The sequence below is a fragment of the Lathyrus oleraceus genome, chromosome 4 (genome assembly GCF_024323335.1).
Source record: "Lathyrus oleraceus cultivar Zhongwan6 chromosome 4, CAAS_Psat_ZW6_1.0, whole genome shotgun sequence".
Lineage (NCBI taxonomy): Eukaryota > Viridiplantae > Streptophyta > Magnoliopsida > Fabales > Fabaceae > Lathyrus > Lathyrus oleraceus.
In genome coordinates this window covers 435,122,343-435,194,431 of record NC_066582.1, presented here as the reverse complement: position 1 = coordinate 435,194,431, position 72,089 = coordinate 435,122,343, and the positions used below count along the sequence as shown (strand labels likewise).

The following is a 72,089-nucleotide window of genomic DNA, read 5'->3' as shown; positions in this document are numbered from 1 at the left end:
TCGGACATCAATTCTGAGCTCTTCATCACATACCTTTAGGTTCAAGGTACCTCCCTCAATGTCTATCATGCATCTACCTGTTTCTAAGAAAGGTCTGCCCAGAATCAGAGGTATCTCTTCATCTTCTGGCATTTCCAAAATTACAAAATCAACAGGAAAAATAAATTTATCAACTTTGACCAGAACATCCTCAACTACCCCAAAAGGTCTCTTCACTGAGTGGTCAGCAAATTGAAGTGTCATTCTGGTATCTTGAACATTTCCAATTCCTAGCTTCCTGTAAATAGACAAAGGCATAAGGCTAACACTAGCCCCCAAATCAATCAGTGCCCTTTTAAAAGACCTGTCTCCAATGGTACACGGGATGGTCACAGAACCTCTATCTGGCTTCTTTACTGGAATCTTCATACCCTGCAAAATAGCACTACAAGTTTCAGTTAGTATAACAGGGTCAGTGTCAGTGGTGCGCTTCTTGGAGATGATGTCTTTCATGAATTTCGCATAGATAGGCATCTGCTCGAGTGCCTCAGAGAATGGAATATTGATTTCTAATTTCCTGAACAACTCCATGAATTTCTGAAAAATTTTCTCATCTTACTTCTTCTTTTTGTTTCTTTGTGGGAATGGAAGCTTAATGATGGGTTTTGGTTCAGGTAGCTTTTCTTGCACCACCGGCAGTGTCACACTTTCTTCCTCAGGTGGTGTCTTGTTTTCTAAGATTTCCAGGTCCACTTCACACAATTTATCTTCTTCTTCATCCTTCTTCTTAAGATCTTCAACAGATTTTCCGCTTCTTGTTGTTACCGCACTCACATTATTGTGCTCCCTCGGATTTGTCACTGTTGCACTAGGTAATGCGCCTGGTATTTGGGAATTTGTTATCTGTTGTGCTATCTGACCCAATTGAATCTCCAGATTTTTAATTGATGCATTGGTGCTCTTCTGATTATTCCTGGTTTCTTCCTGAAATTGCATACTCTGAGTTGCTATCTTCTCTATAGCAATCTCCCAATCCGCTTTCTTAGGTACTTGTTGCTGATACGGTTGTTGTTGCGGCTGATATTGTGGTTGGTAAGGTGGTTGTTGTTGTGGAGGTCCTTGATTCTGAATATTACCTTGCTGATCTTTCCAAGAGAAATTAGGATGATTTTTCCACCCCGGATTGTACGTATTTGAGTAGGGATTATTCTGCCTCAGGTAATTTATAGCTTGCACCTGTTCTGCGGTTGCAACACAATGCATGGTAAAGTGTGGTCCACTACAAATCTCACAAATCATAGGCTGAACCGGTTGAACTTGAGCAACAGTCTGGGTATCTAAATTCATCGCTTTCATTCTTCTTTCAACCTCAGTTGCAATCTGGTCTTCCATTTTCACTACCTGATTTGCTAGTTTCAAGTCAATTTTACCCTCTGGCTGACTCACAGTACGGTCATATAATTCCAAATGCTCATTCGCTGCAATAGCTTCGATGATCTTTTTGATACCGGTTGCTGTTGAAAAATTAGATGAGCCACCAGCAGCTGTGTCAATGAGTTGCTTCGTTTTTATCTTCAGCCCGTTTACAAAATTCTGCATTTGTTCAGTTGCATCCAGATTATGTGTAGGACATGCAACTAAACATCTCTTGAATCTTTTGTATGCATCTCCAAGTGTCTCTCCGTCTTTCTGTTTAAAATTCACAATGTCATACCTCTTACGGATGTACACAAAAGCAGGAAAATACTCGTTCAAAAATGCTGTTTCCATTTGTTGCCAAGTAGTAATGCTTCCTGCGGGTAGGGAATAAAACCATTCCTCAGCGTCCTCAGATAATGTGAATGGGAACATGACCAATCTCTTTGCCTCTTCAGAATGCCCATCAATTTTTAATGATGTAGTCATAGTCAGAAACCTCTGCAGATGCTTGTTTGCATCCTCATTGATTTTTCCTGAAAAAGGCTTGCTTTCTAACTGACGGATAGTTGAGGGATGTAGCTGGAAGTGAGCAACATTAACAGGTTGGTTAACAATGGTCAACCGCACTGTTGGGTTGTTCTCTCTGCCATAGTCACCTAAAAGTCTTTCCGCTGGAGGTGGGTCTGCAGCCATGTAACAGTGTCTGGATGTGAATCTGTGTCTGACTCAGATTTTTCGGAGTGACAAGAGACTGGTGTGCTAGGTGTGGCCTGTTCTTCGGTTCAGAATGTGCCAATTTCTTTCTTCTAGCTTCTCTGAGCTTTGCGCGCAATGTTCTCTCTGGTTCTGCGTCAAAATGAAAATCAGCTGAGGCCTTACCTCGCATACACAGATTAGACAGAAGTTAGTTATAATAATAATGAAAATAAAATTAACAGTAAATATAATTTTGGATGCAGAGCAACAAAATTCTAATTGAAAATAAATTAATAAACTCTATTATCTTTGGCAATCCCCGGCAACGGCGCCAAAAACTTGATGGGAAAATAGCAAGTGTACTATTTTTCTCACTGTAGTAATAAAAGGGAAATTCCCCGTTTGTCGATCTCAAGGACTGCTTGACGACACAGAGTTTATAGATTGTTTCAATTAGACAAAAGCCTTTGGTTTTTTGTGTTGTGATTAGTTATACTACCAATTGCAGATAAATAAAACAAGTAAAAAGGTTGAGCGAGATACAAATGAGAGAAGATTGCTAGGGTTCGATGAATGAAACTTCTTGTAGCAGATATAATTTATGAAGGTTTAGACAATATTCCTGTCCAATTAATTCCGGTCCTCAAGGTTATCTATTCCTAATTCCTTAGTGAAAAGACCTTTGATTATGTAACCTAATTACTATGTCCATAAATAATTAAGTTCATACTCAAGCATTCAAATATCAAGAATTACCGGTCAGATAGAAAATCCCTAGTCCTAGGTTATTTTTACTATCCAAAGTTCTTATCCAGATCAATGAATAATCGCTGTCCAGCTTAAACTATTCATATTAATCATCATTCGTTGGTCCGACGAATAAAGCATAAAGAACAGTAATAAGAACAAATCAATGGAAAAGAAGAAATAATCAATGCATTCATAAACATCAAATCTGTCACATTCAGAATCAGAGTCACTCCCCTAGCAATGGGGGTTTAGCTACTCATAATCGAAATAAAAACAAAGATTAACATTGTTGTCATTACAGAATTTCGTGAGGAATCAATCTTCAATCGTCGGAAAACTCTTGAACATATGAATCCTTTGATAATCGTAGAGTCTCCAGCTCTCAAAACGCGTCTTTTTTCTCTCCAAATCGTCCAACCCCCAGAAAATCGTGTTCTGCCCTCTTAATAGCTATTCAGTTGGACTTTTCCTGATTTTGTGCTCCATACGCGTACTGAGCTGTCCCATACGTGTACTGCACGTAAGACAGCCTCTGATACGCGTATTGCCCAGGCTGGTACGCGTATTGCCCAGTCCCATACGCGTATCACCAGAGGCTTGCTATTTTGCTTGATTTTCCATCCCTCTGGTCATATGCGTATGCTACGCGTACTGGGCAGGTCCACACGCGTATCATGTAAGGCCATACGCGTATGGACAGCAGGTTCTCCAAAAAATGATTTTTTCTTCCGTTTTCTTGCTCAGGCTCAATTTCGCATCTGACGTTTGATTCCCTGAGCTTCCAAACTAGTTTTTTACCTGCTAACATACCAAAAAGTGTAAAATATCCTCAAGAAACTCATAAGTAACAACACACTTAATATTATAGAATTGAGCTTATATCTAACTAAAAATGCTTTAGTTTACACAGTTTACCTGACTTATTTACGGTTAAATAGTGGAATGTCTAGCATAAATGGTGACTGATCAACCCAGTAACTAGTAAAAGGTAATTTACTCTTTTGTTCTTCTCCAGCGGATTCGTTTTTCATTTCCCCAGCAAGTCTATCCTTGATATGTTCATCTTAACTGATGACGGATATTCTTCCTCTTTAGTTTTCTACCCAGTAAAAAGGTAGTTGTGATTCCTATTTTCCCCAGAAGAGTTCATCCTTGATATGTTCACTTGAATTTGTGACAAATTGTCTCTTTCTTCGGTCTTCCACCCAGTAACCGGTAGTTGTAATTGTTATTTGCGATATTCTGCCCAGTAAATGGTAGATATAAATCCTATTCTCCCCTCAGAGTTTATCCTTGATATGTTCACTTTAAACAGTGAAGGATTTTCTCTTTGTTTGGTCTTCTATCCCCACAGATAGTTATAAACCCTATTTTCCCCCGGCAGTCCATCCTTGATATGTTCATCTTAACCGGTGATGGATGTTCTTCCTTTTGAGTTTATCCTTGATATGTTCATATTAATCAGGTGACATATACTCTTTCTTTGGTCTTCTGCCCAGTAACAGGTAGTTGTAAATCCTATTTGACATCTTTTTCCAGTAGGTCATTCTTACCCAGTAACCGGTAATGAATATACCTCGTTTTCCTTAGCGAGTCATCCTTGATATGTTTACCCTAACCGGTAACGGATGTCCCTCTTCCCGAGTGTATTAATCTTCTTACCCAGTAACCGGTAGTAGATGATACATCACTTTTACTCCGGTGTTGAAGTTTATTCTTCCCCCAATTGAGTTTGAGTGCGTATTTCCCCAGTGAAGTCGCCAATCCCCTGTTGTGTTTGGGTTCAACTTTTCTCTGATTTACGCATTTCCCCAGTAGGTGTTTCTTGCTGTATTAGTGTTATCCCAATGCATTCAGATTTCCCTTCTCCCCAACCAAGTCTTTCCATTGATTTATTTTCATGGAAAATTCCCTCGTGTCTCCAGCAGTTTTCAAGTCGTAGTCTGGCCTACGCATAGTTTTTATCCCCAGAGTCTCTGTCCTCCTAGTGAATTTTCCTTATGGAATGGATTATGCTCCTGCGAACCTTCGGTTTCTCCGGATTCTCTTACTTTGTGACAATACACTCCCCACAAAGATTATTTTAACATTCATATCATATACATCATGAGGTCTCTTGGGAAAATTTGTTTCTAGGTGTTGTTATTTAAGTTCATTCTACTGAGTTGATACGAAGATTTTAGCCTTCACATCTTCAGTTAGAATGTCATTAAATAGGGGCAGCTGTAAGACCCCATTTTTGACCCTAAGATCCCCCATGCTATCTCATCAGTTGCATTGGCTTTAGGATCACACCTTGGCATCCTCCTTACCCCTCATTCATTGGGTTTGCATTGGGAGAGATAACCAAGAACATTTTATTGTATCATACCTTATTTTCTTTTGTTTACTAACCAAAATACCAAAAAAATGTCTTGTGTATCTGTCTTTCTTTTGTAGGTAGTGTGTGCATCCATCTGTGCCTCACCAAGTTCACAACTAGGGTTGAGACCCTCAATGCAAAGATACCAATCAAGGAATGGTTCACAATGTTTCTAAGCATCATATATGTATCCCCATGATCTTTATTTATAATTTTGATCAAGAATTTATCAAGAGTTTGAAGCTTGTTTGCCTTGGAAGCCCTAATTTATCTAGGTATCTTGTGTGACTTCCTCAGCAAGTTTCTTCAACAATTGGTCAAATATATCAAGGGATACTTCATTATACATCATCTTATGAATATATGATCCTCCATGAGTCCCAAAGATCAAGAGAACTTTAAGTTTGCAAGTTGGTTCAAAGAGGTTGACCAGAGAAAGTCAACTGGTCAAAACAGGGGTTCCCTAGACCCTATCTCCTATAATGTTTGTCATATGAAAATGATTCAAAGATAAACGTTACTTTTTATGACATTACAAACAACTTTAATGTTGACATCAAGAGCTAGTTTTTCTTGGAAATTCATTTTTTATGATGAAAGATTATAGGTCATTTTGTGTGTGCCTAGTTAGGAGTTCAACTTCCAAGGACCATAACTTGATCAATATTTATGAGATGAAGTCCATCCAAGTTTCATGATCAAATTAAATATGTTATCTCCAACTTTTATTCTTGGATAAATGTCAAATTCTACTTGCAAGGGCATATTCCAAGAGGAAACATTATAGGTCATTTTGGGCCATTACCATTGAACAAGCAATTTTCCTCAACTTCTAAAATGCATAACTCCCTCATGCCAAATCCAAATGGAGTCAAATTTGTGACCAAATTTAAGAGGATTTAAATAGATATAACTTTGATGAAGGAACCATTTTTATTTGAATCTCATAGAAAAAGTTATTCAAGGTGCAAGAAGTGGTCATTTGACTTGGGACTTAGAGAATTTTCAACTATGTTTGATTTCTCAAACTTCCACCTCAAAATTCATCATGATACAAGCTCCAAATGGAAAAGTGTTCAACATAAAAGTTTCTCCCCTTGATGTCACCTTTCCAAAATGTCCAAGATCACTTCATTTGGACAAGATTTGAGGGACTTGTGGATGATTCCTTTCATAGGTTTGTTTTGGCAAGTTTTGAATTCAAACAATCATTTCCTATTACATGCTTACATGTTATTGCTTCAGTACTCATTGTGCACGAATTGGAGTTGAATTTCATCTTGAATTGGGCCCAAATCATTTCCCATGCATCCATACACCAATGTTACTAATTTTGGCAAAATTTCAAAGGGTGCAAAAATGAATCCCAATGCCTATATAAACAAGTGCATTGCCTCAAGATCAATACACACACATTGCCCAAGCTTTGCCAAGAGATCCTATAACCCTACACCATATAATACCTTGAGGATTTCTTTGAAATCGAGTTTGAATTTCACCTTATGTTTTGAGGTTCAAATCCAAGGATTCATTGCCCTTTTCATCTCAATTGGTCACTGCAAACAAGAGGGGGAAGAACCAAGTGGATTCAGATCAAGATCATGCGAATTTGAAGCAACCCGAAGGTGAATTTTCTCAAACTTCTCTTCTTCGATTCTCCCTCATTTCTCAACTATTTTGCTTGATTATGGTTGTCTGAAGTCCTACCAATGTAGGCAACAAGATTGAGTTGCTTTGAGGTCAAATAGAAGTAACTCAGTTCATGATCCTCAAAATTCAAATCCATGTATCTTTCAATATACTTGGAATTGGAAGAAATTGAGGCCAGATTCGAGCTCCTGAGCATTTTTCCTTTAAAATGATGTCCTTACTTTTTATTTTGGTGATGGTTTATGGTGGACCAGTCCGGTGAGGTCCACCGGAGAAGATGACCGGAGCTAGAGCTCCGGTGATGTGTTGGCGTGCATCCTGGCCATCTGATCCATTTGAAATATTTTAATCCGACCCTCCTTCCTGATTACCACGCGTGTACACGCGTTGACTGCAGAACATGATGGAAGCGCGCGCTTGGCCATCAGATCTGCCACCTCAATTAATGATGGAGATCTGATGGCCCTCTTTTTTTCTATTTTCTTTTTATTTTCTGAATTTTCATTTCATCTACTTATTTTGTTTAATTCATAATAATTTCAATTTTAATCCAAAAAATATGGGACTTTCACCAAAAATCTTTACATATTTTCCTCTTCCATATTTTGAATTAAAATTATTTTTTAGATAATTTTGATATTTTCATGAATTAAATGATTTTGGGCATATTTTTAATTGTTTAAAAATACTTCTGACTTTCTAAAAATCATGAAATTTTTTGTCTAAGGTCCTTTGACCTTGTTTGACCTAGGATAAATCCCTTGGACATTTATTTGGTGTTTTGAAGGGATTTGAGGTTTTAACCAAATTAAAATGCATTTAAATTGATTTTTAAATTGATTTTTTAATTGAATAATTGCTTAAAAATTATGTTGAGCCATTTTTATGGTCTTGTGATGTTTTACTTTCTTTTTGGGTCTTGGTCATGGTTGATTTGAATTTTGTTAAATCAAAACCATTGGATTTAGGGGATTGATGAAATGTACATTTCATCTCCCAAAATGAATGGATGATATTGATCAGATGAAATTCCTCTCATGATCAATGTGTGTTTCTTATTCCCCTTCCCCATTCATGTTCATTCTTATTCTTCCCCAATCTATCATTGACCAATGAAATCTCTTCATGTCTAATGCTAGTTGATTCATCAATGACCATGTGTCAGATGAATCAACATGAGCCAGACTGAGATAGGTTCTTCCCCCATTTCTTTTAGTGTGTGGTATGTTTTAGGAGTTTGGTTCTTTGTATCAAATCTCTAACATGCATTAACACATATATTTTATTTCCCAACCTCGGATAGTTGTGACTTCTACATAAGTCCAATTACGATTACTTAACATAGAGCTAAATTTGACCCTCAAAGCATATCATTCTAGTAAGTGAGATTGCAAGTCTCCCATTCTTCATGGCATTACGTGGAAACTTGACCTTTTTTCCTTTCATGAGAGCTAGTGGCATACTTGTTGAATTATCCAAGTTGGATCCCTTCTCATGGAAGATGTCTTGGTTTAAGGATTCATACTTGTGAATGAATGGTTGAGTGTTCTCCAAAAAATGACTTAATCAATTAAAACTCAACACTAACATTTAACTAACCATGGACTAACTCTTACTCATTATGCTTTCAAGTCATTTACTTTATACAATTTAAATTTCAGTCATTTATCATTCCTTTCCATTTACATTTCATGCAACTTGTTTATGTTCTAAGTCATTTTCACTTTGCTCACTTGAGCCATATCTTGTGATTGTACATTTTTGTTTGTGTGTTTTGATTTTGTTAGTGGTCTTAGGAACCTAAAACACCTAATAACTACAAAAACCCTAAAAACATTTGGTGGACTATTGGGACTTGACCTGAACTTTTGGACTTAGAACTAGGCAGCATTCCCCATACTAAATGACTTGACCAATGCTAACATCTGAGGCTGAGCTATCTTTGACTGTGCCTTCATCTGATGCAAGACCTTGGATCTCTTTGATTCATCTGCTACTCTGTGCTTAATTGTTATTTTGTTATTATTGTCTATGTATGATGTTTTGTTCTGAGTTGATCAAGGAATATTTCATCTGATACATTGGAAGACACTGAAGACTGCTAGCTATTGAAGTGCTTGCTTGAATATGGCTATCTTTATTTGATGCCTTGATCTCTATGATGTCTGGATATTGCTCATTTCTTATTATTTATTGCTTGTCAAAGCCCAAAGGAAAATGGGTTTCTATATGACATTCTTGTCTGTTGGATTGCATCCCATTGGTAAGATCTCTTCAACTCTTAACCTTTAAATTTTTGCTTAGGGTAGTCTCTTCATCTCCTCCCACTTCTTTAATTTCAAAAATCTCTCCCTCTATTCAAAAATATTATTTGCTTGTGATTTCAAACTTAGACATATTTTAATGATTAGAAACGTTGGCCTTATGCCATTGCATTTTCAAACTTTTTCTTAAATCAAACTTATAAATATACTTAACCATATTGACTTAAATTTCAAAAGACAAAAAGAACTAACAACCCCATTTAAATCTTTGGCTTTTATGCCCTTTTGCTTATTTATTTTTTGTAAAAATCAATTCACCAAATTTCTTTGAAATTTTTACCACGAACTACGGTGTTTTGATCCCTCATTTTATGTTGGTATGTAGGCATAAGACCGAAGGTCTTGTCAAACACAAAAAGTATAATCAATTAATTCTTTTCTCATCCCCACACTCTATACTTTATCAAACATCATTTATACCCAAAAACATATGCACACAAAAAAGGGCTCCCTAGGAGTACATAAGACGCTTTGGGTGCTAACACCTTCCCTCTGTGTAACCAACCCCCTTACCTGTAATATCTGACATTTTATTAATTTTGATTTAAAAACTTCTTATCCTTGGGTTTTGCTCGTATTTTTCCCTTTTCTTTTGGAAATAATAAAAGCATGGTGGCGACTCTAGTTTTATTGACGTCAAGTTTATCCATGGCTTGATGGTCATGAATTTACCGCTACATTATGTGCCAGTGGTCTTTGTGATAATGGACATCAATAAAGACTGTCAAATCCCTATAATTTTAGGAAGGTCTTTCTTAGCTACGACAGGGGCCATCGTAAATGTTAAGAGAAGGAAGTTGACCTTTGAAGTAAGTGATGAGAAAATTGAATTCATTTTAGCAAAACTGTTGAAGAACCCTTATTTAAGGTACTCTTGTTATTTGGTTGATATTTTAGGCGGTTGTGTTTAAGAGAACATGCCGTAATCTCCTCCGACCACTAAGTTGGAAGAGAATTTACTTGATGATGCTAAGGTTGAGAATGTTGATGCCCAAGATAAGGGTTGTGAAGAAGCCTTGGGGGAAAATTCCATCCCCAGTAACCAAGGCCTCAATATGGCTAATAAGAAATGTGGTAAGTCCGAAAACAATGATGCCCGTCTAGGGAAAAATAAGAATGCGTAAGGATAAGAAGAAAGTGAAAGAGAAAGTTCGTGAGAAACCGGACCAAAGGTATGAGCCTCATGACTGGAGGAAGAAAAAAGAAGATGGTTGTATGCCTTGGATGTCTAGTGTAGATTAGGTCCCCTCAATAGTTAAGGGACGTGCTAAGGATTCCAATTTGAAGGAGGTACCCTCTTGAGTTAAGGGTGTAAATGGTCAAGCTAAACGACCTTAAACAAAGTGCTTCGTGGGAGGCAACCCACACTTTTTTGTACTAATTTGTTTCTTTTTGTTTATTTCTTTTTAAGTTAATAAAGAGCTCGCAGGAACAATTCTAGATAAATTCCAAATTGTTGGAGAAACCTGAGAAAAACTAATTATGGAATCATGCCCAAAAGAAAACACAAAAACACAAGAAATCAATAATCCCCATAGAAAAATCAGTGACCTACTTTGCGCACCCATAACCCTTGTTAAGGGCCGTAACATGCTCACCCCAAAACCCTAATTCCAACCAACCAAAATCACGGGGAACCAGTTTCCTGCTACGGCCGACGGTAGCAGGGAATACGGAGGGAGATTTCAAAAATTCAAATCTTTTTCAAATTCAAATATCCTTGAGACCCCACACACCTCCAATTACACAAATAATCACACATTAATTCCCTTTATATACACCAAATTTGATTTTTAACCATCATTACCATCAACTATTCTCTTTCCAAATCTCTCATCTTCTTCACATTCTCTTAACCTTTTTCTCCAAACCTCCACAAAATCCCCATTGTCCTCCACCATAAAGCTTCCAATTTTAACCTCTTCCTACCCCTAAACACAAAACCATCTTCACAAAAACATCACCGTCCACCATCCCAAGTTTACTTCTGGGCATAAGTTCTCAAAATTCTTCACTTCAAATTTCCGAAAAAAGCTTCATTCATCAATGGCACTAAAGAGACCCGACAAGGGAAAGCAAATGAAGGAGTCCTCAAGACCTTGCAAAAGGGGAAACTCATATTCATAAAATCCTCATAACATCTTCTTTGAAGATGACACACAAGAAAAATGTTATTCAATGCTCGTCAAGCGGAGGATCATCCCATTGAGGTATGTTTGTGAAAACAACCTTGCTACACTTGGCTTAAAAATGAAAATAGATAGGGTGTTTCATTTGACTAGTTTGCTAGACTTCATGCAAAAGGAAACACCTACCTTTGAGCGTATTACTCTTGATTTTCTTATCACCTTATATGCTAAGTTGCAAAAGAAGTATATCAATGAAATGAGGTACTATTATAATACTCTCAAATTCTGATTGTTTAATCAAGACCATGAGCTAAGTGTAGAGGAATTGAGGCATATCTTCCAATTTCCCATCTATGTGCCGAGTGACATTCCTAAGGAGTTTGATGCTACAAGTTTTTGGTTTTCTATTTCCGATGATCCCTACTATACCGCTGCGGGGGCCAAGGTCTCCCTTATTCAAAACTGATGCTTTCGGTATGCGCAAAAGGCGCTTGCCTACACCTTGTTAAGACGAGGTGATAATACCATAGTGGATATCCAAAGAGAGCTATTTTTCTTGCATCGCATGGCCAATAATGGAATTGTTAATGCCACCACCTTTGCGACTAATTATTTGGGCAATGTTTCTCAAGCAGCTACCAGAGACATTTCTATAGGGGGTATGATTATCCAAATCATCGAATTCCTCGTGCCATACCCTAAAATGTACCCTCCCCCTTGTCCATCTTAGTTTGTGACCCATGTGCATACATGAGATCATATCATTCATCATACAATGTCATTAGCATGACCATTTCATTTGGTCATGGATTCACAAGCATGACCATATTTTTTGTTTAATCTTAACATTAGGGTTTTTACTTTGATTCACTTATCAGCTAACCAAAGCATCATAAGAGGTGGTACTTGTTTGTTCCTTTGTTCATGTAGGTAATCATGCCTCAATTCAAGGAAATATAAGGGTTCATTTTGGTCAAGAAAAATGCAAGTTTGGTTAATTGATTCAAGAGTGTTTCATGTGTTTATTTCCATGTCATTTCATTCAATCTTCAAGATCATTCAAGCCTTAATCAAGTTATCTTTAAGGGATGCTCATTTCATCATCATTTTGACTTGGGATGCAAGAAAACTTCAAGTATGCACGAGTTGGCACAAGTTTGGTTGACCTAATTTGCAAGTATGGCTTACTTTTGGTACAAACCTCATAACTCCTTCCATTTTCAACTAATTGACAACTCCTTTGAGTCAAATGTTCTTAATGAATTCCTCTACAACTTTTCTTCAAGGCTCAAGCATCAGTTCAAACCTTAAGGATCTCAATTTTGGAAAGGTCTAAGTGGTCAAATTGGGCTAAAACCTTGTCATGACCCCCACTTGGCAACCATGCCATTTTCAGCTCAAGCACCCTTGTGGTCTCATTCCTTTTGCACTTTGTCAAGCTCATAACAAATTTCATTTGGCCCAAGTTTGACTAAAAATGCATGAGAGAATCAAAAGTTATGATGACATGAACTTGAAGTCTCAAGATGCCCGAAATGTGCCAAGACTGCTTGACCAAATGTCTGACCTAGAAGGCATGTCATGACTAGATCCAAGCTTTTCAACTACTATATGCAAAACTCTGGAGATGGATTTAGGTCTAGTATTTGCATGAACCATTGAAATGTAATGTTATTGTATTGGTTAATAGGCTGAGAAGTCGTCTATTAGGTAATATGATGATTACACGTTGACTCATACATGAGTTACGGTTCAGAGCGATAGGTAATAATATTAATAGATGATTAGAATGACATATTACCGATCACATTCATAAATCATGAGGACATGTTGATGAAATCTAATCCGAATAAATTTTCTCAATTGTTAACACCAAAGTTCAATTTACTTTTTATTCTTTTCAATTTTACAGACAAACAAACTCTGACCAACCACCGTTAAAATCATAAACTATTGAACAGTCTTTGAAACCCAACTAGTCTATGGAGACAATAAACTAAATATATACTCATCTTATGCTTCCAACAATATCATCAAAGTCAGATTCCCCCTCCTTGATACCATTTAGTTCTTATAATAATATTTAAGACGTGATAGAAGAATATTTCAAAAACTTAAGGTTTGTTTGATTTGAATTCGTAAAATTGTTTTTTAACTTTAAAAATTTTAAAATAATAAAATTTATTCGGTAGCTTGATTTTATAAAACTATTTTTGAAAATTATTTTCAATTTAAGAGTTTAAAGTTTAAGATTTAGGATAAAAACTAAAAAAACTAAGGTATTTCCTCAATCACCTCCAAGGTGAAGTAAATGATCATGGCCTCTCTCAATCACCTTCCCTAGCCTTCCCTAGCCTAAGGTATTTCCGTAAGGACTTTATAGCAAGTGTTAATGGTTTGACATAGGAAGCTTGTCCTCCTTGCAACCTTCTAGTATTGAAGAGTAATGGGACTCTCTTGGAAACTTGTGTGGATAATTGGCTCCGGACCAACAAAGCAGCTGGAATAGTTTTTTACTAGCCACACTTAGCACTTTAGCTATTAGGAACTCTTAATGTTTACTCTTCTGTTTGAGCACTTTGTTTACTCTTAATGCATATTTTTTCTCTTAAATCTTTTTGTTCATGAAAAAAAGGGAGAAACTTTTTGTTCTTATTTATTTGCACAAAGATAAATGATGAGAAAATCAATTATTATTTTCTGCTAATTTCATTACTAGAAAATGTTTTTTCAGGTTTGTATATTTGCTGATATGTCACGAAAGTACTCAACAAAGATTGTCATGTGCTACGAGATAATTTAATTTGTTTGTTTTTAATTTGACTTAGATTCAAGGAAACCTTACAAACCTTATCCTTTGATTCTTTTTGGAAAAATTATTCAAAATATTATTTATTTTTGTCATCATCAAAAATAGAAAGATATTTGAAAAAAAAAATGATTTGAACAACAATAATCTCTCATTTTGGAGTTTTAATGAGAACAATTTAATTAAACACATTTTATAACTAATATGTTTGTTTTTATGTGTAGGACAATTTTTTGCCATCTACATAAAAAAAATTATGATCATTTTCACCCAAATAGAGGATGATAATGTGTTCTGAAGTCAAATAGATTGAGACCTCTAGACCTCAAGTCAATTATGATCATTTATACTAAGACAAACATGTGTCGAGATGAAGAATGATTTGTTTTGTTGATTCATCATTCATTCATTTCATAGAGAATGTTCTCAAGGGTCACATTATGATCATAATAGTCATGTTTGCACAAGAAAAATATAGTATAATCCCAACAACTCTTTTTCCAAAGATCAAATTAATTATTAGAAAAATCAAATATTAGAGAAACCTAAAAAAAGGAAGCAATTCAAATTTTGATAAGACTTTGCAAAATATTTTTGCGCTCTTATTCTTACAAAATTATGAATCATTCATCTACTTGGAATTCAATTGTCATATTAGCAAAAACCACAAATATACAAGTGTTATTACCACTAGTCTTTCTAAAAAGTCATTCACTTGTGTCCGAGTTTAATTGAGTTTATCTCTTTAGTTAAATTGTTAAATTGTTGTAAGCAAACATATTTTTATTCTTCAAAGTTCTCTAGTATGAGAAAATAAAGCTCTTAAAGATTTAAGACAAAGAAATCTATGACTATAGAGTCTCAGATGTTGTCGTTATACAAATTAATTATTATAAAAACCCTTCATGTGTGAAGGGACTAGATTAGATGCTGTGGAATCTTATTTTGCATGTTATTTCTAGGTGACATGCTTTAATAAGGAAAACAACTTTTGATGATGACAATTAGTCCAAAATCATGTTCTCTCTCTCTAAAATTTTCTCTTGTTTATTTTTTCTCACTAAAGAAGTTAGCCAAAGTGGTTTTCGATAAAGCATTTTCACAAGTGAGAAAGTTGTAATTCTTGAAGGGTAGATTTGTAAGTTCACCAAGGAACTTTTGTTTATACATTGGTTGAATACTTTATCCATTTATGATTGTTTATTTGGGTTAGAAGTTAAACTCTTAAAAAGCTTAGGTATGAGGATTGTGTGATAAAGCTCCTGTTTAGGTTTGAAAGTTCAGCCCGTGATAAAAGTTTTCGTAGGTTCTTGGTCAACCTGTGGTAAAACCAAGTTTAGGTTAAAACTTAGCCCGTGATAAAATCTTGTTTTGGTTTGAGATCAATCCAGTGGTAAAATCTTACAGGTTATTGGTTAGCCCGGTATAAAACAAGGTTTAGGTTCGAAATCTCATCTCGATAAGCTCTCAAAGTTTGTTTAGAAACTTGAAGACTAACCGCTCCAAGATTCTTGTAGAAAGAAGACTAACCACTTCAATCTGCGGTTGGAAGGAAAACTCATCGCTTCACTCTGTAGTTTTATGTTTAGTTGGAAGTTAGCTATAAACTTTATTTTTCCTTATATAAGGGGGTTTGTGAGTATAACCTACTAAAATATATCAAGTTTATTGGATACTTTCAGGATCAGTTCTTGGAGAGAGAAGTAGGTTTTTTTCTTTGTTTGACGAACCTCTATATCTTCTAGTATTTTCTCTCTTCCCTTAAACTTTTTAATTTTCGCACTTTACATTCTGCATTTTATTTTTCGCTGTTTAATCGTAAAACAATTTTCAAAATATTTTCTAAATCTGATTTTAAATCCAAAAGTTTTCAAAACCAAGTTTTTCTGGAAGGCCTTTCTTAGCTACATCAGGGGCCATCATAAATGTAAAGAGAAGGAAGTTGACCTTTGAAGTAGGTGATGAGTAAATTGAATTCATTTTAGTAAAACTGTTGAAGAACCCTTCTTTAAGGGACTCTTGTTTTTTGGTTGATTTTTTAGGCGGTTGTGTTTAAGAGAACACACCGAAATCTCCTCCGACCACTAAATTGGAAGAGAATTTACTTGATGATAATAAGGTTGAGAATGTTGATGCCCAAGATAAGGGTTGTGAAGAAGCGTCGGGGGAAAATTCCATTCCGGGTAACCAAGGCCTCAATGTGTCTAACAAAAAAGGTGGTAAGTCCAAGAACAATGATGCCCGTCTAGGAAAAAATATGAATGAGTTTAAGGATAAGAAGAAAGTGAAAGAGAAAGTTCGTGAAAAACCAGACCAAAAGTATGAGCCTCATCACTGGAGGAAGAGAAAACAAGAAGGTTGTATGACTTTGATGTCTATAGTGAATTGGGTCCCCTCAATAGATAAGGGACGTGCTAAGGATTCCAATTTGAAGGAGGCACCCTCTTGAGTTAAGGGTGTAAATGGTCAAGCTAAACGACCTTAAACAAAATTCTTCGTAGGAGGCAACCCACGCTTTTTTGTACTAATTTGTTTCTTTTTGTTTATTTCTTTTTAAGTTAATAAAGAGCTCGCAAGAACAATGTCGGATAAGTGCCAAAATGTTGAAAAATCTGAGAAAAACTAATTGTGGAATCATGCCCAAAAAAAAGATAAAAACCACAAGAAATCAATAATCCACATAGAAAAATCAGTGACCTACTACGCGCATCCATAACCCTTACTAAGGGACGTAACAGGCCCACTCAAAAACCATAATTCCAACCAACCAAAAGCATGGGGAACCAGCGCCCTGCTACGGTCGACCGTAGCAGGGCATACAGAGGGAGATTTCAAAAATTAAAATCTTTTTCAAATTCAAATCTCCATGGGACCCCACACACCTCCAATTACACCAATAATCATCCATTAATTCCCTTTATATACACCAAATTTGATTTTTAACCATCATTACCATCAACTATTCTCTTTCCAAATCTCTCATCTTCTTCACATTCTCTTAACCTTTTTCTCCAAACCTCCACAAAATCCCCATTGTCCTCCGCCACAAAACTTCCAATTTTAACCTCTTCCACAAAACCATCTTCACAAAAACTTCACCATCCACCATCCCAAGTCTACTTCTGGGCATAAATTCTCAAAATTCTTCACTTCAAATTTCCTAAAAAAAGCTCCATTGATCAATGGCACTAAAAAGACCTGACAAGGGAAAGCAAATGACGGAGGATCACCCTGTCGAGGTATGTTTGTGAAAAGAACCTTACTACACTTGGCTTAAAAATGAAAATAGATAGGATGTTCCATTCGACTAGTTTTCTAGACTTCATGCAAAAGGAAACGCCTACCTTTGAGCGCATTACTCTTGAGTTTCTTATCACCTTGTATGTTAAGTTGCAAAAGAAGTATATTAATGGAACGAGGTATTATTACAGTACTCTCAAATTCTGATTGTTTAATCAAGAGCACGAGCTAAGTGTAGAGGAATTGAGGCATATCCTCCAATTGCCCATCTATGGGCCGAGTGGCATTCCCAAGGAGTTTGATGCCACAAGTTTTTGGTGTTCTATTTCCGATGATCCCTACTATACCGCCGCGGGGGCCAAGGTCTCCCTTATTCAAAACCCATGCTTTCGGTATGCGCAAAAGGCGCTTACCTACACCTTGTTAGGACGAGGTGATAGTACCAGAGTGGCTATCCAAAGGGAGCTATTTTTCTTGCATTTCATGGCCAATAATGGAATTGTTAATATCGTCGCCTTTACGACTAATTATTTGGGCAAAGTTTCTCGAGAGGCTACCGGAGACATTTCCGTAGGGGGTATGATTATACAAATCATCAAATTCCTTATATCATACCCCAAAATTTACCCCCTTATCCATCTTGGTTTGTGACCCATGTGCATACCAGAGATCATATCATTCATCATACAATGTCATTAGCATGACCATTTCATTTGATCATGGATTCACAAGCATGGCCACATTCTTTGTTTAATCTTAACATTAGGGTTTTTACATTATTCACTTATCAGCTAACCAAAGCATCATAAGATGTGGTACTTGTTTGTTCCTTTGTTCATGTAGGTAATTATACCTCAATTCAAGGCAAGACAAGGGTTCATTTTTGTCAAGAAATATGCAAGTGTGGTTCATCGATTCAAGAGTGGTTCATGTATTTATCTCCATGTCATTTTATTCAATCTTCAAGCCCTCCTCAAGATCATTCAAGTCTTAATCAAGTTATCTTCAAGGGATGCTCATTCCATCACCATTTTGGCTTTGGATGCAAGAAAACCTCGAGTTGGCACAAGTTTGGTTGACCTAATTTGCAAGTATGGCTTACTTTTGGTCCAAACCCCATAACTCTTTCCATTTTCAACTAATTGACAGCTTCTTTGAGCCAAATGTTCCTAATGAGTTCCTCTACAAATTTTCTTCAAGGCTCAAGCACCAATTCAACCCTTAAGGACCTCAATTTTGGAAAGGGATAAGTGGTCAAATTGGGCCAAAACCTTGTCATGACCCCTACTTGGCAGCCATGTCATTTTCAGCTCAAGCACCCTTGTGGTCTCATTCCTTTTGCACTTTGTCAAGCTCATAACAAATTTCATTTAACCCAAGTTTGACTCAAAATGCACGAGAGAATCAAAAGTTACGATGACATGAACTTGAAGTCTCAAGATGCCCGAAATGTGTCAAGACTGCTTGGCCAAATGTCTGACCTAGAAGGCATGTGATGACAAGATCCAAGCTTTTCAACTACTATATGCTAAACTCTGGAGATGGATTTAGGTCTAGTACTTGCATGAACTATTGAAATGTAATGTTATTGTATTGATTAATAGGCTGAGAAGTCGTCTATTAGGTAATATGATGATTACACGTTGACTCATACATGAGTTACGGTGCAAAGCGATAGGTGATAACATTAATAAATGATTAGAATAGCATATTACCGATCACATTCATAAATCATGAGGATATGTTGATGAAATCTAATCCCAATAAATTTTCTCAATTGTTAACACCAAAGTTCAATTTACTTTTTATTCTTTTCAATTTTACAGACAAACAAACTTTGATCAACCACCGTTAAAATCATAAACTATTGAACGGTCTTTGAAACCCAACTAGTCTCTGGAGACAATAAACTAAATATATACTCATCTTATGCTTCCAACAATATCATCAAAGTCAGATCCCCCCTCCTTCATACCATTAAGGTTTGTTTGATTTGAATTTGCAAAACTGTTTTTTAATTTTTAAAATTTAAAAATAATAAAATTTATTTGGTAGCCTGATCTTATAAAACTATTTTTGAAAATTATTTTCAATTTAAGAGTTTAAAGTTTAAGATTTAGGATAAAAATTAAAAAAAAAAACTAAGGTATTTCCTCAATCACCTCCAAAGTGAAGTAAATGATCATGGCCTCTCTCAATCACCTTCCATAGCCTTCCTTAGCCTAAGGTATTTCCGTAGGGACTTTATAGCAAGTGTTAATGGTTTGACGTAGGAAGCTTGTCCTCCTTGCAACCTTCTAGTATTGAAGAGTAATGGGACTCAGCTGGGATAGTTTTTTATGTAGAAAATGTTAGAGAAACGTTTCAATCACTCTTCATATAACTTATCTCCTTTGCATAGGAAGTACAAGATGCTCAGGACATAAGATCGACTGCTAGAACAAATGGAACTCTTCCGAATGCAACAAAATTATTTATCTTACAAACTTTACCCTTTGATTCTTTTTGAAAAAATTATTCAAAATATTATTTATCTTTGACATCATCAAAAATAGAAAGATATTTGAAAAAAAATGATTTGAACAATAATAATCTCTCATTTTGGAGTTTTAATGAGAATAATTTAATTAAACACATTTTATAACTAATATGTTTGTTTTTATGTGTAGGACAATTTTTTGTCATCTATATAAAAAAAACCTATGATCATCTACACCCAAATAGAGGATGATAATGTGTTCGGAAGTCAAATAGATTGAACACCTCTAGACCTCAAATCAATTATGATCATTTATACTAAGACAAACATATGTCGAGGTGAAGAATGATTTGTTTTGTTGATTCATCATTCATTCATTTCATAGAGAATGTTCTCAAGGGTCACATCATGATCATAATAGTCATGTCTGCACAAGAAAAATTTAGTATAATCCCAACAACTCTTTTTCCAAAGATCAAATTAATTATTAGAAAAATCAAATATTAGAGAAACCTAAAAAAAAGGAAGCAACTCAAATTTTGATAAGACTTTGCAAAATATTTTTGGGCTCTTATTCTTACAAAATTATGAATCATTCATCTACTTGGAATTCAATTGTCATATTAGCAAAAACCACAAATATACAAGTGTTATTACCACTAGTCTTTCTAAAAAGTCATTCACTTGTATTCGAGTTTAATTGAGTTTATCTCTTTAATTAAATTGTTAAATTGTTGTATGCAAACATATTTTTATTTTTCAAAGTTCTCTAGAATGAGAAAATGAAGCTCTTAAAGGTTTAAGACAAAGAAGTCTATGACTATAGAGTCTCAGATGTTGTTGTTATACAAATTAATTATTATAAAAACCCTTCATGTGTGAAGGGACTAGATTAGATGTTGTGGATTCTTATTTTGCATCTTACTTCTAGGTGACATTCTTTAATAAGGAAGGCAACTTTTGATGATGACAACTAGTCCAAAATCATGTTCTTTCTCTCTCTCTCTCTCTAAAATTTTCTCTTGTTTACTTTTTCTCACTAAAGAAGTTAGCCAAAGTGGTTTTCGATAAAGCATTTTCACAAGTGAGAAAGTTGTAATTCTTGAAGGGTAGATTTGTAAGTTCACCAAGGAACTTTTGTTTATACATTGGTTGAATACTTTAGCCATTTATGGTTGTTTATTTGGGTTAGAAGTTAAACTCGTAAAAAGCTTAGGTGTGAGGATTGTGTGATAAAACTCTTGTTTAGGTTTGAAAGTTCAGCCCATGATAAAAGTTTTCGTAGGTTCTTGGTCAACTTGTGGTAAAACCAAGTTTAGGTTAAAGCTTAGCCCGTGATAAAATCTTGTTTTGGTTTGAGATCAATCCAGTGGTAAAATCTTACAGGTTATTGGTTAGCCCGGTATAAAATAAGGTTTAGGTTCAAAATCTCATCTCGATAAGCTCTCAAAGTTTGTTTAGAAGCTTGAAGACTAACCGCTCCAAGATTCTTGTAGAAAGAAGACTAACCACTTCAATCTGCGGTTGGAAGGAAAACTCATCGTTTGACTCTGTAGTTTTATGTTTAGTTGGAAGTTAGCTATAAACTTTATTTTTCCTTGTATAAGGGGGTTTGTGAGTATAACCTACTAAAATATATCAAGTTTATTGGATAGTTTCAAGACCAGTTCTTGGAGAGAGAAGTAGGTTTTTTTCTTTGTTTGACTGAACCTCTATATCTTCTGGTATTTTCTCTCTTCCCTTAAACTTTTTAATTTTCGCACTTTACATTCTGCATTTTATTTTTCGCTGTTTAATCGTAAAACAATTTTCAAAATGTTTTCTAAATCTGATTTTAAACCCAAAAGTTTTCAAAACCAAGTTTTTCTGGAACACATTATTCAACCCTCTTATGTGTGAAGTCACATGTCCAACATATTCAAATTTTGAAATAAACCAGGATCATTTACATATGTGAATCTTCTTCCCTACTCTCTTTATTTTCAACATTTAACTTCTTTGTTAGTGTTATATTAAATATTTTTAAAATTAAACACAACTCAACCCCCCTCCATTTGTTGTACTTTTTTTCCCACCAAACATATATGCCCCAAGGGTTAGGACAATTGCAAGCTATTGACCTATTTTTTAAAGAATCTAAAAGACAAAGTAGGAAGAGATGTCTAGTTCAAAAGAGGTGAAAATCTAACTATGAAATCGTGTTACTTAGAGAAGCAAGACAAGTGTAGTTGTTTGGTTAAACGGTGAATACAAATTTAGAAACATAACACTAGAAATTTGTGAGTTATTATGGATGAAATAGTGTTAGAAGATTTGAAGATACATTGTAAAGACCCTTTAGGTTGTTTTATGACAACACATAATTAATATTTCATCAAAAAAGAAATTTAATAGCGCAACGAAAACTAACTTACTTCCTAACTTAGAATAGTTGATCTTTTAAGTCTTGTAAATAATAATTTTTGTTACTTTTATTTTATCTTTATTTAATTTTATCTTATTGTATCAACCCAATAAGTACATCCAATTAAATCAATATCTTTTTCTATCTAAATAAAGTAACTATTATAATGTAACATTATTTTGAAATAATATACACTATAATACTACTTATATTATACAAACCCAAAGTTAATACATACAAAAGACCAAAAGAAGTCTTATTAACTGAAAGGAAATTGTCAATATTTTCTCCCAATAGTATTTTCTTTTAAATTTAATTCATAACCCATCCATTCCAATCAGAATAGTTAATTTGTATACTTAATCAAAATTGGAGAGAAAATAACAATTTAGAAACTAAATTGATGGTTTATTGAAAAGAAATGACTTCACCCCTTAGGAAAAATAGACCAGATGGACCATCATCTTGCAACAAAGCTAGCTTCACAGGATATTCTGCACCTTCATCAATGCTTAAAAATCCAGTATTGTCATTAATATCAGTCTTATCAAAGTCAGGGCATAAACAATTTATGCGGAAATTAGGAAACTTCATTGCTAGCAACCTTGTGTATGAATTCAAAGCTGTTTTTGCCATTGTGTAACCAGAAAGAAATGTTGGCCACTTTTTGTCTTCCAATGCTCCTTCTTTGTAATCTTTCAGAAACATTCTGAGCACTTCATCAAGTTTTTCATTTGTGAGGCTTTGTATGTCATCAAACACTCCTCTTGCCCAGTCATTTGGCACACACTTGAAGGACAAAAGAAAAATATAATAAAACCTTATGTTCATATCTTTCTTGTGGCAAATATAAACTTTATTTAAATATTTTTAAAGTAAGACAAAAGATAAAAATGGTAAACTCTCTTATTGTTTAATTAGTTCAACATCACATATAAATAAATAAAAATGTAAAAAGGACTAAGTAAAGTAAATAAAAAAAATTGAAAATTGGTTGAACCAACCATGTTTTCTTAATGACAATATATATATATATATATATATATATATATATATATATATATATATATATATATATATATATATATATATATATATATATATATAAGAAAAAAGATCAAAGTCAACAATAAATAAAAGATCAAAGTCAAATGGCATAAGAAATGTCAAAGAAACTAAAGAAAAACAGACAGTACAAAACACAAAAGAAAATCTACTAAGAAAAAAAACAACCCGGGAACAACCGAAAGGAAAATAGACTCCAGAAAAAGCACATGCTCAACAAAGTTCCACCCAATAGTAAATTTGACTGGATCTTAGACCTCCAAACCCAACATTAATTCGACTAGATCTTAGACCTCCGAACCCAGCATTAACAGAGCAAAGAAACTACAAGACAAACCAAAACCTCTGAACACCTCTAAAGCAAATAAGAACTCTTTAACGACTATTGGTATAGACACGAGATAAGATTTTGAAGTTAATCAAAGAATAATGATGAGTTTAATTTTGGCTAGTTGAGAAACCAGGTCCAAGCAAAAAAAAACACTCTTATCATCCACACATTTCATGTTTGTTTCGCACAAACTAAATTATCCATACCACATCATGTCAAATAACAATGAAATCTCCCCTTATCTTAGCCTTAACACCTAAAGATAGAAAAACTCAAACAAAATTCTTAACTCCCTAAAAATAATCATTTGCAACCTCAATAACTTAAAGATCATATACCATACACCAGACATTAAGTTACAGGTAATAAATAAATAGGAGGTAGATTCTAACAAATCCCCAAACAAGATACAAGAGATACCCTCCAAGTCGACAAAGATCTTTCGCTTGAATAGATTATCTTTAGAAGATGACTTATCCTACAAAAGTTGTCAAGAAAAGACCACCACCTTACAGGGAGTCTATCTATCCCAAATAAGAGGGAGAATTGGATTCCCCCTCGCTAAATGAGCATCAAAATGATAAGTGAGATCTTCTTGGACTTGATAAGTAGAAGCCACTGGAAAATATCATTTCTAGTATGCCTCCAAACTCATTTATCACTTTCCTCATTAAATTGAACCTCTTGGAGTACAAAAAAGAACTCTGAGACTAAAGGTTCTTCATGGACGAAGAGCGATCCAAAGAAATTCCCTTTTTTCCACCTATCTATCTCACCCACGGTTCCATCTTAAAATTAAGAGATGGTGAATAGTCTCTGAAACCTAATCCTAAGAGGTATATTTCCTATCCAATGGTCCTCTCAAAAGAAAGTTTCAGGACCTAACTCAACCTTCTTAATAAGCTCATAATCAAACCAACTTTAAGGATCATATTTTCTGGACTAGAGAAGGGACACTCCTTTATACCAAGAGGAAAAAGAGCATAAACCAATAGACTTTCCATTGAACAAGGAAGAGATGATAGTTAGATCATATCGGGCAGAAAGAATATCGCACTAAAGATCGTATACACCCGAAATTAGTCTCAATCTCTATTCGACTAAAAGGAATAAATTAACCAACTAGAGATCTCTAACACTTAAGTCTCCATTTTTCTTAGATTTTCACACATTATACCATTTCACCCAGGAGAACTTGGAAATACCTTTCACACCTTCCTAAAAACCTCATCTGAATTCTAACTAACTTTTTCCACACTTTCACAAGCATTTTTAGAAAGGATAGGAAGTAAATAGGAATAACATTAATAACATCATTAAGAGTAACAACTTTCCCCACTCCTTTCCCGCCGGCTAACATACCTATGACTCTAAGAATTAAGTCTCTTAAACACTAGGTTAACTAGAGTTTTCCAAGTAGCTTCTAACTGAGGGTTAGCTCCACCGACAACCCAAATATCTATACGGGAGAGATTCAATTTTGCAATGAAGAAAATCCTCAACTAACTCTAAAAAATTTAGGGTCAACATTAATCTCAATCAAGCCACTCTTATGAAAATTAACCCAAAGACTTAAAGCTAGCTTAAACTCTCCTCAGAATAACTTTTATGACCCACAAATTCTCAATCGAAATTTCAACCAAGATTAAGGTATCATCAGCATACTAAAGGTAGAAAACCTTCAAATTAGAGGAATCTACTCTAAACTCATAAAACATACTCAACTCAATAGCTCTCCTAATCAACCCATTAAGACCTTCTACTGCTAAGAGGAAGAGGAAAGGAGTTAGATGGTATCCTTACTTCAACCCTCTTTGGATTTTAATTTCTTGAGTTGATGAGCCATTAACCAACATGGTCAGATTACTAGAAAACACACGGACTATAATCTATGACCCCCACTTATCATTAAAGCCAAATATGATAAACATATAATCTAGAAAACTCAAGCTAACTGAATCATACTCTTTCTCAAAATAAACTTTAAAAATGTGACAGATCTTTCTAGAGTGTTTAGCCAAATCAATGACGTCATTAACATTCACCACTCTATCAACTAGCATCCTTTCTTTTAATAAAGTCTGACTAGTTTTGGGAGATGATCTTGTTCGCCATAAAACTCAATCTCTTAGTTAGAACTTTGGCTACCAACTTATAAAGATAATCAATTACGGAAATAGACCGAAAATCTCCCAACATAAAGGGGTTCTTAACAAAGTATGAGACAACGATGCAAAACGATGGAATTCAATAAACATGACCCCTACATCTTCCCTCGACAAGTTCTAGAACCTTTTGAAAAATGAGAAATTAAATCCATTAGGATCCAAATTTTTAGTCGCATTACCCTGAGACACAACCTCATCAAACTCCTTAAGCAAATGAACTGTCAAGGCCAAAATGTCCTCCATAGAAAGGAAATGGAAGGACACCCTAACAAGCATGGCCTAGTGAGCATCTTCCTTGAATAACCACCATTTAATTAGTCCAATCTAATTCAATCTATTGCAAGTCGTTTATATTGTTATCAGGATTTAACCGGTCGGCAAATTGACTAATTTTTTGTTCAATCAGTTGAACCTTTCTATTTGGTTAGTTTTATAAATGGTCACTTTATTCATTCACAAGAAAAATATATAAAGAAAAGCATAAAATTGTCTACTAGTTAAAATTATGGAAATAGTTTAACCTTCAATTGTCCAGATCTAGATGAGACATTGACAATCCTTGGAGAAGTAGATAGTTGGAGCAAGGGAAGAAGAGCTTCAGTTACTCTTTCAGCACCAAAGAAGTTTGTTTCAACACATTCTTTGGTTAGTTCATAATTTTGACAAACTACTATATTCCAATCAGATATTTCACCTCTCATCTACAAAAACAAATCAACTCCATTTAATCACTTAACAAAAAAATCTACTCACAAATGTATAAATAAAAATAAAAATAAGAATCTTACCTTTCTAACAACATTCTCACCATTCACTATTCCCCCAACAACACCAGCATTATTCACCTACACCAATGTTTTCAAATATGCAAATTCACACCCCGATTTTGACCTTGAATTCTGATTTAATATATTCATCATAGTTGTTGCACCTCTACATAGCATACCATGCATTCCGTACCGCATAGTGCCTAGAATATCAATCGAAATAATTTTTTTGGATCTACATGCAAACCGGCTGAATTAATCGACGGATGCGCGTCAAATCAGTGGACGAAATTTTTTAAAATCAAGCTTCCAAACACCAGCTTTATTAATCTAGGTTTCACGTAATTTAATCTGGTATGCTCGATTTATTTTTCAGCTAATTTTTCGGCCACTTTTTGATCAGCTAAAGCGTGTTTAACCGGTCAAAATTTATTTCAAAATTAAAAGAAACGCTGTATTTTTCCAATAAGTTTATTTCGCACTGATCATTTTGGTGCATTCATTTTAATTTTTCGAGTATTTTTGTGCCCGACTTTTATGCATTTTGAGTCCGTTTATTTTTCTTTTTTTGCCAAAATATTCTAAATAAATAAATAGAATTTTCTATATTTTTGTTTCGAATTTATTTTGATTATTTAAATTAATATTTTATTTTTAATTTGATTTGTTTCTAATTCATTTTTACTCTAATAATACTCATTAATGTCTTTTTGGTCATTGTAAAACTCACACAACCCTAACTAATCCCTACTATATATTATGCGTGGCTGATGAGAAAAAAAGGACGACCAGAAAAAAGCACCAAACGGCGCCCCACTTGTGGATGTTCTACATTCTCAAATTCAAAAAACTCATAGAAAGAAAAAGAAATAAAATGTATTTCTTTCTCTTCGTTTGAGGTTACTGAAAGTATTACTCTCTCATAGTATCATCACTACATACTTCATAAACACAATATACTCCCTCTCACACATATTCAACAAAAAGAATTCACACCAAACACATACTCTTAACTTTTTCTCTACCTCACAAATCAAAACCACTACTTTTTATTTTCTTCACTCCTCTCATATACCATATTTCCATCATAAAAAATAAAATAAAATATAGAAGTACCTCTTGATATCTCATCACATTTCTACTCAAAAACTCATACTTCTTTCTCCCTTCACACAAGCCTACACACTAACCATATTCTCTTTTTCTACACAAACATATACTCCATACATTATCATTTCTTTCATATAAATCAAGCATCAACCATCATATTACAAAACTCATCACTCTCCATAAAATAAAAATTAAAGAGATTTATTTTTCTATAGAGAGAACATAGCCCCACATTCCTAGCTGGACCACCCTTTTTCGGTCACTCCCACTAATTCCGACGAGCCAAACTTTTCGGCGAGCTACCACAAAACCATTCTCTAAACTTTCACCTTAAATCCGTCAGAAACCACACTAAGTAAATATATTTTTTTCTTCCTGATTTACTTTTCTTTCAATTTTCCTTTTGTTTGTTTAAATGTTATTATTATTATTATTATATAATATTTCTTTGTTTATTTAGTTAAATATTACTTTATGTAGGTAGTATAACATGTATTTGTTTTATTATTTTTTTATTTTTTTTAAAAAAAAAATCATGCCACATATCAGCATTTTATTGATTGTTTTTTTATGTAAAAAAAATATGACTTGATAGAAAGAAAAAAAAAATATATGACTTGATAGAAAGAGGAGAGATACTGTAACGTCACTCTCTCTCTCTTTTTAATTTATTTAATATTGTTTTTAAATTTATTTTTTATCATTATTATTTTATTTGTTTTTTTTTTAATTAGTTAAATTTTTCTTTCTTTAATTAAAATATATTTATTTTGATTGAGATATTTGGGTTGGACCAAATCTATTTTTAGTGTTTACACCCCCTATCCATATTTGCACCCATCTCATGTTTGATTCTTCATTTTTATTCTTTTTGATTTTATTATTTTTATTTGTTTAGCATTTAATCAGTTATTTTTCTTATTTGTTTAGTTTAGATGTTAATTGTTTGTTTCAATTGATAAGTTGATTATTTGATTGATTTTATTGCGTTGCGATCTCGGAGTTAAAATTCAATTTAACTTTCGAAAATCATTTGGACGCATAGATTTTGTTGCTCGGCTTCTTATAGAGTAATTCTTACATGAATTCACTCTAGGTTAGCTACGAGCTAAATTCAGTCGCTTTCAATTTCAGTTGTTTTTTTTCAGTCCCGTGGCTTACTCTTGGACCTTCTTACAATGAGTTCTTAAACAATATCAACTTAATTTTCAATAATTTCAAACATTTGTACATTAATCATTTTTAATTTAATTTCAAACCATTTTCTCAAATAAAATCTGAAGAAAAAGATTACCCTCGATGAAATATCCAGTCGTAATCATGAATATTAGACCCAAGTTGTAAGAGCTTGCAAACCATAAGTGTTCGTCTTCTCTTCAAAACACTTGTAAATATTCAAATCATTTTCATAATTAAAATCGGAAGAAAAAGATTACTTTGATGAAATATCCAGTCGTAATCCCGAATATTAGGTTCAAGTTGTAAGAGCTTGTAAGCCCTATGTATTCGTCTTCTCTTCAAAATATTTGTAAATATTCAAACGTATTTTTCTCAATAAAATCTGAAGAAAAAGATTACTCTAAATGGAATATCCAGTCGTAATCCCGAATATTAGGCCCAAGTTGTAAGAGCTTGTAAGCCCTATGTATTCGTCTTCTCTTTAAAATATTTGTAAATATTCAAACGTCTTTTCTCAATAAAATTGAAAGAAAAAGATTACCTGGGTGAAAGGTCCAGATGTAGTCCAGAGTATTAGACACAAGTTGTAAGAGCTTGCAAGTCATAAATACTCGTCTTTCAAGCCCAAAAATACATCCAACCAATCAAACTCTTTTCTTCGCCGTCGTGCGATTGATCAGAAAAATCTTTTCAAAACGAAAGACATATTGTTTTAAGGTGATGCAAAACAATGCTTCGGCCACAATTGTTGAGTTGAGATAAGTGACATTTTTCCGAATGTTGATTTGTAAATCCATTCGATGTGTGGTATACGTCCGCTCCTCATCTGTTTTGGGTAAAACAATGTTTTCGTCGATTAATACAATATAGCTTTTGCTAAAATCGACCAACAAACATTTTCTACCCAGAACTACGTAAGTCTTGAGTTATCTATTGCACCCGGAGATACGTAGGAGCAGGATTTATAAATCTTGTCAGGCTCATTAATAAAAACTTAGGTTTAGTCCCTTTCGTTGCAAAAAATCCAAAAAAAACATCTCCTCCTTTCTTTTGATCATATTATTCTTTCCCTCATAATAACTTAAGAAGCCTAACATTTATAAGCTAACACTAACGCACACAACTAACCTAATGGTTCCCGTTGAGTACAACGGCTGTGAGGGGTGCTAATACCTTCCCCTTGCGTAATCGACTCCCGAACCCTGATATTGGTTGCGACGACCATAATCATTGTCGTTCTTTCTTAGGTTTTATCGATATTTTCCCTTTCCTTTTTAGGAATAAATAAAGTTCGGTGGCGACTCTGTTCAGTCCATCACGCGAGCGTGCGATTGCGCTTCGCTAAGTCGTGTTCTCATTATTCGAGGTACGACAAGTATATTCATCCAAGTTTCACATCGGATAGTAGAAAGAAAATAAAATTCAAGTATTAATATAAATAGAGATAGTTAGTTTTAGTTTTCTACATAACAATCAAATGTAGTCTTTTGGGTGTATTGGAGTTTTGGGTAGTTGTGTATTTAAATAAGGTTTTCTATTTATCCGTTCAAAAATAATTTGTTGAGAGGGTTTCCTATTTTTCCGTTCAAAAATAGTTTGTAGAGAGGGTTTGAAATTTTTCCTTCCAAAAATTGTAATTAAGAGATGATTTATAATTTTTCCGTTCAAAAATTGTAATTGAGAGAGGGTTTGCAATTTTTTCGTTCAAAAATTGTAATTGAGAGAGGGTTTGCAAATTTTCCGTTCAAAAATTACAGTTTAGAGGGTTTGCAATTTTCTCCTTAAAATTTGAAATTTAATGAGGGTTTGTAATTTTATTTTTATAAAGATTAGAAGTTGAATAATGAATTTGTGAGTTTTGTTTTTGAATTTGTTTTCTCTTTTTCTTTTAGTTAGTATGGTTCAGCGTGCGTAGAAGTTTTTTTTTTGTTATTTTTCCGACATAAGATATGGCTTCTTTAGGTTTTTCGATGTGATAGATGCGAGAGTTCTTGCTACCAAAGTGCTAACATTTTCTTGTGTATGCAGAAGATCTTCGTCAAAAACCCTAGGTTTCAAAGAAGACGGGCTAGAAACATTCATGGATCGAATAATCAAGGAATTATAGAGTATGTAGATCCTTATTTGCATTATAAGCTAGATAGGAACTTAAAGAAGGAGGAGAACCATTCCAACAATGCATGGACTTCGAAAGCTAGGGTTTTCAGAGACTCTAGATATTATGCTAATACCACTACAAACCGGCATGAGCTTCCTAAAGATGGTCTTTTCAATGCTAATAAAAGAAAGTTTGAGAGGTTATCTAATCGCACTTGTGTGCATCTGGAATTCAAATGCAAGGACGATGTCATTTGGAATATATCAAGAAAGCATATGTAGGGGTTGTGGAAAGGTCATATATCATCTTCAACTGGCCCATGTTATCTGCAAAATGGAATAACAAATGTTAAAAAATAATCTATAGGACTTCGACCTTACCAAAAATTTGTTTCCTTTTTGCACGACTGGTCGCGCTCACGATCACGTGAGTATCAATTTATTTCTTCCTCGGCTTAGAAGAAGGCACTTTGTTAGAGTCAAACCCTTTATCATAGTCGAGGCCTTGAAACCAGGAATGTAGGTCCTCCTTCGTCGTTACCTCGTCGAGGGTGAGAGGACCTAACTTGATACGGTTGTAATTAGTAGTACAATTGAAGTGAAATTAAGACCAATACTTCAAGAATCTTCTCTTACAGAAAAGAGAAGAGTCAGTCAGAAACTAATAGAAGGCGAGATAGGCCTTTGGAGTGAGGGGTTTCACCAACAGGAAACGCCTCAGCGAATTACCCCAATCACAAGCAAATGGTCGAACCAAGGATCACGTATGTGAAAGCTAATGAGCCTTTGGTCATGGGCGTCGTCCTGCGAGGTGAACACCCTACATAATAAGTTGAAAAGTAGACCAAGAGAAGACTTCCAAGACTATGCTCGACAAAAAACTAGAATGCCTTCATGTAAGCCCATGCCCCGAGATGAAGTTGGGAAGGGGCAACCTTCAAATGCTTCAGGACGACCACCTAAAAGTCAAAGAAAAGTACGTAATCATATCCTAGTGAACATGCATTCTTAAAACGGGACCAAGCAATCGTTGAAAGAGCTACATATTCTCTTCTCCAAACCCACATGAAGAAATGACCAATCGTTGAAAGACTAAATCGACATTTCGCTTGTGAATGTATTCAGACATGGTTAAAACTCAAAAACTTGAAGGAGATTGAAGTTGAATGAAAGAAAATTTGTTTGTAGGATAAAAGTTGTGTGAAAAATATGGGTGAAGGGCGAATTATTTATAGAAGAAGTATCAAAATGCATGCGCCAAAGGGTTAGGCGTCACACATGTCATCGCATGCATCCACCAGAAGCATGGGCGCAAACACATGCATACGCCAGCACCCTTGTCGCCTCCATGCATTACTTTTAAAGCATGTGTCAATGATGTTGGCGCCTCCTCTTGATTTTAAATGGATGCGCCAGTTAGTCTGACGTATCTGTTTTGAAAGGTGGTTATTCCGGTAATTTTTTTAAAATATTGATTATTTTAGAAATTATTTTAAAAAATATGATTTTAAAACACACTCCTTTTTTTTATAGCGCTTTTGTAAAAAAAAGAAAATACTGATTTTGCTCCACGTGCTTTTTAAAATCATGTGTCGGAAAAGGTGCGTTTTTTTTAATAAAAAGTGTGCTAAATCTTATAAATATTTAAAGAAAAATTAGTTCAAAATAATATTAACAATGCTTCTAATAAAAAGCGTTATATTCCTTCATTTTTTTAAGAATACTTTATTTAAAAGCACTATTAAAGCTTTAATTGGTGTAGTGAGTACAACGAGGCTACATTATGTAGATCTCAATGCTTGATCACTAGGATTAATTTGTTTATAAATATCATAATTTACATTTCACTTGACACACGATCAATAAAACAAGTCTACTTTTAGAACTTCATCCATTATTTTTCTAATTTAATTTCTATTTATGCAATTCTTAGTTCATAAGTTAATAAAAAATATTACTTTTATTTATAAATAATTGAAAAAATTATGAAACTCATAGTTTGAAGATATAGTTCATTCCTCCTATAATCGTTTAAAGAGTAAAAGGAATCATAATCGATAGTTATTAGATTATGACTCGTCTAACTTTCAACCTTAACAACAAACCTGACACACCTAGGAGGATATTACATATGATATATGCTATTTCATTTAGATAAAAATCTCTCGGAAATATGGACTAACCACCACCTTCAACATCAAAGAGCTCAAACCCTCGAAACTCTAGGAAGGCCAATGTTTATGGCTCCTCCAATGATTTATAAAAATACTTTAATATATCTGTCTCATTAATTATTTGATATTATTATTTATGAAATACAGACTTCGACACGGACATCGCGGCACGATACAGATACTTCGATAATGATAATATAAAAATATAGGACATCGACACCGTTATCTATATGATAATATTTGAGTTTCATTTATCCTTCTATCATTATAAGAATTAAAAATATTCTAATCAAAATTAATATCTTTAATTCTTCATTGATATCATTGCTTCAAAACATGTTTAATTCATTTAAAAGTGTATGAGATTTGTTAACAAAAAAAATCATAAGATATGATGAAACAAAAACAAAAACAAATTCTTTTATGAAAAACTTATTTGAATTGTGTGACACGTGTTATATGAATGTCATACGTGTGTCGGACACCAATTTAACAAGTGTTGAAACATATAAAAAATCATTTTTTTTTGCAACACTTGTTTGATTTTTTTGACACATATCATACAAGTGTCGGATACAGATACGATAGTTACATATGATTAGGGGGCAACTAGAAGGAGTGAGACAAATTTGTATGATGCAAGTTTCTCCTTACGGAAAATATCTGCTGACAAACACTATCTTACGTTGTAGACAAGCCTTTGGCCTAGTAGCAAAAAAAAAACATAGATCAACTGTTGTTTATTCGACTTAGAAGGAATTTCTCTATCACCCACCTAAATCAACTAACCTTACAACACACCTTCAATGACTTGATGTGTAAGTTCCATCCTTGATGTGTTTAACTTTTCGAAGACTCATTGGTGTTTATGCTAGTGAACAGACATAGATTACAAATATAAATTTCCAATGAATCAAAATTTACAGCAAAAGAATGCTCTATCTTAGACCGAACATAAAAAAGTTTTTGAAATCATTAAGAAAATATATGACACCAACAAGTTGTAGACGATGTTTGAGCTCTTGGATAGAAACTATTAGATCTCAACCTCGTATCTTATACTTTTAATAGGTATTTTTAGATAAATTTGAAATCCATGTATATTTCACAACCTTATAGTTGATAGCATGGGTGTTAAGTAAGTGACATGCATCCTAAGTTTGAAGTATAATTAGTGATAGTAATGAACAATAGTTATGAACGAAATAAACAAAGTTAAATAAAGATTTCTTGATGTGTAATTATGCATATAATTAAGTAGAACAATAACTAAAGATGATGATGATTAGTAGTTTCCTAATTGTAATTATGAAATTAGATAGTGCATGAATAGAATGATAAAACTATGCAATGGTGGGCAGCTAAGGCAACCTCAAAAACCATCACCACCACATTGTTATACCTTACACCCTAATATTTTAACTGAATTGTCCAATGTGTCATTCTAACCTTTAAGTAAAATGGGTAAAAGAAATTTTTATTATTGGTGTTATAAGATCATATATTGAGAGACATTGAGATATATCGTATAGGCTCTGATTTTGACAGAGCTTTGAATGATCTTGGTGGTACAATTCTAGATTTTAACCTTAACAGTTTTAATAGAAAAGACATCGTCCCCTCTAAACCCCAACATATTTTAATGAGTGTGTCATTTTTATTAAGTTTTATTATACCACAAGATAGAAAGTAGTTTTTGAGTGTTTGCAAGCAACATATGTTCAAGATTTTTTCTAACTATTCTTATTGATAGACTAGGCCAACATAGTCACATATAGAGATTAGATACCTCATTATGATTTTCTTAGTTCCCATTGATGAGATTTTTCCTATTTATTGCAAGGCGTGCTTGAACAATTTTTGGAAAACACACAGTTCATTGTAAGGAGTTCCAAAGTTTAAATACTGCCATAACTTTATTACGGATGTCTTTTTTATATACTTTGGCAGACAGAAGTATCTGTAGAAAAAAAAAGTGTATGTGAACATCTCGACCAACCCACAAGAGAGAAGATTGACACTTAGGTTAACTGATGGTTTGATGTACCAATGAATAGAAAGGAAATATGCATGTGTGGATTTGACTGAGGTTTCCCCACATGTGGGACTTAAGACTAGAGATTTTATTATGGAACAAGAATTTCTCAAATTCGTTTCAAATAATGTGATCAAACATGAGAAAGTGTATTATGACAATCAACGTGTTTTTATAGCATTTGTGTTTGACACTTTTGATTTCCTAGCACTAGTGACATTGAATATTTTACAAAGAGTTCAAATACTCATGCATATCAATCTTATGTCACCTAGAGTTATGAACGTAGTTTTTAAAAAGATCGAATTTTTCATCCAAAAGAGAATAGCGGTGCAGTTTATTCTCTGCTCCCATTTACGTTGTGAGAATTTATGAAAAGAAATTTTATTCATCTTCCATCCAACAGAGCATAAAAATACAAACAAAAGTACGAAAAAAGGTCTATCAATATGAATCACATATCTATTTTGTATACCTTTTAAATATTTGTTTTATATCATGCATATTTTGGTTTTTGCAAAGAAAAAACGGTAATTTTTTAAGTAAATAAAAAAGAGTAAATATGGGAATATTTAAAAAAATAATGCAATCTTTTTTATAATTTTTTATGGGAGGATGAGATATAGAAGTGGAAGTATCACAATTAATTGCACTTCAAATGATGACTAATGTTATTATCGGCCAGTGGGTCTTGGTGTTAGATCCTTACCACAACATTTTCAATTGCAAAAGAATAATAATAAAAGGAGATTGTTTTTCCTACCCTATATGTTGCTCACACTTCACAGTGAAAATTCAATAATGTTTCTGCAATCTGAATTTTATTCTTCAGATAAACTAAAAATGTTAAATTCTTTCATATTTTTGTCAAATCAAAGTAAAAAAAAAATTGAATTTTAAAATCTGGATTCACCCAAACTAAACTCATTCTTAAACTCAATTTCATAATGCTTAAGGATTAGTCTAGATATTACAATTTAGAATGTTCTCTATTATGACTAACTAAAAGACAAACGAAAAGAGAAATAATGTTCAAGGGGTAATCTTTATATTAAATCTTGAATCTTCCTTGTTACCATAAATCAGAAGTAATTGTAGAAATGGAAAGAACAACATAAAACTTTTATTTGACATACATAAAATACATAACATTACATAGATTTTCATTAACCTAAACCTAACTTTACATATCACCATCAAGAGATAGTTAAGGATGTTTCAAAAACTTTAGAATATCGTCGCTCAATCTTGCAGTCTTCACAATCCTTAATCTTGTAGTTCTTCTCGATCGGACCCTTTGTTTCGTAACGATGACATGTACTCCACATAATCGTTAAATCGACATTCGTCTTCAGCTCAAACTTTTTGAATTGTATATCCCTTTCATTGTCAATCAACGGTGAACGGTAATAGAGTTTTACAATCCTTTGATTGTCTGGGTATCCTAAGAGATTATCTAATATGGATTTCATATCGACAAGACAAGTTGTATATGTGAACCTAAATTCAAGAAGGGGACTCTCTCCATTGAATACAAATGCAAGATACCAATATTGAGACATTGTGTGGTGTTTTAGTTAACAACACAGGGAGGCACCTGTATTTATACAAATTTTATATCAATATGGACCTTAAAAACTCAATCTTGTCTTAGGGGATATTCTGGACATTGAAAATCTAGAATCAACCTTTTAACGCATATAAAATGGGCTACGTATGAAGTTTAAAATATGCATTCACTCCCCACAAACAAAAAGTTATTCGGCCGAGTTTTAACTTGTAACACAAGTCATGCTTATATATACCACAAACCACATTAAATGTCTATGTATCATTTGCCTTAAGTTACCCCACAACTTAAAAGGAAACTCACATTTTCTCTTTCTGGTGTCATTCTGTTTCAACTTCAGGATAGGTTTTTGATACTTAGCGCTTCTTTCGCATGTCATAGTCACAAATACCATTCTTCTATCATAACTAGAGTTCGGCCTCCCGATTACAATGTTGAACCCCAATTTGATAGCCTCTGTATGGATTCATTGGATCATATGGTCACGAACAACAAACTCATATTTAGTGGTAAGTTGATTTCCAACACCTACATGGACAACACTCGGTACTTGGACATCCCTCGGTTAACCTTCACACAGTAACTTTGGGTACAATGTCAGGGTGCACGATTGCTACAACTTATCATAATGAAAGCAATCCAAATTTTAGTTTCTAGATTAATATGCAACATTATCCATTTTTAAAATCCGGACACAATATTAGTTTTTAAACAAAAAAAAAATTATCAGCAATGACAAAGAAAACACGCGTACATTATCTTAAATTCAAACTTCTTTTATTCCTTTAGATATGATAAAAACAGAAGAATGTGGTTTTAAAGTACAATATTTGATTGAGAATGAAAGTAGATTTTTGTAGGATTTTGCAATTATAGTGCTATGATCATGAAATGAAAAATACATCAAAGGTGGTGTTATATTCAATATTTCATTTAGTGTTTTCAAATATTGATATCCGAACTATATTCGAAGATTGAACTCCATATTATTTTTGGACAAATAGTGGTAATTCCTCACCTGATGTAGAACCAGGATGTGTACATGGCAACCTACTATTCTATCACTAGACCAGTTATGCAAGATGAATGTTGCTTTCTGAAACATGGTATTTTTTTTTGTTTTTCTTCTTCTATTTCTTTGTGATTAAATTGTTTATTTTAATTCATCAAGTTATTGCAAATTTGCAACCAAGACAACAATGAACAAATGAGCAAAGAATTCATCCAAAACACATCCTATCATGCAAGACTGTAATACATTGAAAATATTCAAAAACTAGACAAATCTTGGCTAGCAAAAAAGTGACCAGAACTTGAACCACTAGAAACTAATGCTAATCTCACAACACTAGCAGCACCATTTTCAACAGTTAATACACCTGTGTTTCTATTCATATCTGTTTTAACAAAACCAGGACAAACACAATTAATACACATCTTTGGATGTCTATAAGCTAGAAGTCTTGTGTAGGAATTCACAGCTGCTTTCGAGAGTTTGTAGGCCGAAAGATACGTCGGCCAACCGTTGTTTTCGAGTGAATCTTGTTTGAAGTCTTTCAGAAACTCTTTTAGTACTTCGTCTATTAGCTTTTCGTTGAGATTTTCGGTGTCGTCTAACACATTCTTCGCCCATTCATTTGATATGTACTGAAAAAAAACACGCCATAACACAAATTTATGTTGAGAAGCATGTCGAAATAAGTCAATTCAAACACGTCTTAAAAGAATTTCAAAATAACAAAAAACTACTTTATCATTTCGCTACCTTTAATAGGCCTGCCGAAGAGGAAACATTAACGATCACCGGTGAATCGGATAACTTTAGAAGAGGAAGAAAAGCCTTGGTAGTTTCTTTAGCGCCGTAGTAATTTGTTATTATGCATTTTTCAGCCATCTCGTAAGTTTGACTCAATTCCCTCCAATTAATAATCGGTTCAATCTGCAAATTCATGTACAGAAAAACCTAAGCTTATTGAGAACCGATATTACACCAAACAGTATAAAAAATAAAAATAAAATGTTCACCTACCATCTCATCTGCATTGAAACCATTGATTCCTGCATTATTCACCTGTACATGATTTAAAATGTTCCTGTCGTTAATCTCAATGTGATTTCATATCAAGAAAAGTCGGACACACAGTGGACTCAATCCACAAAAAAGTATTGAAAGTCAAGCTAAGCTGACATCCTAAAAATAAATCACCAAAACAAAATGCAACTCGCTGATGCGAAAACACTAACATAGATAGACATCAGACACGAGACTAATCCATTGACTTGAGTTATAATCAGATAAAATAGAAGTCATTGAATATAATTACACGACTCGGCCTCAGTCGTGTCTGTGTCAGACATCAGAGTCAGACATCAGACACACCTGCTATCTGCTATCTGAAATCTAAGTCCTATGGTCTACAAAAGTATTATAAACTATGTAGAATCAGAAAACCAATCCAAGATAACTAAAAAGATATATTGTGACAATAATTACAGAAAATTCTTAAAACTTTCACCAGATTCACCAAACCAATGTAAATTCAGAATCATAGTATGAAATTGAACAAACTTAGTATAACATAACAAGTTTATAAGATTGACATGCATTGTCTTAGAAAGAGGAAAACAAAAAACCAACAAAAGAGAATGAAAGAGATTCTTCTCACCAAGATATCAAGTCTTCCAAACTGAGTCTTAACAAACTCAACCAGTGATGAAATACTAAAAGGGTCAGTAACATCAAGTTGATGAAAAACAACAAGATTACAACAAAACCCAAAATCTTTCTTCAATTTCTCAAAAGCTTGAATACCCCTTTTCTGATTTCTAGCTGTAAGAACAACTTTGACTCCATTTGAAGCTAATCTCTTAACAGTTTCCAATCCTATCCCTTTATTTGAGCCTGTAACAACCGCATATCTGAAAAAGAACAAACAAAAAGTTGATCACTTTGAGCTTTGAAAAAGGAAAAGAAAACAAAGGGTTCTTTTAACATTTGTGTTCCCAACAAAAAAGTACCTTTCTTTTGTGTTTGCCATAGATGCTGAATCTGTTTGAATCATGATGAATGGATGTGCACAAAGGAGTAATATATAGTTCACTTTTCTTTTAAGATGATAAAACGAGTTGTTGTTTATTTTATTATTATTCTAAGAAAATGATTTATTGTATATTTTATTTAGTCAAATAGGTTAGGACAAATTCAAGTATATGAGTTGGATTTAATTTCACATTTTTTAATCATCGTGTCACTTATGTTAACATGGTTTATTTTATGTATTTAGTTTGTGATTTTATTTATTAAAATGAATGACAAAAAATGTATTTGAGTTTGTATCATATGATTTTTTTTAAAGTTGAAATTGGAAAATTGAAACTTAATTTTTAAAATAAATAGACCAAAAATTCTTATTTTTTAAAATGAATGACAAAAAAGGTATTTGAGTTTGTATGATATGATTTGATATAGGAACAATTCTATCTTCTAGATAACTTTTTCATTTTTTTTGGTAAATATGTTCTAGATAACTTAGCTATCATAGAGTGGAGACAATCGCACGAGAACAACTACCGAACAAATTGGCTGGAGAGGATTATTAGCTAACCTAATCATTTACAAATTTCTCATTCTACTTTTACTAGCACACCTTATAGGACTTTGTGTGACATAATATTAGTAATACATAATGAACAAAAATACTTATGTCATTCTTTCATGTTCTCTTGCACTATTTTTTATGATGATATTTGACTTTATTACTTTAAATATCACCATAAGATTTGATGCTTTGGATCGACTATGAGGCTTCTTGAAATTAGAAATTAGGAGAGGCTAACTCACATGGTTATGTAATTAGATGATTAGAAAATTGCAATCATGATTCTTTAATTATATGAGTAACAAATAAGCAAATTTATTTTACGTAGTTAGTTTGTAATCTTAGTTTCCTAACACCTTTGCTATTGTTATTAGATTATCAAGATTCAATCAAAATGATAAGACGAAAATCTTTTAAAGTAGTAGGTGACTCTATTTTAGGAATGAGAGTGACAAAATAAGAAGAGAAGTTAGAAAGGATATAGGTCTTGCAGTGAAAATGCTCAAACATAAAAGGAAGATTGTTCCTTGGCGGATGTCTAAATTGCTTAAAGAAGGAAATTTTTAAGAAATCAGAGTGAGGACTCTTATTCCCATCACATTGAGACATTGCCAAGTCAATCTCAACAGAAAGGAATTGGGAAGAAAGAACATGATTACCATCCGGTGAAGAGATGAAAAATCTACCTAATCTAACTGAGGATGGTCTGCCAGAAGTTCTAAAAATTGTTGGGTAAAAAATCTAGACACTTCCTGCCTAATCTCTGCCACTCCTTCAAGCTAAGATTCCTCACCCTAGATAGCCAAGATAGAATTTCTCCCACTCATACTCTTAACATATGTCTGAAAGCAACATGTGTTAGCATCCCCTTCTTTTAACCAATTAACCTTATATCTTTGAAAAATAATGGACTCTCTTATCCTTAACAAGGACCAGAGATCCATTATGGCCATCGACCTCTCAACTAGCTCAAACAGTTGAATGACACTTTGATCCACGTTAAGATCCATAATCTTAATATCTTTTATTAACAAATTAATATGATGGAACAAAAACACTTCCTTATTCCAAACTTTTAGATTACCTTTCAAACATTTGAGTCTCTCTTTAAGAACAAAGATCTTCCATCCCACTGTTGTTTCAAATACAAAAATGAGTATATTTTATCGTCTCCACAAGGACTGAAGTGTTTTCAAAAATCGTAGTTTCTATGATTTTAAGGATGGTTTGTAAAAGTTTGTTTGTTTATTAAATTGGAACAAAAGAACATAAATTAAAATTTGATGTTAATAGTTGAGAAAATTTGTTGGGTTTAGATTTCATTGACATGTCCTCATGTATGATTATGATCAGTGATACACGATTTTAATCTGCTATTAATATTATCAATCATTGTTTTACATCGTAGCTTATGTCTAAGCCAACATCTTGAAATTAATTGTACTACCTAATAGACAATTTCTAAGCCTATTAACCAATATGATAACATTAAATTTTGATAGTTACTACAGATGATAAACCTAAATCTATCTCTAGAATGTAGCATCTAGCAGATGAAAATCTTGGATCTTATAATGAAAATTATCTCTCGATATTGAATCAAAACCATGCAAACATGTTTTAGGTAGCTAATTCAAAACAAGCATTAATCATGAAAAAATCATTAACATTAAAGCATGAGAAAAATTACATTTAACGCCATGATCACAATCAGTACATGAGCAATTGAACGACTACATCTAACCCCAACAAAAGAGAAATTAAATATGTTTACTCATGGTAGCTTTACAATTATGATATAAAAGAAATAAGTTGAAGAGCATATATGTTGATACTTCGAGCAGCGCTTCCACTTTCAATCTTTCTTTCTTTTCCTCTCCTATTGTGTTTTTTATATGACTTGTGGTCTAATAACTCTGACAAAGTTTCTATCAAGAAACCACCAAAAGTTACTGAACTGGTTGACTTGGAATCCTATTTATAGAGTTCTAATATGGCCTCCTCGCTTATCCAGAGTTGTACCTAGCCTAGAAAACTTTCGTTTCTTACCCTCCTAAGTCATTCCAACTCAACTTCACGTGGGATTTGCCATTAAACCTCACTTGGCGAGCCCCCCATTATCGCTTAGCGAGCAAACCCTTCATTTACTCTGAAGTAACTTACCCAAGAAGCATACAACAATCATTCCTCGCTTAGTGAGGTTGCTACTTTTCTTAGAGAGTTTCTTGCTTAACCTTAAAATAACTTGGCTCTAAAGACATCAAGTGCCTCCATTGCTCGCCTAGCGAGACTTTGTCTTCGCTTAGCAAAAATAACTTCTGAAAGGTGCTTTATTCTTTCCCTGTTTCATTTGGTGAGCCATTAATTTTATTAGCAAGATATTGATTGTTGTTTGTGTATTATCTTGGTTCCTTTTACCTATACCTTTGTGAATACACAATTAAAAAGTTCATGCAGGTGTTTTATCTTGTTTTAATTATAAATGGAGGCTTTTAACATTGGTTACTTGCTAATTAAGTTAATAAGTTTTTATGTATTTAAGTAATTTTTTAACTTATCACCCACTGATAAGTGAAAAAATTAAATTAAATACTTATACACTTATTAACTTATTTTATAAGTAATAAATGAAAAAAACCTAATTAATTAATAAAAAATGTAAATGTCTGTTTGGATATTTTAACTGCATATTGACTAAAAACACGTAAAAATGAACTAAGAAAACACCAAAGCAACACAAATACCATGCCAAAGAACTTTCCCAACACAAAAACTTAGGCGCCCTTAGTGAGCAAAGGTGACAAAATAAGACTTAATGGCCAAGTAACTTTAAGGTTAACAATTAACCTCGCTAAGCCAAGAACAGATGTGTGCTTAGTGAGCGAAAATTCGCGAATTTATGACTAAGTTACTTCAAGGTGAAGGAAGGGTTTGTGCGCTAATCAGGCATAGGAAGAGCGTTTAGCAAGCTAATGAGGCAAAGAAATTTGCATGTGAGTTGGCATTGCTTAGAAAGAAAGAAAGTAGGCGTGCAAAGCGAGTATGCGCAGTCCACTTAGCGAGCCTACAATTTAAAATCCTATAAATAGAGGCTCCATGTGGTGCAAATGGATATATATTGGTGGATTTGAGGTAGCTCTAAGAGAAATTAGGTTATCACCACAAACCATAATATGAGAGGAAGATTGAGGGAAAAAGTGCTTCTCGAGGAATCGTCATAGATGGTGTTCAACTTCTTTCTTCTATGGCTTAATTGTAATGATATAATAGTAAGCATTAATAATTGTCTCTTTTTGGGGGGTTATATGTAATCATCGTATTGCCCATATTTTGATCCCGACCATATCGTTATATGTAATTCTTCTTAAGTTTTAATATTAATGGATTCTTCGTTCTTAATGCTTATTTTTGGATTACCTACATAAAACATATTTTCATGGTATCACTTGATATTTGAAAGGTACTGGTTATTACTGGATCCAAGTCTTTCATCTATTAGATATATTAAAGTCTAGACATAGACTTATGTTCATTATTCGTTTTAACTATTAAAACTTAATGTTGACATATTTGTTAATAGTTTGAGAGACCTCTATTAGGTAATATGTTTGATCTCACGTCGTTGAATCGGACATGAGATGTGATGAAAGCTTCAAGCAGTAATATTAATAACTGATTAGAATTGCATGTTACTAGTTAAGGATGCTACATGATAATATATCAATAAAATCTAACCCAACAAGTTTTCTCATTGTTAACATTGCAAGTTCAATCTATTTTCTATTACTCCAATTTCAATACGAAACAACTTTAATCAACACATTCTTAGAATTATAGAAACTATTGAACAGTCTTTAAAACAAAATCAGTCCATGTGGAAACGATAATTTACACTTACTTTTATGTTACAATAAAATGGCGCCATTGTGGTGGACTGTCGTTAGTTTTTTAAGACATTGTGATAGTTTTATCATTTTAAGTATTATGATTGTATATATTTATATTATTACTTGTTTATATGATGTAAGGTTCTAATACAGCAGCTTATGTACAATCTAAAATTGAACGAACTGCATGCAGAAACAATAGTAAAAATAGAAAGAAAAAGTTACAAGCCAAGAAACAAGATCTAGAAAAGTCTTATGTTATAAATCAATAAACCATGGATAAAACAGACAATGACGATGACGATAACAACAACAACAACAACAATGACAACAATGAAAATAATGTTGGTGGCATGTCATACCACAACAGTTCAAGACGTCTAACACACGTAGCTAGACCACAAATGAATGCTCGTCAAACATAAATGAAAACGAGATTGTTACAATTTTTTATGATATTCTTTTTGTATGATTAGACCACGAGGACCCGTATACACACCTCACAGTGTTCTTTGAGATTTATGGTACGCTAAGATCTCGAGAAAATGAGGATGAAGTGGTATTCCTGATATTGTTTCCACATTCATTGATTGGAAAAGAGAAATAATGGTATATATACCAATCAAAATCAAAAATGACGAACTCGAATGCAGAAAAGTTCTTGAACATATTCTTTCCTCCCAACAAATTCATAGAAGCAAAGACACCATTGTGGTTTTTGCCCAAGGCACAATTAAAACTTTGTGAAACATGGGACGTGTATAAATACATAATGAGGAGATGTCCAAATCACAGTTTTATCTTACACAGATTCTTGTTAGGGGAGTTTTTCACTAGGGAGCATTGAACATTGTGGGACTTCTTCTTTTGGAGCAACACCTTTGTGAGAGACACACCACATATTCACCTAAAACCTTAAGGTGATAGTGAGTGAGTTCTCTCACTTATAAATGCTCAAATCTCCATATTACCAATCAATGTGAGACTATTATCCACACTATTCACACTTGATACATTCTCAACACTCCCCCTCAAGTGTGAGTCCACAATGCTCCCTCTCAAGTGAAAGTTCTTCTTACTTCCATAAATCTTGTACCGCACAGAACGTTTCTTATTCACCACACTGACACCGTTGATACTCTTCAACGAAATGTTTCTTATTCACCACACTGGCGCCGTTAACTTACGATACAAGTAAGTCGGTCCCTTTCTGAAACCAAAGGCTTATGATACCATTTATTGGGGGAGTTTTTCACTAGGGAGCATTGAACATTGTGGGACTTCTTCTTTTGGAGCAACACCTTTGTGAGATACATACCATATATTCACCCAAAACCTTAAGGTGATAGGTGAGTGGATTCTCTCACTTATAAATACTCAAGTCTCCATATTACCAACCAATGTGGGACTATTATCCACACTACTCACACTTGATACATTCTCAACAATTCTCTCATGTCAAAGAGTGTAGAAGATGAAATCATAATCATTGAAAGAATGACGTTTAATGATCATCGAAGACAACATAACAAAAACACTTCTCAAAGAAATAATGGTATCATGGTTTGAATTCAATTGATTCTAATCTCGTAAGAATAAGTTATTGACACAAATAATGGATAAGCTGACAAAGTAGTTATCTAAATTGCCACAACAATTAAAGGAAATGCATGAAATGCCACAACAATTAAAGGAAATGCATGAAATACCACAACAAATGTAGATTGCATGTTATGAATTATATAGGGGTGATCATCCAATTGATTTTCCCTCCAAATGATGAAGTCAATCACATTGGCAATCAACAAAGGCATAAGCAATATTGAAAAAACAGCTTCCCAAGGAACAACAACTTCAATCAAGGATGGAGATTTGAAGTTGGTCTACCAAATAGACAACTCTATCAGCATTACACACAAATATGTCCACAACAAGACAAAACAACAAAGTTGGAGGACACGCTTTATCATTTTATGTATATGTCTATTATCTGCCAAAAGAATATTGAAACCTCCATCAGAAACCTTCATACACAAGTCAACCAATTAACAAAACAATTGGCAGACCAACAAAAAAAAACACAATCAATGTCAACACCCTAATTGATACTAATTGATACAAAAGAGCATTGTAATATTATTGTTATCGATGAAATCATTATTGTTAAGGCCACAAATATCCTCATTTGTTAACTTCTCATCTCCTATAAATTCCAAGATGCTAATCAATTAAAAAATATTATATTTGAATAAAAACAATTAATATTATTTAAAATAAAATTATTTTAAAAAAGTATTTTTTTTATAAATATGAAAATAAATCATATAAATGGATTGTGAATTCTACAATCTACAAGTATTAAGTTCTCGAAGACATTTTGGTGGTGACACCGTCATTGAGAAGAAACAGTTTCAAGTTGACTAAAAATGGCCGGTGGATACCCTAATAAATTTGAACCCCAAAGCCAAGTCTATGCCGTTTTGTCCAACCTTCGAGAACACCATTTTCTATCATCATATTTTGTTCTTAACAAATTTCAATACTCAGTCAAGAAGAAATACAACATTCAATACAAACTTGAAAAACAAATTTACTGACATAGTAATCATAATCAATCAACATTGTATTTCTGTCAAATTATAAAGATATTTTTAAATTATTTGTATAATTTAGTATAGGATTTAATGGTATAAAAAAAATAGAATACATATTTATTATTTGTTGATAGTATGAAATTAATTTACACTATCAATATACTATATTTCTTTTAATATAATGTTTATCAGCCGGACATTTTATGTTTGTTATACTCTACAAATTTTTAAGTCTTCTAGAATATATCTTCATGAAAATCTCACTTTAGCATATATATATATATATATATATATATATATATATATATATATATATAACGTTCTATTTTTATTTTAATGAGGTTCAGATATTTGATTAATTAACACAAATTAAAGTAAAAATATATTATAAATATAAAATTGTAGTGTTGATATATTTATTAATAGGGAAGACAAAGAGACATATCCGTCTCATTTAAACATGCAAAAATCCAGAAAAAAATAGGATGAGAAAGATATAATTAAAGATGGGTGTATAAAATTATAGTATATTCGCAAAAAAAAAAAAGTGAAAATGCATATGAATTTACGAACCCTACATCTTTTATATTAAAAAATTATAAAAAATACACATATCATCAAAAATCCGAGAAAAAAATAGAGTGGGTAGGATAAATATATTAGATGATATATATCTAAAATTTTGATGGGTCCCACAGAAAGGGGTTGACAAGACGGACAAGTCCGATAAGTCGAGATCAGTTTATCACCCTTATTTATTATTATCATAAATTTAAATTGATAATTTCAAAGTGATGAAAATAGTATTAATTAGATATATAATTTATAAAATTATTTTTTATTAAACTAAATTTAATGTGACACTTTAAAAAAAGTATTATGTTAACTAAAATTTAAAATTGTATTATTAAGTTGTGAATATATATGATAATGGATAAGATTTGGATATGATATTATAGTATTTGTTTTCTTATTCGAAGTTTGAAATGTATATGAGTCCATACTTGTGTAGATACCAACCTTTTTACATAGTATTTTAATTAAGAAAAATAAATCTTAATTAAAAAATATTATATTAATTTAAATTTTAAACAAAATTCATAAAAATATTCAAAGATTTTATTGTTAAATACGAAATAAATAATACTTATATTAAAAGGAGTAATATTTTAAATTTGATGTATTTCTTTTAAAGAGATAGAAATGTATTTATATATATATATATATATATATATATATATATATATATATATATATATATATATATATATATATATATATATATATATATATATATATATATATATATATATATATATATATATATGGGTAGTAACTTACATGTACTTGCACTTGTACTCATTTATTTTAATGGATAATCATCCGTATTTGTAATTGTCATACCCCAAAATTCACCCTACCCCGATACAATTTTCATCTGATCCATGACCCTACTGCACATGCGTACATTCATTATTTAAAAAAATAAAATAAATAAAAAATTAAAAAATTGGGTAACCGGTTACCCTAATCAGGGTAACCGATTAACCAGACCAAAAATTGATTTTTTGGCCATTTTGGGACTGTGTAACCGATTACCCTAATCAGGGTAACCGATTACACATGCGCAGACAGCAGGAAAAGCTCTGTTTTTTACCCAGGGGGCCTTTTCTTTCACCCACTTCAACCCCTTTGCTTCCCCTATAAATAGAACATTATCCCCACTCATTTTTCAAGCTTGAAAGCCACAAAACTTCTGTCCAGATCACATTCAAGCTCCCTCTTTTCAACCTAAACCCTAACTCACCCAAACTCTCTTTTCTCTTTTGAACCACCTAACCACCATGTAAAAAATCCACCATCTCCACACAACAAAAAACAGTAGCAAACTTGTAACCTTCACTTACATAATCATTCACCACCACCACATAAACATACAACTTTCTTCCCTTCCATTTTTCTACCACAACAACCATAACCACCCTCTTCCAAGCTTTTTACTTCATTCTTAAACCCAAACACAACAACAACAACCTAGTTTTGACACCACAATCTTGGTAATATTTTGGACTCAAACTCCTTGATATTTTTGGTTTTGTTTTGTGTTTGAAAATGAATTTTTACTCTTGGGTTGTATTTTGAGAGATATTTGAGTCAATTTTGAGATAAGTGGTTTTTGTTGGGTTTACACCTTTTTGGGGATTTTTTTGCTCTTACTACTTTGTATCCACCATTTTCAATCAAACTTTGTTTCTTGTTATCATTTACATTTATTTGGTTGATGAGATCTATTAGATCATGACTATGGTTGTCTAGAGTTGATAAAACCTTCAATGTTTCAAACCTATTAATGATTGATCAATAGATCCTTCATGATACTTTGAGGCATTGATAGGTTGCCTCTATTTCAACCATGTTTGGGTCATTTGATACATAGATGAAACCATTTCCTTTACATTGTTTCTTGTTATCATTTAATATTTATTGTTGACTTGTTGTTACATTTATTTGGTTGATGAGTTCTATTAGATCATGACCATGGTTGTTTAGAGTTGATTAAATCTTCAATGCTTCAAACCTATTAATGGTTGATCAATAGATCATTCATGATACTTTGAGGCATTGATAGATTTCCTCTATTTCAACCATATTTGGGTCATTTGATACATAGATGAAATCATTCTCTTTACATTAACTTGTTATTCTATTTGCTTATTGTTATTCTACTAACCACTAACCATTAACCATTAACTTCTAACATTTATATTATTTCACTTTACTTCCTTGCAATTTATTTTATTGTTCATTTAAATTCAAGTCCTCGTTATCATCATCATTGTACAAACTCATCATGCATGTTTATTTACTTGTTATTTATTTTATTGTCATCATACATTAAAAATAACAGAAACATGATAAAATTATAAGACCAAAAATATCCACTCCACTCTTAATCAACTTGGACTTAGAGGATTTCATCTTAGGACCTTTGCTTGGAGGCCTTCTTTCACTCTTTGTGATACTTTGTAAACATTTGGATTTTCATTCGTAACTTACATGCATGTTGTAAGAATGACATCATGGCACCACCTTAGAGGGACATGTTTGTAAGACCATTATCCTTTGTTTAGCTTAGGTCACTTTTGCACACAAAAGGTTTTCTCTTGGGCTACCTTACAATGAGACTCTTTAATTTCTTGTTGGTTACTTTGCATTCATGTTGCATAAGCCAAATTTCATAATCAAAATAAAACAAACCCTTGATTCAACGTCAAGTGGCTTTTTCATAATCAAATTCAAAACACTTAATAATTACGATTGTTATTGTGCGCCACGAGCCTTAAGTGGTGGAGAATGAGTGAGAATGGAGCATTCCTACCCTTACTCTGATTATTTTGGACGCAAGACGCTTGGATTGTTGTCTAGAATAATCACCTCCACCCATAGACTTTAGTACAATATAATCACAAACATTCTTTCATAAAACCCTTATTCAAGGTAAAAACAATACAACTCATCAAACTCATTTTTGTGCCTTAGGGCATCATCCCGAAAACCTTTTTTCAAAGGTAAAATCAACCAACACACAAATATTTTCTACTCTGAACTACGGAGCTCTGATTCCTCATCCCCGAATGAGTGATACGTAGGCACAAGGGCCCAAATCCTTGGCGAGCACTGTAATAACAAAAACACCCCCTTCTTTTCACACATTCTTTTGAAAATAAAACAATAATAGATAAATCCCATGTATGTAAAACAACCCAAATGGTTCCCATGGAGTACCATGGACGTAAGGGATGCTAATACCTTCCCCTTACGTAACCGACTTCCGAACTCAAATCACGGTCGCGAGACCGATTCCTTTTTCTCTTTTAGCGCTTCCCGTGCGCGTCTCTTTTCTGAGGGTTTTATCGACTATTTCCCCTCTCCTCTCTGATAGAGGTAAACTAAATAAAATTCGGTGGTGACTCTTCTGACTTTGCCTCTCTTTGCCATCCCTTTAGTCCCGGTTTCGTTATCGTGAAATCCCGGTAGCGGCAGCTGGCGACTTCACTGGGGACACGATTTTCCCTAAGCAAGTCTATCCTAGTTTGGGTTGTTCCTCTTTTACGTACGTGGAGATTTATCTGTTATCTATTTTTTTTGTATATGTTGCTTTCTTTGCTAACTTGTACCTATTTTCTCTGTTTACCTATTGGTCTGAAACTTTGGTTCTGTGACGAAGAATTTTTGGAAGCAATAATGATTGCAAAGAAAAAAAACCTTGTGTGAAAGAATCCCCACCCGAGTCTGAGAGTTTGCTTGAGATAGGAGATGTTGAGTAGTATTGATCCGCGAGGTGCCTTCCTCGTTACGGTCGTACGAGAACCTCACTTAGTGGTAGATTCTCTTAAGGGGATTGATGACCGCCGTGTTTTTGGCGTAAGCATCCTTTCTTTTACTAGAGTCAATGACCCTAAGACCCCCTTTAGAACCTTTAAAACTATGGCTAGCCTAGACCGATGGTCGCGTAGTATAGGCCACCGAGGTGCCTTCCTCGTAAGGGTCGAAACAAAGATCTCACTTAGAGTAGATGACTTTGATGGAGCAGTCGCCTGGCAAGTAAATTGACATAAGTGGCTGACAGTCAAGGAAGTCCATGACTCTAGGGCCAGTGTCTTACACCCAGTTTTCCAAAAGCCTTAGATCACACAAAGCGAGAACCTTGGTTTACTAAGCAGTCATTATTAACTCCATGCTTCATCACGATGGTCCAAAACCATGAACCCATGCCTAAAAAACCTGTGGAAATCTTCTCACCCATTCATTCATAAATAAACATCGCATTCATGCATAATTTGCATCTCATAAGCAAAACCTTATACCACCTTCTTTTTGCCTCTCTTTGGCATCTCTTTAGTCCCGGTTTCGTTATCGTGTAGTAATTGTACATATTTTTTGAATTTTTATCCTCTACTGGATATGAGTACAATTGTCATCTATTATAAAAGAAGAGCCTAATTTTTTCCCTAAACAAATTTGAGATAATTTATTTTAATGTAACATTGGATCAAGAGTATAACAAGGACACCCTTTCTTTTTAAAATAAATATTTTTAAATAAAAGTTATTAAAACAAATGTATATTTATTTTGTTAGTGTCACATTAATTTTTTTATTTTTTATTTTCTCTCAATCTAGTAGTATTTAGTGTATATTTAAAACTTATTTTCAAGAAAAAAAATTATTTTTTAATTCATTGATTCTTCAATAAATCTAAAAAATAATTTTCTTTTATATTAATGACTAGATGTAGTTTTATATACTTTTATATATTTATTTTGAGTTGTCTGACCTATGAAAAAGGTCCAATAATAACCGTTGAAGGAGAAGTTACAACGAATAAGTGGACTTTTATATCTGTCAAGGACACACTATCACACTCTACAACATATCTCTCACTGTTGATATCTAATCGAACGATCATTCACTCAAGACGTCAAATTACATGTGCAGTTTTAACTGCTCATGCTATATAAAGACCAAATCGTGTCATTTCAAGTGCCCTTTTGAAACTAACTTAGGTGTTCAAGTGCTAACCTTGCAGACTCACTCCCTCTCCGTCGTACTGAAAGCTCATTTCATTGTGCCGAGACCTCGTTTCACAATTTCACTACATATTTTTGGTTCTTGAATGGAACAGTGACACCGTCTATGAGAGTCTAATCTTGATTCTCATCGTTTTCGTAGGAAACCACCATCTCTCCAGACGCGGATTATCAATATTCTTTTGTTGGGTCATCGATCATTAATATTGTTACTTTGGATCATTGATCACATAGAAAATAGAAAAAATATTTAATATTGCATTAGTAATGTAAAATGACTTAAAATTTATGATAATTTGTTTTAGAAAGTAACTTATTGAGATGAAGAAAGTAATAAATAATAAATACTTTTTTATTTATTATTATAAACATAAATTTATTAAATAATTAATATATATTCAATCTATATAAAGATCAAATAAATTTGTGTACTTTCTAAAAGGATAAATGTGTGATAACTTCTAGTGATTAAGAGATGTTAGAGGCTTTAAGATTGTTGTGAGATTGAGAGGTAACTCACATGGGTGAGAACCTTTATATGTCTGTATTTGTGTAGTGGAATTAGTATTTCCCTGTCATAGTATTGAGATATTTATAGCCACACTGGACTTGGATCTAAGACTTCTTTGAAAATAACAACCACTTAATAAGGGGATAGTTTATCTCTTGATATTCAGAGGAGTGTAACCCACTTTTCCCATGACTTATTCCATGTTGTTATCGGATGAAGGCACGTCACTCTATAATCCCCGTGTCAGGTCACTTATCCTTGAGAAAGACGAGATATCCCATAAATAGGAGACACATTTAATAAATAGGTGATTGATCTGATGTAGATGCGACTAAGAACCCCTATGTTACATCCTATGACCTTCACTAAATCATACTGATACATAGTCCCTTAAGCACAAGGGCTTAGGAAATGGTGAATTGATTTAGTTTACTCTTGCCATCTAGACATTCTAGGAGAGTCATAGGCGATGCAAACTTAAGTTGAATTATTTATACAAAGTGATAGGTGAAATCCTTCAGACGAGACACTAGTTGAGTCCCTCCATCGAGACATAGGCGATGCAAACTTAAGTTGAACTATTTATACAAAGTTCTAGTGAAATCCATCATATGAGACACTAGTTGACTCCCTCCGGCGATACACTAGTGTAACACCTCAAAATTTGCCCTCCTCTCTTGGGACTAGCATTAACATATTTGCATTTCATTTTAGGACATTAGGCATTTCATGTTGCATATCATGTGGTTACATTATGCAAGCCATCTTCCCAAGTCTTGATCAGAAGAGGAGGAAGTCAAGTGCAAGCTAGGGTTTTACTGGTTGATCATTGGCCATCTGAGGATTGGGCTGTGAATTAGGGTTGCATGATTCCCAAGGGTATTGGTCCTCATGTTGATTGAAGTGGTACATCATCATCATCAGGGTTGGATGTCATCAAGTGGTTGAAGAAGATTCCTTGAGATTAGGGTTTTGACCACTGGTCAACCCTAATCAGCTGCATTGGGCCAATCAGGGCTGGATCAGGAGATGAGGTTTCTGATGGTTATGAGGTTCATTTTGTGATTATATGATGATTATTGAGGCTAGGGTGTCACCCTTGAGCCATTTCAGTTGAAGATTGGGGCTCAGATTGATCTGTGCATTGCCAGATTCATCTGTCAGATGAAAAAGTCAACTGTGGTCAACTGTACATGATCTGATGGATTTGGAGGTGGAAATGAGTTGGATACATTTCATTCATGTTGGAACAAGTGTTGAATGACATCTCAAAGCTTAAAACTGAAGAAAATCAAGTCAGGACAAAAACTGCCAAAAATAGCAAGTGACTTGTAATTGAAGTTTCCAAAAATGGAAAGTTTTGGACTTCAAAGCCACGTGTCCAAGGAAGCTTCAAATGAAAATTTGTCCAACATGAAAGTTGTAGATCTTGCTCTCACCTTTCCAAAAAGTCCAAGAACATGAATTTCTCATTTGTGGTTGGCAAGTTATGGATTGATCTAAGCACAAAAAAGTTGAATTTCAAAGTGGCATAACTCTTGATTCACAAGGCCAATTCATGTGGTTCTTTTTTTGAGCAAACTCCATTTGACATGTACTATCATAATCCATCATCACATTTCATGAAAACTCATCACATAAAAAGTCCATTTTTCAAGTGATTTAATTTTAAAAAGTGGAGGGAAAAAGTGATTTTGAGAAATATTCATGGTTTACACATAATTTCACTTGCATTGGCTTACAAACATCATTTGAAACTTGCCCCAAAACATATTTTTTTGAGTAAATTTGAAGGAAAATTCATGCACTATTCACCATGCATTTTCATGCATAGGGTGAAAACTCAATTTGCCAAAACACTCCCTAATTCATTCATTTCATTAACATTTGGCTTAAGTGTGATTAGAGAGTGATTAGTAGAGCATATATATACTCTAATCATAACAGAATTGGGGAGGTTAATCATTTTTTCACCATTTTTGGATCTTGAAACTTTTTCCCTCCAAATTTTCTCTCAATCAAAACTTGAAAATTCTCCACATAGCATAGCATTTTTCTTCCATATTCTGGTTTATTGAGTGTAGTGGATGCAGAATCAAGCATTGGATCATCAAATTCGAGCAAAATTTGTGTACATTTCAAGCAAACTCATGAAGATGGAAGTGGAAAATTAATCAAGATCTAGTTCGTTTCAAGCTTCAATTCACACATAAAGCTTCAAGTTATCATCTCAGGAGTTGATTTGGATCATTCAAAGCCTTGGATCGTGCACATTTAGGGACTGCTCTTCAAGAGGTTCAGTTTTCGAATCTCTCAATTCTTAATTCCATTAACATGTTTAGATAGAGTTTTTCATGCTGATTAATCTGATATAAAATTCGTGTGAAATGGATAAAAAATGAATGAGTTATGCTTGCTTAAAGTTTGACATGTCAAAATGTTTTTGCTCGGATCTCTTAATCCATGGATTGTTAGGTTTAGATATTGATTGATCTGTAATCTACATTGAAAGAGCTTTCTGTTGATGTATGCATCTCAAAATTCTGGAAAATTTTCTGAACACAGCTCCGCCGTCTTCGCGAAGAAGATGGTGGAAACCACCGCTGGCCATACGCGTATCACTATGCGCCATACGCGTATCACTGTGTGTCATACGCGTATCACTATGCGCCATACGCGTATCACTGAGCCACCACTGGCCATACGCGTATCACTGTGCGCCATACGCGTATCACCTGCAGCATGTTTTCAAACTTAAAATCCATTTTATTTTTCCCTACAATTTCCATATGCATTGTTTTCCAAACTTCAAAAATTCATAAGTTCTTCATTTTTTGTCCAAATTTGATGAGACTTTTTGCATTATTCTCCTTGTGATGTGTAGTTTTTTATGGTGATTTTTAATATTTTTTTTCACGTGTAGAAAAATAAATTGCCTAGGGTTTTCTCATGTATGTCCATTTTTGATACATTTTGGTAATTGATCCATGAAATGCTCATATCATAAAATAAATTTGTGCCAATTTTTTGTGATGATTCCTGACTGGTTGATGGTCATTTATATGTAAATTTCATGAATTTTTGATACCTGGTTAGAGAGCAGCAAATTCTGGAACTTAGGTGTGACAATTTGTGTCACACCTCTTGATGTCAACTTGTTGAATTTAATTGGATGACCTATGCATGTTAGAATTGAATGAAATTTGGCATGGTGAATTGTTGATATGTTAGGATGTTGTATGAATTTTTGTAGGATTTTTCACTGTATTTTCAATTTAATCTTGATTTTTCATTTCTGGTTGTTGAAATTGCAAGCTCATGTGATACATGTTGGTAGATTGATTGGGAAATCCTCATATTGTATTGTATGGCCATGAAATTTGATATGCATGAACTAGACACATGTTAGGACCTCCCTGTTTTGGTCTCATCCATTTCTTTTTTGTTTTCAATGAGATAGGAATTTTTGAAGTGGATGTATGCATTGATGGTGTGAATTGGAGCATGAAATTGTGTCTGTTTTTGTTGATTTTCATTGACATGGTTCCATTTGCCCAATTAAGCTCAAATTTGACATGGTAGACCTTGATTGACCCCTGTTTAGGTGTATTAATTTGAGAATTTTTGGATGTGTTTTGGTATGGATTTGAATGCAATACTTCTGTTTGTGTGTTTGATGCTTCATTTGACCTCATATGGATTGTTTTGTGCATGAATTGAACTTGATGGATGATATAAACATGAGACCAATGATGTTTGCTTGTGTTTGATGATAATTTGATGTTGGATGGTGGATACCTTGCTGTTTTAAGTTTTTTCTTGCTTTTGGACCCTAGGCTTGGCCTAGTGGTCTAGTTGCTAATATTTGCTTGATTTTTCAGGATCAAAAAAGCAATGTACATGGAGAATGATACAAGTTGATTTTAATTGATGTTGTGGATGTTTGTACACTAACATAACATTGTTTTGTAGGTATTGGAGTTTGGGTTTAAGCCTTGAGCTGGCCTTGTGTTGTGTATAGTTTGACTGTTTAACTGTTTGCTGTACAATTTGTCTGATTGAATACTGACTGAGTTTGATTGTTTCCAGGTACTTTAGTTGCTCAGTTCCTTGTGAACCATTGCTTTGCTTTGCTTAAGCAACTTGCATTTGAGGTATAACCTTCTTACTTCATGTAGTCTGGAGACCCGGCTGTTACCGGGCCGGGCAAATTGTCTGAAGTCCTCCTTAAGAGGCAATGCTTGTGTATGTTTATTTTTAAGCCCAAGCAGGAAAAGTCCTTCAAGTAAGGCAATTGGTGGAAGGTAGGGGCAAGCAACCTGTCCCCCACTATTCAGTTGAGTCTTCTCCTTGCTCCCATTACATGGTTGTAGCATTGAGATCAAAAGCCCAAGATCTGTTGTGTCAGAGTCATCGAGTATAGAAGGGTTCCCCTATTCTGGACCCATGCTCATTTGTCAGCTCTCCCTGGTTAGGGATATGAGCTGTGAGGTCTGATCCTCACTTCATCCTTTCATCTGCTTCACCTTAGCCTCGTAATGGCAAGGTTAAGAGCAAACACAGCCTGTACAGACGATTGCTTAGGCAGTCAAACCTGATTGATTGAGCCCCCTTGTTTGGCTATAGTGCGTGTTATGTGGATATCTGATTGACATGCTTGTTTGAGATACCTGTTCTCATTTGATGATATATGATTGTATGCTTGTGTGCTAGCTTCTTTCCTGGTTAGGTTAGTTTGCTTATGCAAGTAGGATAGAAAACCGAACTTAGGGTTAACTTTGCATGACAACATTAGGCTCGAGTCTCAGCTCCCTAGTGTCGTGTTTTTCCCTCTGTTTCTGGTTAGGAGAGAGTTTCTCCCCTTTCAGGGGAACTACATCGCCCTGATCCTCGTGCCAGACGAGGTATGTAGGCAGGTGGTCGTGCGAGACCACTCCGGGCAACCTTTTTTTCTTTTGTGTGTGTTTACTTGTTATCTGACTGTGTGTTTGGGTTCAGATGCCGACGTAAGCCCAGTGATTGGCAGTCGGGCTCCACGTTTGCCCTTTTGAGTGTGTTCTGGTTCGGATGCCGACGTAATTCCATCCAGTGGTTGTCGGGCTCCATGTTTGCCACCCTTGCATGTTTGTGTTGTTTTGTGTTGTTTGGCGTGCGTAAGCCGAACTACAGTGGCTCTGATTCTTGTTCCAGACAAGATATGTAGGCATAAGGTGCGACGCCTTATCGAGCCCGTTTCTCTTAACCCCACCTGCGTTCCCTGTGTGTGTGTGTGATGTTTAGCAACCTTTTCTTTATTCTAGGACGTGGATCCCGTCGAGTACGACGGACGTGAGGGGTGCTAATACCTTCCCCTTGCGTAACCGACTCCCGAACCTTTTCTCTCTGGTCGCGAGACCATGTCTTTCCAGGTTTCTCTGAGCGTTTCCTTTCCCTATCTTGGGATAAATAACGTTTAGTGGCGGCTCTGTGTGTTTTTATTTTTAGGCTCGCCGGTTGATTTTTCGCAGGATGCGACAGCTGGCGACTCTGCTGGGGACGTTCTGATGTAGACCTATGCTGGTCCATCGTCCCTAAGCGAGTCTCTCCTAGCGTTTTAGGATTGGTTTGGGTTGCTTATTTTGTATTATTTATTGCATTTATTATTCTAACCAGTGTGTATATATTTGCATTAAATGTTTGCATGCATCATACTATCATGTTGTTGCTGTCCTCTGCAGGTGGTTCTGTTGTGTGGGGTGGGTGTTCTGAGTGGGGCTAAAACCCAGGCCCGAGTATACACCTAGGACTAGTGTGGTCTCACGTTGCCTCTTTCATGTTAAGTCAACATGTGCCTGGCGGCGTGATGTGCCACAAGCCGGACGAGGCTCACTTGATAGTGCTCATCTCTGTGGATATTCCGCTTTGTTTGAGTCACTCCATTTGAGTTGTTGACTCTGGTGACCGATCTTTTCCCGGATTTTTTGGTTTAGACGATCTTAAGGGAGCTACAATGGCACACCCGAAAGGGCCCGATTGTCGAGACCATTATCCGCCTTAGGATGACTTGATTAGAACTTACCTGTGAGGGGAGGGTTGTTCTGTCAGATGTTTGTTCAGATAGCCTTCAGATGGTGACTTTTGATCTGTGATTCAGAGACATGATTATAAGTCGGATTTATGGTCATGTATTGCCGTGACGCCGGAGTGCTGTCCGTGACTTATCAGTGGGGATCCGTTTATTTCGGATTCCCCGGGCCGAGATATTTTATCAGTGGGGATCCGTTTATTTCGGGTTCCCCGGGCCGATTCAGATAAGGGTGATGTGTCTACTCGGATATGGTTTGGTGATGATGGTGATGATGATGTATCTGTCTTCCGTTTATTTCGGAACCCGTGGGTCAGAATTGGGATTGTACATTCCTCAGATGGTTATGATCAGTTCAGAGCCCAGATTCAGTGCAAATGATCAGATGGCTTGGAGGATGGCAACGCATTGCATTCATTCATCAGCATCATTACATTTTGCATTAATTGCATCTAACCCATGTTTACCCATATGCAGGGACACTTTTGATCGAGATTCTGGTTGAGAGATTTCTGTTCAAATATGAGGACCGGTTTGAAGACAATGTTGCTTACAGTTTCTTTGATCCAGAGATTGGTGTGCTCAAGGATATGATAGCATTGATTACTCCTGACCATGTGGGAATGTTTAGAGAGTCATACGGCGGTATTCTGAAGATGGTTTTCAGACTCACTGACTGCGACAGGAGCGCCATCCACACTCTTCTTCAGTTCTATGACCCTGGGTTGAGGTGTTTCGTTTTTCCAGACTATCTGTTGGGACCTCTGATGGAGGATTATGTCAGCATCCTGGGTATTCAGATCCGTGATCAGATTCCTTTTCATGTCACCAGAGCAGAGCCAGAGGTCCTTGGAATTTCACGGGCTCTTTATTTGAGTCCGGAAATGGTCAAGGAAGGTTTGAAGGAAAAAGGAAAGCTACCCGGGTTTCATTTGAGTTTCTTGGAGGCCAATGCCAAGGAACATGCTGCTGTGGGTAACTGGAAGACGGTCTGTGCTCTGATTGCTGTGAGCATTTATGGGATTGTGTTGTTTCATAACCAGAAGAATTTTGTGGACCATAATGCTATCAGATTGTTTATGCAGAGAAACCCTATTCCTACCATGATTGGAGATGTTTACTATTCAGTGCATAACAGGAATGAGAAGAGGCGTGGGGGTCTGGTCAGATGCTGCTCTCAGTTGCTCTTTAGATGGTTCATGGGATATCTGCCTTCCCGAGGTGCCTTTGCTCAGATTGATCCTAGTGTAAAGTGGTCCTTTCGATTGATGGGTCTGCGGGCTGATGACATTGCTTGGACTCATAATGGTCTGGCTGGTCGAGACTTCATATGCAGTTGTGGGAGTTTACCTAATGTGCCTTTGGTGGGAGTTCAGGGTTGCATTAATTACAACCCGATGCTTCTCCGGAGACAGATGGGGTTTGCTATAGAGGGTCCTCCTCTCGAGCGAGAGATTCAGGAGTCCTTCTATTTCCCGATTGATGGTAACCAGACCAAGTTGAGGCAGGTATTGGACGAATGGCGAGATATCCAGAGGAGGGGTAAGGTTCCTTATGGCAAAGTCAACTGCCGGTATTTTCCACTATTTGAGGATTGGTTGCGGAAGAGGATTGAGTCTACATTTCTACCGTTCCCTGGAGGTGACTCAGTGTGTCCTAGGATTGAGGGTCCAAGTTCTTCTGTCAGCATGGAGGAGTTCCTTGAGATGAAGAGGGCCAGAGATCAGTTACTTGCAGAGAAAGCGGAGTTGGAGAGAAGTGTTGCTCATTTTCAGGCAGCTAATCAGGAAATCAAAGTGAAGATGGAAGATCAAGACAAGCGACATGCTCTGGAGACCAAACGCTTTGAGACGGATACAGCTTATTATGGGAAGATCAACCAAGCCTTGGCATCGTCCAACAGGGAGCACGATATCACCAAGGAGAAGCTGTTCAGAGCATCGAAGGTGATTGAAGATGAAAAGAGGAGGCAGATCATTGTCCGGGATCAGAGAGATGACAGAGTCAGGGGTCTCATTGCTGAGTGGGAGGCAAAGCTGCAAGTCAAGGAGTCAGAGAAGCTAAAGATCATTGCAGAGAGAGACCACTATATGGCAGAGAGAGACCACTACTTCAGGCAGATGAAGATTCATCAGAAGGAAGTTGGGAGACTACAACAGGAGAACACCGAGCTCAGGTTCGCCGCAGAGTTCGCGAGGATGGAAGATGAGATAGGGCCATCTGTGGGACCCTCATCCAGTTAGATCTTTCATTTGTGTTGGATTACCGTCAGGCTTGTTGACGGAATTCACTTGTCTGTATTTCTTTCCTATTCTGGAGGATTGTATTTGATTTTATCTGGTTGATGTATGACTATGGCACTGTTTGTGCACTCTTTGGTTATGTGATGGTTATTTTCAGTCAGTGATTAATCTTCAAGCTTTATTTGCTTTGCCGTATGCACTCACACAGGCACACACATGGTTGGGGGTATCATGCTAAATCACATATCTCCGATCTGCACGATAAAATCAGACGCTGAATATCAGAATATTGATGCCGGATTATTATTTGTCTCAGTGATGCCAGGATCGAGAGACAAAGTGTCCTTCATATGAATAGACACTGCATCCATGCATTGATCATAATGACTGTGCTTTATTTTGCAGGTGTTTGTTATTAACGTGCTTGCTTGTGACAGGAATCATTGCTCGCGCTCGAAGGACAGTACCTTTGCGCTCAACACGCCCTCACAGATATTATACCAGAAGGAATACTCCCAGACTCATGGAGCTTCCCAGTGCTGATATGCTTGAATTGAAGGAAAAGATGACCGAGCTGATCAATATAATGCAAGGCTTTGCAATTGGTCAGAAAGCGCTGGCGGATAAAGTTGAGAAACTCGAGCGGGTTTCTGCTCAGAACAGTGGGGTCAACCTGGATGGAGTCTCCAACCAGGGGCAGGGATCCAGAGACGGCGGGAAGAGGACAACAGTTGGTCTGGTGAATAATGCTGGTGCTGCTGGTCAACCTGGGCCTAGTCAGAATACGAAAGACAACTTTGTGCCTCCGTTTTATGGTTTTGACGAAGATCAGGAGGAAGATAGAGAGGCTGACCAGTTCTCTATGCGAAATGAGCCTTTTGTGCCTTATGACATTCCTCCTCAGAACAAGGAAATTCAGCTGCTGGCTGAGAAGATAAAAGTGCTTGAGAGCTATGCCACGCCTGGGGTGGTAAACATGTCCAACATGGGATTGGTGGAGGGAATTGTGATTCCTCAGAAGTTCAAGGCGCCTGCGTTCGATAAATACAACGGTAGTTCCTGCCCGGAAACTCATCTCCAGGCATTTGTCCGCAAAATCTCAGCATACACCGCGGATCAAAAACTGTGGATGTACTTTTTCCAGGACAGCCTGTCTGGAGGCTCCTTGGAATGGTACACCAAGTTGAGATCGTCCGATATCAAAAGCTGGCAAGATTTGGGAGATGCTTTCTTTAAGCAATACCAATTTAATGCTGATATGGCTCCGAGTCGTACCCAGCTGCAGGGTATGTCTCAAAAGCATAACGAAGGATTCAAGGAGTATGCTCAGCGATGGAGAGAACTGGCTGCGAGGGTGCAACCTCCTCTGGTGGACAGGGAGATGTCGGATTTGTTTATGGGGACCCTGCAGGGGCCGTTTGCAGAACGAATGGTGGGGTGTCCTGTTACCAACTTCTCTGATATCGTGGTAGCTGGAGAAAGAATAGAGAGTTGGTTAAAGCTGGGCAAAATTCAGGGTGCGTCCTCTTCTTCTTCAGGGTCGAAAAAGCCGTTTGGTAACAATGGTGGACAGAGGAAGAAAGAGGGAGATACCAGTGCAGTGTACGCTCAACGCGGACCCAGTAGGGACCGTTACTTCCAGCACAATGCTGCAGTAACAATTCCTGCTGAGTCTCATTCAGCACAACCGCAACAACAACAACAGCAGCAACAGCAACAAAGACAACAACCCTTTCAGCAGAGACAACAAAGGGCTGGTTATCAGATCCGAGGCAGAGCGCAGGATCGTCAATTTGATAGGCCTCCAGTGAGTTATGCTTTCTTGTTTAAGAAGCTGCAGGATTTGGGCCTTGTGCAGACCAGAACTCTGGCACCTTTGAGACCTGATCAAAGGCCAGCCAGTTATGATGAGAATGCTAAATGTGAATTCCACTCGGGTGCGCCCGGGCACAACATTGAGAACTGTAAAGCTTTTAAGCACACAGTTCAAGACCTGGTGGATTCCAAAGCCATTAATTTTGCGCCATCTCCCAATGTCAACGCAAATCCCATGCCTGCGCATGGTCAGAGGGGGGTGAATGCAATTTCTGAGGAAAGTCGAGTTGGGCTATTTGATGTTGATCAGCTGAAGACGCCTTTGGCCGAGGTCAAGAGGCAGTTGTTAAGAAATGGGGTTTACCCGGGCTGCGGGTTTGAGTGTGCTGAGTGCACTATTTCTGCAAATGGTTGTGAGCTTCTGAGGAAGCATGTCCAGGGGCTGATGGACGATGGGGAGATTGTGATCGAGAAGTCTGAAGGGAAGAAGGAGGAGGTCTCCACCATAACCATTTTCTATGACCCGGTTGATTTGTCTAACCTGGTGGAGGAGGCTCCAGTTACCATCACGGTACCTGGGCCGATTCCATACGACAAAGAGGATGCCGTGCCATGGCATTATGGGGGAGAGGTATATTGTAATGGTGAGAGGTTGGAAGAACAATCTGCTAGTGAAACCACCGTGCTAAAGGTGGATAATGCCGGTCCCAGCGGTTTCACTCGCAGTGGAAGGTTATTTGCTCCCGATGCTTTGAGGAGGGGGGAGGAAGAAAAAGATAAAAAGGAAAAGGCCGAGGCTTTAGCCAGGGCAAAGGGGAAGGCTGTGGCAGATAGCGGTAATACTCCTGTGATGACACCGGCGCCTGCGGGGTCGGATAACAAATTTGATGATGAGGCTGAAGAGTTTCTGAGAATCATCAAAAAGTCGGAGTATAAATTGGTGGATCACTTGCAGCAAACACCTTCTAAGATCTCGATTCTTTCACTGCTGTTGAGTTCTGAGGGTCATAGGGAGGCTTTATTGAAAATTCTGAAGAAAGCCTATGTGCCTCAGGAAATCACAATCAACCAATTGGAGACGGTCGTATCCAACGTGCATGCTAGCCATGGGTTGGGCTTTACTGATATGGATTTGACCGTAGATGGAAGGAACCATAATCGGGCGCTACACATTGCGATGGAATGCAAGGGAGCCGTGCTTTCGCATGTGCTGGTTGATACCGGTTCCTCTTTGAATGTGTTGCCTAAGAAGGCCCTGGCAAAGCTTAATTGTGATGGGCTGATTTTGACCCCGACTGATTTAATTGTGCGGGCTTTTGATGGGTCAAAGCGAGCCGTATTCGGGGAGGTGGAGTTACCAGTAAAGATTGGCCCGGAGGTGTTTAAGTCAACCTTCTATGTTATGGACATCCAACCAGCTTACAGTTGCTTGTTGGGTCGCCCATGGATTCATGCTGCGGGAGCAGTTACGTCGACTTTGCACCAAAAGCTGAAATATGTTTGGGGAGGCCAGGTCGTTACTGTTTGCGGAGAGGAGGACATCTTTGTCAGCCACCTGTCTTCTTTCAAATATGTTGAGATGGACGGCGAAATATGGGAGACGCCTAGCCAGTCATTTGAAACTGTTAAGGTGGAGAATGCCTTGTTCGCCAAGCAAGAGGAAGAGAAACCATCCATCGCTTCATACAAGCAGGCTGCTGAGGTGGTCAAGAGCGGTGAGGCTCCTGGTTGGGGCAAAATGATGGAGGTCCCTGAGAAGAAGGACCGTTTTGGGGTTGGATATCAACCAAGCCGAGGCTTGGGACGAGGAAGAGGGGGTCGTACGTCTGTAACTTTCACGAGTGCCGGAATGCTGGATCCGGACCACATCTGCATGATGGGTGAAGATATTGACAGCGACTGTGACATGGACCGATGGATAACGTCGTGCGAACCAGGGATGGAAATCCACAACTGGAAGGCCGAAGAAATCATCCGGGTCACTCTCCTCGAAGAGTAATATTTTTCTTGTTTCTTTCTTATTTGCATGCAAACCTTACGTGTTGCCCGACACGTAATGGTTCATTGTAAGGGCCACCTCATGTCATAATTTGCAAAATTCTGCATCATTAATAAAAGGATGTTTTTCAGTCAAAAGCGGTGTTCCCTGTTTTTCATTTATTTTTGCAGTTTAAAAAATAAAAACAAATAAAAATGGCAATGTTTTCATTTTTCCTTTTTTTAAATTTCTCACACCGGTTCTAAAGCAATGCATGAATCAACATTCATGCAGATGCGATTCTTCTCCGGATCTCATTGATAACAATCCTGTTACACCCTTGTATGACTTCGACAATCCGATCTATCTTGCTGAAGAAGAAGACGAAGAAGATTGTGAACTGCCAGGGGAATTAGCCAGGTTGTTAAAACAAGAGGAGAAGGTGATTCAGCCGCATGAAGAGCCGATCGAGGTTGTGAACTTGGGTACCGACGAGGTCAAAAGAGAGGTGAAAATCGGGGCTGCTTTGGAGGAAAGTGTTAAGAGCAGAATGGTTGCGTTGTTGAAAGAGTATGTCGACATCTTCGCCTGGTCTTATCAAGATATGCCAGGGTTGGATACCGATATTGTTGTGCACAAGCTACCGTTGAGAACAGATTGTCCTCCAGTGAAGCAGAAGTTGCGCAGAACTCGACCTGATATGGCGATGAAGATTAAGGAAGAAGTGCAGAAGCAGTGGGATGCTGGTTTCCTTGCTGTCACTAACTATCCGCCATGGGTCGCGAACATTGTGCCAGTCCCGAAGAAGGATGGGAAGGTGAGAATGTGTGTGGACTACCGGGATCTGAATAGAGCTAGTCCGAAAGATGATTTTCCACTACCTCACATTGACGTGTTGGTAGATAATACAGCTCAATTCTCGGTGTTTTCCTTCATGGATGGCTTTTCTGGCTATAATCAAATCAAAATGTCGCCAGATGATATGGAGAAAACAACGTTCATTACACCGTGGGGTACCTTTTGTTACAAGGTGATGCCATTCGGTCTCAAAAACGCCGGTGCTACTTATCAGAGAGCTATGGTGACTTTGTTTCATGATATGATTCATCATGAAATTGAATGCTATGTTGATGACATGATAGCAAAGTCCCAAACAGAAGAGGGGCATTTGGTTGATTTGGCTAAGTTGTTTGACCGGCTGAGACAATTCAGACTGAGGTTGAATCCGAATAAGTGCACGTTCGGAGTGCGGTCCGGTAAATTGCTGGGGTTCATTGTAAGTGAGAAAGGAATTGAGGTTGATCCTGCAAAAGTAAAAGCAATAAAAGAAATGCCTGAACCGAGAACAGAGAAGGAGGTTCGTGGTTTCTTAGGTAGATTGAACTACATTTCACGGTTCATATCTCACTTAACAGCCACGTGCGAACCGATATTCAAATTGTTGAGAAAAGATCAAACGGTTAGGTGGAATGATGATTGCCAAGCGGCGTTTGAAAAAATAAAAGAGTATTTGCAGGAGCCTCCGATTCTGATGCCTCCTGTGGAGGGAAGACCGTTAATTCTGTACCTGACAGTCCTCGAGGGGTCTATGGGGTGTGTATTGGGGCAGCATGACGAGTCTGGTCGAAAAGAGCATGCCATATACTACCTTAGCAAAAAGTTTACCGACTGTGAAACAAGATATTCACTGCTCGAGAAAACTTGCTGTGCTTTGGTCTGGGCTGCTCGCCGACTAAGGCAGTACATGTTGGTTCATACCACTTTATTGATTTCCAAGATGGATCCGATCAAGTACATTTTTGAGAAGCCAGCATTGACCGGGCGGGTTGCGAGGTGGCAAATGATTTTGACAGAATATGATATACAGTATACCTCTCAGAAAGCGATCAAGGGGAGTGTATTGTCTGATTACCTCGCCCAGCAACCCATTGATGATTATCAACCGATGAAGTTTGAATTCCCTGATGAGGACATCATGTTTCTCAAATCGAAAGATTGCGAGGAACCAATCCCGGAGGAGGGGCCTGACCCTGAATCCGAATGGATTCTGATGTTTGATGGGGCCGTTAACGTGAATGGAAGCGGTGTTGGTGCTGTTTTGGTTACGCCGAAAGGATCTCACATTCCTTTTGCTGCCCGGCTAACATTCGAATGTACCAACAACGTAGCTGAATATGAAGCTTGTATCTTGGGTATTGAAGAGGCGATTGATTTGAGGATCAAGAACCTTGTTATATATGGAGATTCAGCTCTAGTTGTGAATCAGGTTAACGGAAAATGGTATACGCATCAATCTCATTTGGTTCCGTATCGAGATTATACGAGGAGATTGTTGACGTTTTTCACCAAGGTGAAGATGCATCATGTGCCCAGAGAGGAGAATCCTTTGGCAGATGCTTTGGCTACTCTGGCTGCCTTGATTAAGGTGCAGAGGTGGAATCAGATCCCCAGTGTGGAGGTTGGACGTCTGGATAGACCGGCTTATGTGTTTGCTGTTGATGCAGCGCCTGATGATGAGAAGCCGTGGTATTATGATATCAAACGCTATCTTGAGACCCAAGAATATCCTGAGGGAGCATCAGAGAAAGATCGAAAGACTCTGCGGAGGTTGGCCATGGTATTCTACCTGAATAAGGATGGGGTTTTGTATAAGAGGAATTTCGATTGGGTCTTGCTCAGATGTGTGGATGATGCAGAAGCAAGCCAATTGATGAAAGAGGTTCATGAGGGATCGTTCGGTACCCATGCCAGTGGGAATGCGATGGTGAAGAAGCTGCTGAGAGCAGGTTATTACTGGATGACAATGGAGGCCCAATGTTTTAATTTCGTGCGGAAGTGCCATAAATGCCAGATTTATGCTGATAAGGTGCACGTGCCTCCAAATCCGTTGAGCTTGATGTCGTCTCCGTGGCCGTTTGCTATGTGGGGCATTGATATGATCGGGAAGATTGAGCCTACAGCTTCGAATGGGCACAGGTTCATATTAGTGGCTATTGATTACTTCACCAAGTGGGTAGAAGCAGCTTCTTATACGAATGTGACGAAGCAGGTTGTAGCCAGATTTCTTAAGAGAGACATCATTTGCCGATACGGGGTTCCCGAGAGAATCATTACTGATAATGGTTCTAATTTGAATAATAAGATGATGGCAGAGTTGTGCCGGGAATTCAAAATTGAGCATCACAATTCTTCTCCCTATCGTCCGAAGATGAATGGGGCGGTTGAGGCAGCCAACAAGAATATTAAGAAGATTGTGCAGAAAATGGTGGTAACCTACAAAGATTGGCATGAGATGTTGCCGTTTGCGTTGCATGGGTATCGAACGTCGGTACGTACATCTACTGGGGCAACTCCTTTCTCGTTGGTATATGGGATGGAGGCTGTGTTACCTGTTGAGGTTCAGATTCCCTCTTTAAGAGTCCTGATGGACGTGAAACTGCAAGAGGCTGAATGGGTAAGGACCCGATATGAAGAGTTGAGCCTGATAGAGGAAAAGAGGCTAGCAGCCATCTGTCACGGGCAGTTGTATCAGCAACGAATGAAGCGTGCTTTTGACAAGAAGGTGCGACCTCGGGTATATCACGTAGGTGATATGGTGCTGAAAAGGATCCTTCCTCCTCAAAACGATCGAAGGGGCAAGTGGACGCCGAATTATGAGGGTCCATTCGTGGTCAAGAAGGTTTTCTCTGGTGGAGCCTTGTTGTTGACGACCATGGATGGTGAGGATTTTCCATCCCCTGTGAATGCGGACGCAGTTAAAAAATACTTCGTATAAATTGACCCGCTGGACGAAAAGAACAAAATAGTCCAGGCAAAAATGGGCATCCCGGCGAACCAAAAACAGAAGAAAGGTTCGGGCAAAAATTAGGAATATAAAATGAAAAAATTGTACACCCGGCAAGTCGAAAACCTGAAAAGGCGACTTGGGCAAAAATGGGTATCCCGGTGGACTGAAAACCCGAAAGGGCGGTTCAGGCAAAAGAGGGATTGAAACGAACAACTGCGTCTAGCATGATCGTTTGCGCTTTGGGTTAAAGCATCATGGATAATACCCGGTAGGGATCAATCGGAATCGTTTTGTTCAGAAGGCAGAAAGCATGGAGAGTCTGAGGACATATGGGGTGTAACTGAGTTGGAACTCGATGAGATCACGGGTTTCACATTGCCATTAGGATAGATTTTTCCTTTTGTGCGCAATTACCTCTTTTCAGGAATTGCTTCCTTTGTATTGCTCAATTTGAGCCACACACTTTGCCGATCAATAAAATGCATATTCAGTCAAATAATTTTGTTTTTGTTTTTCATTACCGCTTTGATTGCAAAAACATCCAGATATTTTTGATAAAGAATCTTGCATTTTAAGACATACAGGTTCCTTCCAATGCATGTTTATAAGATTGAAAGCTTGAAATCTTATTTGGAAGGTTGAGTGACCCAAGTGTTGAAATCTTGACACGCCTGGGGCACGGTTTTATCTGACGATCTGTTTTGCAGGAACTGTTAGATATTTTCATTCACTTGCAGGTTGTGATGTGGAAGCATTGTAATAAATCCCCAGAGAGTTCGCTCAGGAACGAATGAATGAAAGAACGACGAAGTGACGTTGAGACGTACGACGATCCTTGATGATAATCAAGAAGACTCTTCAAAGTCGGAAGATTGGAAAGTATGTAATTCCCCGCAGAGCCCGATCAGGGGCAAAGCAAGTTAGAGAACGGTAGAGGACGACGAGAGACGTCCGATGACCCTTGAAATTAACCAAGAAGACTCTTCAAAGTCGGAAAATTGAAAAGAATGTATAACTCCCAGGAATACGCTTTCTCGTCGAGCGCGGCGCGACCTTGGGATACAAGATGATGGAGCAGAAAAGGTCCAGACGAGTCTGGAAATTCCCCAAAAGTGGAAAGCTGATGCGAGGCTGGAAGGTAGATACCGTGGTTCGACGAGTCGACGGGTGTTCTGTACCAACTTTTCTCATTTCCCGGCTAGGTCCCCAAGCAGAGTCATAGGACTAGCTTCCCAGCGGATTCCAATGTCTGTGGACTTCTCCAGCCGAGTCAGGATGGTTATTCCTGGCGGGTTTACGACGATGTTTCCTCAGCAGCCAGGCCAGAAGGTTGTTATCCCCGAGTGGAGCGGGTCTTTTTCAAAGAAATATATCTCCAGCAGTTCCCCGAGTGGAGCGGGTCTTTTTCAAAGAAATATATCTCCAGCAGTTCCCCGAGTGGAGCGGGTCTTTTTCAATGAAATATATCTCCAACAGTGTTCATCCTACCAGTAGATTGAACAAGTTCCCGTAGCAGACGGATTTCTGCATCCCCAGCTGAGTTGATTCTACCTATGGATTGCATGGGTTGTCCCCAGCGGAGTGGTATGCGGTTCCCTAGCAGGATCAGGATGGTTATCCCCAGCAGGTGATATATTGATGTTTCCCCAGTTGAGCCTGGAGGTTGCTATTCCCCTAGCAGGGCCTATGCGAGTATTTCCCCAGTGAAGTCGGCAAGTATCTGGGAGGGTTTCCCGAAGCGGAGTCAGGATTGATATCCCCAGCAGGTCAAAGACTGTTGTATCCCCACAGAGTGTTGGTGGTGCTTATCCCCAGCAGTTTCTCGAGTGGATTGGGTGCAAAGGAGGTTCTTCCCCAGCAAGGGTTGCCTTATTCCCCGCAGCAGCGTTATTCCCCAGCAGGGTGGAAATCCGAGTGGTGGCGAGTTCTCAGCAGAGTGTCTCGTATTCCCCAGAAGGGTCCCTTGAGGGGGATGTTTTGTTTTTTTATGCATTCATCATGAAAAAATAACATGGCATATTGCATAGAGAAATGAATAATCGCGTGGCATTTCCATGTTTATGGAGCATTACGCAGAAAAAATCAATCATGCATCATTGCAAGCATAAGCTAGTCTCAAGCCGTGGTTACCGTTTGAGAAGTGGTTCTTGCCAGACAGTGAAGGTGTTGCTCCGAGGAGTTTAGCCTCATGGTTTGACCAAAGGTATTTTCCCAGTAGTACGATACTGGGGGAGGTTTCTGTCGTGCGAGACAGATGGTGAAGGTGTTACTCTGAGGAGTCTAGCATCAGAACGGCAGAGCAGCAAGGTTCCCCAATAGTGCGATATTGGAGGAAATGTTTCCGTCGAGCAGAGATGGAGATGAAATCAAAGGACGTTTTGCGATCAGCGCAATTTTCGGGGTTCAAATGGAGAAAAGGAAATGTTGAGGCATTTTCTGGGGTTCAAATGGAGATGGAGTTGAAGATTTTATCCGGGATGAGGTCCTTAGGATTATCTTCTGGTCATATGTTGCCTTAGACTTTGGCTGAGGCCGATGGAGGTCGTTATAGGTGTCTTCTGAGGAAGAGGTACACATGCTACCTTCCTTTTGTGAAGGTTTACCCTCTGACATGTCGCCCTCAGAGTGGTTTGGTGTTATTTCCGACGTTGCCAGCGGAATTATCACGAGAATGGAGAAAAGGGGATGCTGAGGCATTTTCTGGGGTTCAAATGGAGAAAAGAAATGCTGAGGCATTTTCTGGGGTTCAAATGGAGAAATGAAATGCTGAGGCATGTTCTGGGGTTCAAATGGAGAAATGAAATGCTGAGGCATGTTCCGGGGTTTAAACGGAGAAAGGGAGATGTTGCGACATTTTCTGGAGAACGGGGTTCATTCTGGCGATCGAGAGTTATCGTCAGGCGACTGGGGTTCAAATTGGAGATCGGGGTTCATTATGTTGGCAAAAAGGAGTGCTGAGGCATTTTCCGGGGTTCAAATGCAGAGATCTGAGGATCGTTTGCGCAGAGAAAATTTTCGGGGTTCAAGAAAAGCAAAAGAAAAAGAAGAGTTGAGAATCCCGCGTGGATGTGTGGTGTTCAGGCCATGGTTATCCCTGTGTTACCATTTATTTCGGTATCCGGGTCGACGTTTTTCGAGATTGTTTCTTCGCCGATGCTGACAGGCGTTGTTAATTATCATCCCATCAGAGTGCAAATTGTTCGTCTGTTCTTGGTATTCAATCACTTTTCATCCTGATCATCCGAAAGCCGAGGCTATTTCGTATCGACAGGTTCACAGTGGAT

The 72,089-nt window shown here is 36.2% G+C and overlaps 2 protein-coding genes across 2 annotated transcripts; both read right to left on the bottom strand.

Moving 5' to 3' along the window:
• Positions 1–22,649: 22,649 nt before the first annotated feature.
• LOC127137845 ((+)-neomenthol dehydrogenase) lies at positions 22,650–36,729 on the bottom strand. The gene is made up of 5 exons (XM_051064268.1): positions 36,394–36,729; positions 26,685–26,738; positions 26,594–26,650; positions 26,327–26,506; positions 22,650–23,030 (listed from the first exon to the last, which is right to left on the bottom strand). Exons 1-5 carry the CDS (start codon positions 36,727–36,729, stop codon positions 22,650–22,652), a joined length of 1,008 nt encoding a protein of 335 aa, XP_050920225.1.
• A 1,227-nt stretch (positions 36,730–37,956) lies between these two features.
• LOC127075919 ((+)-neomenthol dehydrogenase) lies at positions 37,957–39,883 on the bottom strand. The gene is made up of 5 exons (XM_051017439.1): positions 39,756–39,883; positions 39,404–39,656; positions 38,767–38,808; positions 38,503–38,676; positions 37,957–38,384 (listed from the first exon to the last, which is right to left on the bottom strand). Exons 1-5 carry the CDS (start codon positions 39,797–39,799, stop codon positions 38,007–38,009), a joined length of 891 nt encoding a protein of 296 aa, XP_050873396.1. The 5' UTR covers positions 39,800–39,883; the 3' UTR covers positions 37,957–38,006.
• Between the last annotated feature and the right edge of the window lie 32,206 nt (positions 39,884–72,089).

Bases quoted from the DNA above. Each gene is read 5' to 3' on its own strand.
- LOC127137845 (XM_051064268.1), bottom strand. From the start codon at position 36,729: ATGTCTCAATATTGGTATCTTGCATTTGTATTCAATGGAGAGAGTCCC. The intron at 26,739-36,393 runs GTTTTTGAAACA...TATGCTATGTAG, and splicing joins TTGAGCGACGATATTCTAAA to AGGTGCAACAACTATGATGA. The intron at 26,507-26,593 runs GTAAGATTCTTA...TTGTTTTTGTAG, and splicing joins GTGAGAATGTTGTTAGAAAG to ATGAGAGGTGAAATATCTGA.
- LOC127075919 (XM_051017439.1), bottom strand. From the start codon at position 39,799: ATGATTCAAACAGATTCAGCATCTATGGCAAACACAAAAGAAAG. The intron at 39,657-39,755 runs GTACTTTTTTGT...GTTCTTTTTCAG, and splicing joins ATGGCAAACACAAAAGAAAG to ATATGCGGTTGTTACAGGCT. The intron at 38,677-38,766 runs GTAGGTGAACAT...ATGAATTTGCAG, and splicing joins GTTTCAATGCAGATGAGATG to ATTGAACCGATTATTAATTG.